At 36.4% G+C, this 72,089-nt stretch overlaps 4 protein-coding genes across 9 annotated transcripts; 2 read left to right on the forward strand and 2 right to left on the reverse strand.

Moving 5' to 3' along the window:
* Window positions 1-9,302: 9,302 nt before the first annotated feature.
* Window positions 9,303-41,455, reverse strand: LOC149236939 (uncharacterized). Of its 6 annotated transcripts, none has more exons than XR_016246260.1 (4): window positions 41,222-41,455; window positions 33,078-33,173; window positions 15,797-15,875; window positions 9,303-9,384 (listed from the first exon to the last, which is right to left on the reverse strand). XR_016246260.1 is itself a non-coding variant. In XM_089372536.1 (3 exons), the coding sequence occupies exon 1, from the start codon at window positions 28,850-28,852 to the stop codon at window positions 26,999-27,001; it is 1,854 nt and encodes a 617-aa protein (XP_089228662.1). In that variant the 5' UTR covers window positions 28,853-29,015; the 3' UTR covers window positions 23,827-24,229; window positions 24,415-24,507; window positions 24,665-26,998. The 6 variants fall into 6 exon arrangements, 2 of the variants coding, with proteins under 2 accessions (XP_089228662.1, XP_089228661.1); XR_016246261.1 differs by lacking the exons at window positions 9,303-9,384; window positions 15,797-15,875 and adding exons at window positions 23,827-24,229; window positions 24,415-24,507; XR_016246259.1 differs by lacking the exons at window positions 9,303-9,384; window positions 15,797-15,875 and adding exons at window positions 23,832-24,229; window positions 24,350-24,507.
* LOC149236940 (CBL-interacting protein kinase 32-like) lies at window positions 36,852-39,400 on the forward strand. Its single transcript, XM_089369079.1, has 5 exons — window positions 36,852-36,924; window positions 37,967-38,112; window positions 38,251-38,322; window positions 38,848-38,901; window positions 39,007-39,400. The coding sequence occupies exons 1-5, from the start codon at window positions 36,852-36,854 to the stop codon at window positions 39,145-39,147; spliced, it is 486 nt and encodes a 161-aa protein (XP_089225205.1). The 3' UTR covers window positions 39,148-39,400.
* LOC149236941 (uncharacterized) lies at window positions 39,452-50,048 on the forward strand. The gene is made up of 7 exons (XM_089369080.1): window positions 39,452-39,462; window positions 39,648-39,866; window positions 39,993-40,071; window positions 40,503-40,657; window positions 44,120-44,308; window positions 47,021-49,654; window positions 49,904-50,048. Exons 1-7 carry the CDS (start codon window positions 39,452-39,454, stop codon window positions 50,046-50,048), a joined length of 3,432 nt encoding a protein of 1,143 aa, XP_089225206.1.
* A 1,552-nt stretch (window positions 50,049-51,600) lies between these two features.
* On the reverse strand, window positions 51,601-52,698 carry LOC149236942 (uncharacterized). Its single transcript, XM_089369081.1, has one exon. It carries the CDS (start codon window positions 52,696-52,698, stop codon window positions 51,601-51,603), a length of 1,098 nt encoding a protein of 365 aa, XP_089225207.1.
* Window positions 52,699-72,089: the final 19,391 nt, after the last annotated feature.

The following is a 72,089-nucleotide window of genomic DNA, read 5'->3' on the forward strand; positions in this document are numbered from 1 at the left end:
GTCTATCATCTAGACAAATGTCTCTTTTCTCTATGGAAGAATTTGGTAGTTCTGCCATTGAGATTTTTCCAGGAAAAACATTGAATATCAACAGAAACTTGGAAAAATCACAACAGGAGGAGCTAACCAAAATCTTGCAAAAACATTCTACTGCATTTGCATGGGAGTATACCGACATGAAAGGTATTGACCATAAGACTTGCATTCATCACATCTACATTGAGGAAAACAGTAGACCAATCAGACAACCTCAAAGAAGGATGAATCCAAACCTTAGGGAGATAGTGAAAGAAGAGCTCCAAAAGTTACATAATGTAAACTTCATTTACCCCATTTCAGATAGTCGGTGGGTTTCTCCTTTGGTGATAGTACCTAAAAAGAATGGTAAATGGAGGGTTTGCATTGATTACAGGGAATTAAACAAAGCAACTTTGAAGGATCACTTTCCTTTACCCTTTATTGATCAGGTATTAGATACTTTAGCAGGCAAAAAGCATTTCTCATTTTTGGATGGTTTTAGTGGTTACAATCAGATTCAGGTAGCACCTGAAGATCAGGACAAGACCACATTTACCTGTCCATGGGGAACTTTTGCTTACCGAGTACTTCCTTTTGGATTATGTAATGCACCCGCAACATTTCAAAGGGCAGTACTAGGAATCTTTTCCGATCTAATTCATGATTGTGTAGAGGTCTATATGGATGATTTTACAGTTTATGGTAATTCATTTGAAGAGGCATTAGAAAAATTGGAAAAAGTCCTTATAAGATGTAAAGAAACAAACCTTTCATTAAGTCATGAAAAATGTTTTATGATGTTTACTGAAGGGATTGTTTTAGGACATCATATTTCAGGAGATGGGATTAAAGTTGATAGATCAAAAGTTGAAGTCATCTCCAAGTTACCTATTCCAAATTGTCAGAAAGATGTTAGAAGTTTTCTTGGATTTACTGGATATTATAGAAGATTTATTGAAAACTTCACCAAAATAGCATCTCCACTCTTCAAATTACTTACAAAAGACTGTGAATTCAAGTGGGATCCTGACTGTCAATCTGCATTTGAAACTTTGAAAACAAGAATATCTGAAGCACCCATTTTGAGAGGGACAAATTGGAAACTTCCTTTCCATATTTCTACAGATGCTTTAGATACAGCTCTAGGAGCTGTGTTGGGTCAAAAGGATTTACTTCCTTATGCCATTTACTACACCAGTAAAAATTTGACTCCTACTGAGTTAAATTATACTGTGACTGAAAAAGAGTTCTTAGCTGTTGTTCATGCAATCAACAAGTTTAGACACTATATAACGGGCTATGAAACTTTTGTCCATACTGATCATTCTGCAATTAGATATCTCATGAACAAACCTGTTACTAATGGCAGAGTTACAAGATGGCTTTTACTTTTACAAGAATTCAATATTACTGTGTTAGATAGACCAGGGAAACAAAATACAGTAGCTGATTTCTTGTCTAGAATCCAAAATCCTGTAGAGGATAAGTTTCCAGATGAATATTTGTTTGCAGTAACTACTAAAACTCCTTGGTATGCAGATATTGCTAACTATTTGGTTACAGGGAAGCTACCTCCACACTTATTTCCTAATGAGAAAAGGAAAAGTATTCAGGAGAGTTCCAATTATTCATGGATTTCTAATGAATTGTTTAAAACAGGGCTAGATTGCGTGATCAGAAGATGTGTTCGGGAAGATGAAATGCCTGACATCCTTAAGGCATGTCATGATGAACCATGCGATGGACACTTTGCTGACAAGAGGACAGCCTATAAAATCCTTTCTTTAGGATATTATTGGCCTTCTCTCTTCAAAGATGCAAAACAATATGTTAGAAGGTGTGACAGCTGCCAAAGAGTTGGGAGACCCACTCTTTCAAATGAAATGCCATTACAGCCACAGGTACTCATCGAACCCTTTGAAGAATGGGCTTTAGATTTCATTGGACCCATTAATCCACCATCTAGACAAAAGAAGTATATATTGGTTTGCACTGATTATGTTACTAAATGGGTAGAAGCTAAGGCATTGCCTTCTGCCACTGAAAATTCAGTTGTTCAATTTCTTTTTGAGGATATTTTTACTCGTTTTGGTGTTCCAAGAGAAATTGTGACAGATCAGGGAAGTCAATTTACATCTAACTTGATGGAGAAGCTGATGGAAGAATACAAAATCAAGCGTAGAAAATCTACTCCGTACCATCCGCAAGCAAATGGTCAAGTGGAATCTACAAACAAAGTTCTTGAGAGCATCATCACCAAAACTGTTCATCTCCACAGAAGAGATTGGGAAGAAAGGCTTCCTGAAGCCTTATGGGCCTATAGAACTACATGGAGGAACACAACAGGACATTCTCCCTATGAACTTGTTTATGGGAAAGAAGTCCTGCTCCCCATTGAGTTTCAAGTCAAGACTTTCAAGATGGCAGTTCAATTGGGGATGAATCTATCAGAAGCCCAAAAGCACAGAATGGAGTAGCTGAATGAGCTAGATGAAATAAGACAAGATGCAATGTTAAGGACTGATCTAGTTCAACACCAAAGAACTAAGTGGCATGACAGATATATCAAAGAGAAAAAGTTTCAAAAGGGAGATTGGGCGTTACTGTTTGATTCCAAGTTTAAAGACTTCAAAGGAAAATTTCAGACTCATTGGCTTGGACCATATGAGATTGACGAAGTCTTTAGCAATGGAGCAGTTCGAGTCAAGACCATTGATGAGTTTCAAATTCCTCTCATTGTGAATGGCCACCGATTGAAAATTTATCATAAGCCACTCTCAAAAGAGGACTTTGTCAAAATGTTTCAAGAAAATTCTGCAATGAGGCTGGTGGAGAGGAATCCTTCTCCTCCATCAGCGTAGTCTTTGTTTCTTTCAGTTGAAAAAAAAATAAAAAAATCTTTTGTATAAGCCTGAAAACCAATCATAGATTGGCAGTCTTATACAGAAAATGTAGAGTGAAAATCAGGGGCACCTGACACTCTATATTTTCCAAAAAAAAATCTCTCTCTCTTTCCATCTTCACTCCACCTCACTTGTCATTTCACTTCACCTCCATCTCATTTTCATCTCCATTCCACTTCACTCCACTTCATTTTCATCTCATTCCACCCATTTCATTTCATTCCATCAATAAAAGTCCCTCTCAGGACTATTTTATTTAGTTAGTTCTTCTCTAACTATCTTTGTGCAGTTAAAGGGGTGTTGTCTTAGTTTCCGCAGCTGGAAACCGTTTCCGCAGCTAGAACCAGTTTCCGCAGCCAGAAACGATTTCCGCAGCCAGCATCACTCTGTCTCTACAGCCGGCATCACTCTGTTTTCAAAAAAAAAATCACAGTCAAAGGTTAGTGTCATCATCACCAAGTGCAGCAAAGACATGGGGCATCTTCAAGATCAAAGAACAACCATGGGTCAGAAGCCTTAATCAAGAAATGATAAACTTCCAAAGGTATGATAAAAAATCTCTACCAAATAACAATTCAATGTCATTATTATGCATAGTTATTTAAACCATGGCAAGTTCCACTAAAAGCAATGATTTGATATGACAAGCCCCATACCACTCCTCTTCCACGATGTCATTCCATACACACCTTATTCATTTCTAACGGTCCCATGATCATTCTAAATTTATGGACTGCTCTTCCATTTATTAGTCGTACTTTGAGACGTGACCTACTGTACTACGGCTCTCCTTCACCATAATTTTCACAGCCGTCTGCTCAGACGTGTGCGCAAGTCATCCGATTCAAAAGGACTCAGCCGTTATTCTGCCCATTTATCACTTCACTCCCGCATGCATTCGATGTTGAACTTGTTACAGTCTTTAAAATAGGAAGTGTTTGAATTGGAAGTCCTAAATAGGCACATCAAACAGGAAAACGAAGCACTCAAAGAGCAGAGTAAGGTAGACAAGATTGTCCATGATAACACTATGCTCCATTTAGGACTGTGGCAGAAGAAGAACAGGAAGCTGAAGAAGAAGTGTAAAAAGTTGAGCAGGGCATTGATTAATCTTAAGTTCAAATGTCTAGTCAGGAAACCAAGGACCATTTTAGCATCAAAGAGAAAGAGAAGAGGGCTAGATGTTCTTGCAGAAGCCTCAGAGCATATGGATTGAGGAAAAATAACTAAGTTTTGGTTGCATGAGGACATGCAACACCTTCACAGTGGGGGTATGTTGAGCCTCGAACCTGCACCTTCCCATACACCCTCTCAGCCTTCTTTTCCACTCATTTTATCCACCAAGTTGATTAAATCATTGTATTTTAATTTAAAAATGAGCTTTTGACATGGTTTTCTAACTACGCTGATGACTGTTGTTTGGTTTAGAATTTCGTTCAGACAGCTGTGGAAGCTTCTCAGTTTCCGCAGCCGATACAGGTTTCCGCAGCCGACCCAGGTTTCTGCAGCCAGCACAGGATTCCGCAGCTATTTTGTCAAACACCATGCTACAGGTGTCCTCTCAAGAAATGAGCCACATGGGCAAGTTACAGGAGTCAAGGACATGGATCGTGTCCCTCCAGATCATCCAGCACGGCCATAAAAGCCCGCGGTCAAACAAGGGGCAAAGGATAGTCAATGGAAGTGTTCAGCGGTGGCACGGCTCTGCGTAGCTCTGTTTTTGAGCACGTGAAGCTACGTGGCACAGTCCTTAGCCACGAAGACATCCTGATAGCGTGAATCCAACAGCCATACCTCTCAGATTTAATAAACATGATGACAGTTACCTAGATCCGGGCTGAAGAGGATTTACGTGTCTCTGGCAGCGTGGTTAATAGCGTAGATTTAGTTAATCTGTTTAGCTTTCTTTCCTTATAAATAATGTGTCCATGAACGTTGTACAAGAAAATCTTTTTGTAATGTAATCCGACGCTGTTGTATTTCCCCACTGCACTTTTACGTTGCTGTTTAATATATGAGAAGACTAGTTTAAACTTGAGCTTGTAGCTGTTCGTTGAATCGGTTGAAGTGGCAGAGGGCCCCTGCTTACTGAAGCCTTGTACAGTTGTCTTTTAACTCTTGCATTACTTTTTCCTATTCATGTATATTAGCTGTACAGTTGTCATTTAAATGTTGTGTTTTATTTCAACATGTATATTAGCTGTACATAACAAAGCTTTTTGATTTCTGTTGATTTACATTTTCATTGCTGCTCTTTTATGGTTACAACTGATCAGTGTTTTTGCAGGTGTTCTTAGGCAGCCCGGGGCAATTTTTCACCTTTTCTTTTTATAACTATTGGCATACGAGATCATCTTGTCTTTGTCGCTGACTCTTGTTTTCTGAAGTTTGATTTCCAGTACTGTCATTTCCTTAAGTTGTACATTTATTTTCTGCTCTTAGATATCATGCTATTCATCCGTTAGCGGTTCCTTTCTATAATCAAATAACTTTATTAGGAACCAGAATATCACTCATTATAGCTTGATTTAGTTTGCTTTAGATCTCACATTGCTTGACTTGTTCATGACTGTTTCTCACAGGGTAAATTAAGCTGAAAGGCAAAAGGTAAAGAAAGTTAAAGTAGTGTGATTAGTTTCTTTTATGCAGTTTAACTTCTTTTAGATTTCACATTGCTTAACATTTCATGATATCTTCTCACAAGGAAGATTGAGTTGAAGAGTTGAACTAGTGTGGATTAGTTGTTCTTACTTTTAATTGAATTTAGTGTAGATTTCACTTTCATTTTCGTTCAGCAACAAAGATACTGGGCCGATGTCATAGTTCATTGTTTGATGTCTTTATTTCTTTTGAAGAATTGATTTCATTGCAGTTATTTTAAAGCTTTCTCTCTTTTAAGTTTTGAAAACCACTTAGAGATCACCATAATCATCCATATTTCACTTGCTTTATCACCTTTTCATCATCTCACATTAGGGAAAGATAAATCCAAAAACAAACTTAAAAAAACTAAAAACGACAAAAGACTAAGGAAATGGTTATCTAGTACATATAGTACACTTCACTTCGTCAGTTTACGAACCCCGGGTTGACAATATAAATAGCAATTTAGATCACACTAAATTGACCAAACACCTGGAATTGAGATGCATTTGACATTTTATTGGTATGTAGACTTCTTATAGTGTCAAAGCTACAACAAGGATAAACAAATAACAAAATTGAAGAATGTTTTTGAAGAGGAGACATGGAATATGGGAAAACACCTAACATACATGAAGAAGTTAGAGGCATGAATATCATCATAAAATAGATAGATTCTGGAAATTATAGAGAGAGAATGGAGTCAATAGAGTTGGTATAAACTATAAGGAGCTTGAAAATGAAGATGCAGAATTAATAATGAGAGGATGTTGAAATATCAAGAGAAGAAAAATTGAATAAACACTCAACTATTATATAGCTTAAACCATTCACAAAAATAAATGAATAATGGGTCAACTTCAAGGTATGAGGAAGGAGATAGAGTCCATTTGAGAAGAGAAAACCATGGAAGATCATCGCATATAAGAAGTGCTACAAGGAATACAAAGAATTATTACTCAATGGAACTTTTAAAGAGGAATCCATACACATCTAAAGAATCATAGAGAAATCCATAAGATGGGAGAAGATGACGAATCTTGGTTTCTAGGAATAAGAAATACTCTATGTTGCATAACTACTCATCGAATCTAGAAGCCACAATTGTTATACACAATTTATAGGGGAAATATTATATTTTATAGTGCCAACGAGTGCATGTTAAGCAAATCAATGAGATAATTTCCTCGCAACAACTCAATAAGCATTTCTAGTAGCAATATCTTTTTAAGCATTACTATGACAATAACATGTAAACATTTTTTGAGCTCAAGTTGAGAAATATGGCCATGAAAGAGTATGAATATTGAGAAGGAAAAGATATATATATTCTTAAGTGGGTTTCTTTCACTCTAAAAATATCAAACTAAAGTTGATGAACCTAAGATTTTTGAAGAGATAATCAAGAAGGGAAAATACTTTTATGACTAGAGCAAAGGAAAATAAGAATTTCGAATTCTTTAGAGAGATAAGAAAAAGGAAAAGAAAGATTAGAGGAAAAAGGGATTCCATCCTCCTCTCTTCAGGAATGATCCTAATACATATTAGTAGAGCTATGTAGCTCAAAATGGGTCTATGATGGAAAATTTCTTTGGAAAATAGGAAAGGAAACCAATAAAATGTTGGGAATTGAAGGAAAAACTGTGTACACATATTTCTTTCAAAAGGAAATGTAGAATTAGGAGCATGCACAACATGCAAGAGGAAACTATAGTGGAGTATATATGTAAGAATATCCGAAGAATATATGACATCTTAGAAAAGTGACAATAAGACCATTAGTCACACATGATTGAGGTTAAAGGTAAGGTTACCAATCAACCTATTACAATTTAATATATTTGGGAGGAATTCATAGTTACATTGCCCTTGGTTTGGATAAAATATTTCATGGAAGTAAGAATGAGAAACCATGTTTAGCTCAACTCTATGCTAGAATTAAAATTAAGGAAATTAATGAGATTATGGTTGTCCATTAGATATGGATGGTGTCACTGGTTGTTACACAACTAAACATGATACCACTTTGTTCATATGATTCTCTTATTAGAATGGATTGGTTGGTTTCTCATAATGCTATCCTAGATTGTCATAATAAGATTTTCACTTGTCTTGATCAAGAAGGAAAGTTGAGAATAGTGAAAGGAATTCGTAGATTCATTTCTATAAGGGAAATTTAATCTTTACAAATGAATAAATGTTATAGGAAAGGATGCCAATTGTATGCAATTCATGTGGAAGATAAAGTGAAATGTATAAGCCCAAATCTTGACTTTCTAATGCCAAAAGCTTGTGAAATTGAATTTGGGGAGATGCTAGATTTACCACCAAAAATAGATTCATTATTCTATTAATTTTCTACTTGGAGCTGCTCTAGAATATAAGCCTCCATACATAATTAGTGCAACCAAATTGTGATTAAAATAATTGCTAAAGAAGTGGTATATACACCTATGTGTCTCCCATTGGAGATCACTGGGACTATTTGTAATGAGGAAATACGAGACTTTGAAACTATGCATTGCTTTTAAATTGTTGAACAAGGTCAATGTGAGAAATAAATATCATTTTCCAATAATTGATGAACTATTTAATTAGTGAAGAGGATAAAAGGTATCTTCAAAGATATATCTAAGGTTAGACTACTATTAGATAAGGAAAAGTGATGAAGACGTTAATAAGATAACTTTTAGAACTAGGTATGGACACCATGAATTTGTAGTGGAAACATTTGGATTATCAAATGCACTATTTACATTCTTGTGGTTAATGATTCGAATAATTAGAAATTATTTAGATAATTTTTTCATTTATTCCTAGATGGAATTATTATTTAATCAAATTTGGATGAGAAGCATGAAGAGAAATTAAGGTTAGTACTACAAGTGATAATAGAGCATAAACTATATGGAATGTTAAGCAAAAATTTCATTTTATAAGCCTCCATACATAATTAGTACAACCAAATTCAAGGAGTACAAAATGCATTTGAAAGGATTGTTAAAGAAGGGACATATACAGCTAAGTGTCTCTATTGGTGATCACTAGGACTATTTTTAATGAAGGAAGATGAAACTTTGAAACTATTCATTGATTTTAAATAGTTGAACAAGGTAAATGTGAGAAATAAATATCCTCTACCAAGAATTGATAAGCTATTTGATTAGTGACGAGAATAAAAGTTATTTTCAAAGATATATCTAAGGTTAGACTACAATTAGATAGGTATAAAGGATGAAGACATCAATAAGATAACTTTCAAAACTAGATATGGACACCATGAATTTATAGTGGTGCCATTTGGATCGAAAAATGCACCAGATTCCTTCACGTGGTTAATGAATGGAATAATTAGAAATTATTTAGATAAAATTGTCATTTATTCCTATATACATTCTTATTTAATCAAATTAGTTAGCACTTAAGGTTAGTACTGCAAGTACTAATAGAGCATTGACTATATGAAAAGTATAGCAATTGTTCCTTTTATCAAAGGAGAACTTATTACTCCGGACACATTATCTATCAGAAAGAATATAGTAGATCCAAAGAATATTAAAGCTATTAATAAATGGCATACATTTAAGAATGTAGTTGAGGTAAGATCCTTCATGGGTGTTATATGGAATTTGTACCTACGGATAAATACATCTTCCCTAAGTGGGTAGTTACACTTGGAACAATAAAAAGAAAGTAGTTTAACCTTTTCCTACAATAGATAGATGAGATGAAGGAACTTACTTGTGATCTTTCGCTTCCTTTGATCTCCTTTGAATTGCTCCCGTCGCTCCCACTTGAACTGAATTGGCTCAATTGGTACCTGTCAACAGAGACAAAAGATAGCAACGATCAAAGCATATGATCTATCTACTATAAAAAATATGGAATTGACAACATTTAAACATATATGCGTCATAGATATAAACAAGAATATGGGAAAAGGAACAAACAACTTTATTGATGTAGAAGGAGGAGTTACACCCGATGCAGTTCGATCCTGTGTCACTCATCCAACTTCAGTGCAAACCCTCATCACACCAAAAGCACATTAATCCAGCAGCATAACATTACTTGACATGAACTCAAATCTCAAACCAACAATATTTCTCTACAATATTCAAATTCCAGCCCCCTTGATCACTATGATGAGTGGTCAGTTTATAGGGAAATGCAAGTGGTTATGTCATAAATTGGGCATTGAATGGCTTTCCAAAATTACAGTTCGTTTTCATGGAGAAAGGGATGAGAGGATAGAGGGTTAATTGATCCATATCCTATCCAAAGTCGACCTCATAGGATGAGATAAGAGTTGGGCATCCTTCTAGAATGCTCTAGAATCAAGGAATATTCCCATAATCAAATTCCAATGTCGCTCATTCTCGCCCAGCGCAGGTCAAAGTGGGTCTAAGTTCACTACAGTGCATCCCTGAATGGGCCTACCTGCTCTATAGCGTAGTTACCCCTAACCAAGGCTGCACTAGTGTCCCAAGGAGGCATTTTAGCAGGGTTTCAAGCTAGGAAACTTTCATGGATGGAAGCATTCAATTTGATGACTTGTCTAGGGCATGTAACAACTGAATTAGGGTTTGATGAGCCCTAATTGTACTGATCTGATCATTAGGAGTGATGTGCCCAAATAAACCTGTAACAGTTGCCCCTTAAAGCATGAAGTTGAAAATGATAATGTCGAGTGATATGCTTTATAATTTGTTGAGGAGGATCTAAAGCAGAAGGTGACCTGCATCGATTACAATACATAATATCATGATATCTTTGAATTTTTCATGAATTGTTGAGGGAAGGAATACCCATGCTCAGCGTATAAAATTTTCATTACATGTACATAAATCAGATAGTCGTCTATAGATATAGACCCATGATAGGATGACCATCTGTGTAAATCCATCGTACAGATGATTTAGTACACTCCTGAAATCGCAACCCGAATGGATGAAACTAGACCTAGGGTCTTCTATCTCCTCTAATCATTCACTCAAGTATGAATCTAACCATGTGAAAATGTGATCTGAAGTCGAACATGGGAAGACAACGTCTGATTACCAGCCAATGATGTAAGTTGTTAATAGACGCGAGAGCTATCACCGATAATGATAATGATCCTCAAGGTATTACAGTACAGTCTTCATGGTGTGAATAGATGTTTTGATGTTGAACACCATACAAAGTCTTTCGGTCGAAGGCCAGTGATGTCAACCTGTCTCCGGAAGCGAGAAACTTACCATTGATGTATGGAAGCCTTAAGGTACTGGAAGGGTGTTTCTAAGTCAACATCCTGGATAATGTGTTGATGTTGACAAGAAGCGACTCATCGCAGGAGGACCTTGATAAATCCCCCATCAATGACACGAAATGAGCGTAATGATTTTGAATACAGAATGTGACTAACGACATAATGTTCAGGAATGGCGGTCATGAAAATGAAGGTTTATGAGCATTGCAAAGGATGAAGTTTACTGAGTGACTTCTCTTGAACATGTCGGTGACACTGAATGAATTGGCAACACTGACCCAAAACGAAAGTGATGGATGGTCTGATAGACCATAGGTATGATAACCATCAAGTAGATAACCCAACCCAAATAGTCACAAAGATGAAGTGAAAGTGTCATGTTCAAGAGCGACTTGCTACCATAAAGTGATTTATCCCTTTGCCCATTTTCCCCAGTCATTGCTGACCAGTACCTCTTTATTTTCTAAAACAAGCTTGAGGACGATAACATATGCTTGTAGTATAATTCCACCCTTCAGGTGAATCCATCACTATGTGATGTTTTAACGAGCCTAGCGAAGGTGAAACTCGGTCTTGTCATGATGGACAAGTTTGTCGCTATTTGATGTTTTAACAAGTTTAACAACAATGATAACTCGATCCTTTTCATGTTTAGAGAGTTTGAAAAGGGAAAAAAATAAAAATCCACAAGTTCTTTTTCATAAATTTGTCTCTCAAGTCCTAAAAAGCGTAAAATAATACAAGAGAGAACCTATTGACCATGTTCGATCAATGTGTTTCTTTTCATAAGTAATCTATCTCAGTCCGGAAAAGGGTTAAACTTATACTGAGTAGATTTCGTTTCCAATCTGTTTACGAGTTGAAAAGGACAAGCGCTCAACAATCTTTTCATGTTTCAAGAGTCTAAAAAGAGCTTAAAGAGGACTCCACTTAGAGGAACGAGTGGTGTCTAGGATAGTAATTGGTTCCGATGATGTTGGAACTTCTCAAAACATGTTGATTTATGTGAAGAGGTTGGCTAATAAGACCACATATTGTAACTGTTCCTTAAAAAGGGTAAAACAACCAAGTGAAAGTGTATGATCGGCCAAGCAGATAGTGACGCTGGAAGGAGAAAAACCAAGGCTCATCTGGCAGAAGAGGTTGATAGAATGGCAATCACAAGGGTTAAAAAGGAGATGGGTTCATTTTTACACAAGTTTGAACCATAGGGAACTATGCTTGGATTTAGTTGCATGTTTACACAAGCTTGAAACAAAAAGCTATGCTTGGATTCAGTTTCATGTTTACACAAGCTTGAAATGAAAAACTATTCTTGGATTGGTTTACATGCCCCCAGCATGATGACTCGATTCTAGGTGCATGCCCCCCAAGCTTTATTATATTCACCTAAGTAGACTACTCGTGGCTATCGGGTGGATGGAATGAAGGTTCATTTACGAGATCAAGTGAAAGACTCGATTGGAATTTTACGAGATCTAGTCAAAGACTCAAACTAGAACTTTGCTCCAGGGGACCTTATTTCATTTTTTAATGAGCTTGACACAAGACAAGGAACTCTGCTAAGATTCCTTGTTTCATTTTTAACGAGCTTGACACAGGACAAGGAACTATGCTCTCGGACCTGTTTCATTTTTTAATGAGGTTGACACAGTAAAAGAACTATCCTCACATTCCTTGTTTCATTTTTTAACAAGCTTGACACAAGACAAGGAACTATGCTCATGTTCCTTGATCACGACCCATAAGAGTTCATGACTTCCAAGAGGTTCTCATCAGATGGGAGAACGATGCTCTGGAAGGGATACGTAGCAAGGAATCCATTAGAGAGATTTGGTTCCAATGCCCCTAGTACATAATGCACAACATCACAAAATTGATCGTCAGTTGATGTAGGCATGGAACGGGTTGCCACATAATTGACCTGTGGTGGGGAAGATACAATTGGGACAAAAGGACCATTTAGGGAAGATGGTTGACTAGAAGCCATATTTGGATTTGGAAATGAAGGATAGTCAATGGTGACAATTTTGCCTTCATGTAGGAAACACATCACTCGAAAGAGTGTTGAAATAATAGCTCCCATGTCATAAACATGGTCACGCCCAAGAAGTAAATTGTAATCTAAAGGGCCTGGGACTACCATCACATTGAGATAAACAATTTTTCCTCCCAAAGTAATAGGCAAGTGAGGAAGGATCCCTAATGGTTGACTGGTTCCTCTGTTAAAAGACAACAGATTCAGGGTAACAAGCAGTGGAGGAAAGGATACTCACAGATGCACCTTCATCTATAATAGTGCCAGATACAATCATATTATAAACATATACTATGATCTGGAAAGGCACATAAGAAGGAAGACGACATCCTGCCAGTCGATTCCAATCAAAGGAAATGACCAAACTACTTGGAGGGGTACCATAAGAATGGGAGAATTACCCCCTTAAGTTATGAGAATGGGAGGATTTTCCTCATATCTTGATGGAACAGGAGGGTTTCCTCCAAGCTCATTGGAATCTGAAGAAACGAAAAGAACTTGAGTGGTATCATACTCACTCTCTGAGATAAAGGTACGATTAACTAAAGGTGAAATCGGGTCAACTGTTTCCTCGACCTGTGATTGGTCAGGTATAGATTCATGGGATTCACATTCAGAGAGAGTGGGTTTGACCGACGGTTGATTTGGGTCAGTCACTTCATCAACTAGTTAAGGATTAAGGGAGAGTCTCCTATAACCAGATGCAAGTCGCTGCGGAGAAGCCAGAAGGTTATCCAACACTTTTTTGGCTTCATCCAGATAGGGACAAAGGTGAATGGGGTGATTCCCTTCGCATAACCTACAGGGAAACTTAAGTTTACCCTTCTTTCCATGAAATTTACTACCACTAGTTGATGGTGTGTCACCAACATGATCTCCATAAGTTGATGACACAGGATGATGTGAACGAGAAGACCATTCTTCTAAGATCTGAGGAATACCAGAAAAGTTTTGAAGAAGATGGTCTCTCGTACAAAATTTGCAAGGATATCAAAGTTTTTGAGGCTTATCGGACGATTTCTCATCAGAAGTTACATTCGAAGCAATGGTTGCTTGGTTTCCCCCTGCTGAATTTTCTTCTTCTTCTTCTTCTTCCCTTTCTTCTTCTTCTTATCCACCTGGTAACTAGTGTCAATACTTTCACCAGGCAAAGAGGAATAAGGGGAGGAATAAACAACCGATGAAGAAGGTAAAGGGTCAACTTTAGGATCAACTGGAGGTTGATTTTGTCCAGTTGTAGGAATATTCAATTGCGGGGCCAAGGAGGTTGAGAAAAACCATATTGGCATTTATGGTAAGTCCTGGAAGGGACAATGTAGCCATATAAGAAGCACCAATATTTCCGAAAGGAGGAAAACTAATTGGATTCCCATCAAAGGGAATTCCTTAATCTGTGGACTCCGGAGTTGTTGCCATATGTTTAAACCTAAGATCAACTAAGGAGTCACATGGAGGATGTTATCCATGGTAAATTAATTTATTTTAATCAAAATAACATAACAAAACAAAAGAGGGATAATCTAGGTAAAAGGATTACCAAGTAACTGTGAACTTCAATAGACTGCCTTAGTAAAACAAGGACTTAACATTCGTGCAGGCAATCTCCCCAAATGTCGTTTTTGATGTATCACAGTATACAAGGCGTCCGACTCAGTTACCTATGGATGGATAGCAACCTAAATTATTCCTCCCAAATATACCCGAAAGTACGTGGAGGCCCAATCTGTGTTAGCACTATCTAATGCGAAACTTCACAGTGAGAGCATTCCCTTATACTTTTCGTACTATAACATCGCCTGATATACCCGAAATTACGTGGACGAGCTACAATATACTTACGTACATGGAATGAGGTATCACACTCGGAATGTATTGCAGACCATTAGCGACAGCTACTATGTTTAACAACGCCGAAACATGTCTCTAGCCTAGACCTCTAAATGTTATGCGTTAAGTTACAATGCTCCATTAGGTTAATTGAGATAAATTTTAAGTTGATCTTCTTGAGAATTTTCCTTTCAAGGTTCACCACGTGATGTATGTTTGCAATTCCTAGAATGCAACTAATATGAAAAACATTCTTTCATTCAATTAACAATGAAAACCATAGCTAGTAAGGGATAGAGCAATCTGATCTTTGACAAAGAGCAAAGAGCACACCTAATGCAATTTCCCTAGCTATTCCTATCAAGCATTCACAAACTACAATATGCACAATGCAAGTTTTTCTTTTCAATCCCTTTAGTGTTTATATGAACAAAAAGGAACTAGATCCACAAACGATCAACCGATGCTTTTCACAAGAAATAAAGGCTTTACGACAGTTTCTTTTTCAAATAAATGAAGACTTCACGACAATTCTTTTTCAAAAAATCAAAGACTAATCAATGTAAGCTAACTTTGACAATGAATTTATAATGATAAAGAAATATCTTAAGAAACACTAAACAATCAAGGTCAAAGTAGGACTAGGAGAGGAAATGCAAATTGATTTCAGAGGCATAAAAAACTTTGATCTTTCAACAAACAACATTAGAAGCAACTTTGGAAAAATCAAGTAAAAGATGGGTTTTTTAGCTTGAGAGGGACCAACACAGCCCTAAATGGGAGACAATGCATTGCAAAGCACTTTCTCTAAGCCAAGGGTGCACTGGTAACAAAACATTCCTAGAATAGGAATTCTAGTGCAAATTTTTTACCAAAAAAGCTTCAAAATGACTGAAAAGAGATCAATGAAGTCAAGTAAAGTGTACTAGGACATAATATGATAAGGGTAAACTACCAAGAATGATGGTCATCCCCAGCGGAGTCGCCAATTTGTTATATGGAATTTGTACCTACGGATAAATACATCTTCCCTAAGTGAGTAGTTACACTTAGAACAACAGAAAGAAAGTGGTTTAACCTTTTCCTGTAATAGATAGATGAGATGAAGGAACTTACTTGTAATCTTTCACTTCCTTTGATCTCCTTTGAATTGCTCCTGTCGCTCCCACTCGAACTGAATCCACTCAATTGGTACCTGTCAACAGAAATAGAAGATGACAACGATCAAAGCATAGATCTATCTATTATAAACAAATGGAGTCGAAAACATTTAAACATATATGCATCATAGACATGAACAAGAATATGGGAAAAGGATCAAACAACTTTATTGATGTAGAAGGAGGAGTTACACCCAATGCGGTTCAATCCTGTGTCACTCATCTAGCTTCAGTCCAAACCCTCGTCACACCAAAAGCACATCAATCCCAAAACATAACATTACTTGACATGAACTCAAATCTCAAACCAACAATATTTCTCTACGATCTTCAAATTCCAACCCCCTTGATCACTATGATGACTGGTCAATTTATAGCGAAATTGAGGTCGTTATGTCACAAATTGAGCATTGAATGGCTTTTCAAAATTGGAGTTAGTTTCCATGGAGAAATGGATGAGAGGATAGAGGGTTAATTGATCTATAGCCTATCCAAAGTCAACCTCATAGGATGAGATAAGAGCTGGGCATCCTTCTAGAATGCTCTAGAATCAAGGAATATTCCCAAAATCCAATGCCAATTTCACTCATTCTTGCCCAGCGTAGGTCAAAGTGGGTCTAAGTGCACTGCAGTGCATGCCTGAATGTGCCTACCTACTCTGCAGTGTAGTTACCCTTGACCAAGGCTGCATTGATGTCCCAAGGAGGCATTTCAGAAAGGTTTCAAGCTAGGAAACTTCCATGGATGGAAGCATTCAATTTGATGACTTGTCTATGGCATGTTACAACTGAATTAGGGTTTGATGAGCCCTAATTGTATTGATTTGATTGTCGGAAGTGATGTGCCCAAATAGACCTGTAACAATGGGTTTTTATAGATATTATAAAATATTCCTAGAAGTATTTTCCAAGATTGTTCATACTGATACATATTTATAAAAAAAAGAAAATTAAATTGGAATGAACATAAAAGTGTGAAGAAAGCTTCCAATTGTTAATGAAATTACTTACTAGTGCATACATTCTTAGGATTGCTAACCCAAAGGGAGGAGTAAGTGTTTAAAGAAGTGGAAACATAGTTGGAGCATCTGGAAGCAATTGATGGGGGCGGGGATACTTGTTAGAGGAATTAAAGAAGAGGATCATCCATCTATATACTACTAGGAAGAAAATATTGGTTGATAAGGGGAAAATATGGAGGAAAAAGAGCAGAGTTATTTGGTTGAAAAATGGAGATGAAAATATGAAGTTTTTTCAGCAATTTGTAAAAGGTCAGCAAGCTCAAAATAACATATGGGATTTGGATGATCTAGAAGGTGGTAGAGCTTTAAATTTTGAAGATATCGCGAGGTTGGGAAAAAAACACTTCATAAATATGTATAAGGAAGTTTCTGAAGTGACCACTGTTGAAGTTATCTTATTGGATCGATCATTCCCTAGGTATGAAAATGAAGAAGACAATTGGTTCTTAATGAATATCTTATCTTAGGTTGAATTACAAAAGGTTCTCCATAGTTTCTAAAAACACAAAAGCCCTGGACTATATGGTTGGTTGGTTGAATTCTTCTTTGGGCTATATGATATCTTAAGGGGGGATCTCTTAAAGGTGGTTGAGGATTGCATATAATCAGATATGATGCTTGATTCTTTCAACTCTACCTTTATTTCCCTCATCCCCAAGACTGACTCTCCATGTTGTTTTGACAATTTCAGGTCCATATCTTTATGCAATTGTATTTATAAGGTCATAGCCAAAATTATAGCCAACAAGCTTAAGTCGATCCTCTCTAAAAATGTTTCTAAGGAACAATTTTCACTCATGAAAGGATGACAGATACATGAGGCAATTGGGGTTGCACAAGAAGGTATTGATAGTTTAAAAGCTAAGAAAATTAAGGGCTTGGTGATTAAAATTAAGTTTTCCAAAGCATATGACATATTCAGTTGGATATAGATTAGATTGTTATTGACTTATTTGGGATTTGAAGTTCATTTTATAAATTGGGTCATGTTTTGCATAACCACTATAGAATTTGATGTGCTTATTAATAGGGCGACATCAACATTATTTAATGCACAATGTGCCCTGAGGCAGGGTTGTCTTCTTTCTTCACTACTTTTCTTGCTAGTGGCTAAGGGCCTCACTGGATTGTTGGTTGAAGCAAAAAGGAGGGGTGACTTAAAGGGTGAAATTGTAGAAAATGATTTAACAAGCACTCATTTGTTGTTCATGAATTATATTCTCTTGTTTTGTGATAGGGCTAAGAGGGATTTAGCTTCCATCAAAGGAGCCTTATCACTCCTTGAGAAAACTACAGGCATGCAGGTAAATAGTCAAAATTTTATTCTCTCCTTGCTTGGTTTATCTAAGGATGAGTCAACTAATGCTCATACTCTGTTTCCAATCTAACATTTTTGATGAAGTACTTAAGTATCTTAGGTTCCACCTAAAACCCAATGATTATAGAAAGGATGATTGGATTAGGCTTACAACAAAAATTGAGAATAGACTAAAATTCGTGGAGCTTTAGAGGGTTGTCTAGAGCTAGCAAATTTCTCCTCATAAAATCAGCACTGGAAGTTATTCTAATTTTTTGATGTCTTTATCTTGGATAGCAAAAGGTGTTTTGAATGTTTCCCATAAGACTTGTTACATATTTTTATGGATGGGATAAAAGGAAGGTTGGGATTTCCCTTGGGTTAAATGGGATAAATATCATTTCCACAGATGTGGGGAGGATGGGGTCTGAAAAACCTGCATATGTTTTCTAAGGCATTGGCAACAAAATTTTGTTGGAAGTTGTTATCCACAAATCGTCAGTGAACATAAGTGGTGTCCAGAAAGTACATTCATCTAGTTACTCTTGAAGAATGGATAAGGATCTCGAACAAGTAGAGTTTGAATGTATCAGTTATATGGAAAGAAGTTTTAGCATCTTTTTCAATGGTTGAAGAAAGTTTATTTTGGAAAGTTGGAAATAGAGAAAAGTTGAGGATTGGTATCGATCCATGGGTGGGTTGCAATGAAAAATTTTGTTTACCCTGAGAGATGATTGAATTTCTTAATACTAATGGTAGGCTCACTCTTAACTAGATGGTTGATAATGCTCACACTAGTATGTGGACACAAGGCTAGGTTGATGCTATTAAACTTAACTGTCCTATTGAATACCTAGGTCACTAGCATAAATATACTACAACTCTCAACATCTCCCATGTTCGCCTCAGAGATAGGGAGGGCTCTTTGTGTTGGGTTCATTCTCCTTTTGGGAAATATTCACCAAAAGAAGGTTAAAAGTATATCATTGATGACAGGGGATTAGGAGAGGTGGCCTAGTGGTGGAGGAAACTATGGAAACTAAGTTGCCTAGCTAAAGATAGAATTTTTGGTGGTGCATATTGGGAAATAAAGTCCCTACTGGTGACAATATAAAAAAGAGAAATATGGTAGGGAAAAGCTAGTGTGTCCTCTACAAAAACACTAAGGAGACTATGGATCACCTTTTCCTTTACTTCCTCTTCTCCTTGGTTGTATAGAACATTGTTCAAGGATGCATGGGACTAGCTACAAAGTGGTAGGGCACATCTTGTAAGGACGCTTGGAAGGAGTGGTGCGAATAGAAAAATCCTAAAAAAAATAGGAGTTCTCTGCCTATTATCAGTTGGGGTATATGGATCTCTAGAAATAATGACATCTTTCAAGAAAAGTCAACCACTCTGGATAGAGTGATAACACAATATATGGCTATTTTTGTTTCAACTTATGGGCATGTTCATCAACCACGTAATATCACAGAAGAAGTTATTGATCACTCCTATCCATGGGCCTACTTTGATGAGGTCTCTCTGGATGGAGGAGAGTGTGGGGGGGGGGGGGGGGGGTATGCGTTATACCTTAGGGATAATCATTTCTTCAAGCTATAGTCTGGGTTAGGTAGAAGAACACATAAGTATGTCGAACTCCTCTACCTTAAGCTTCTTCTCTTGTTTGCTATTGAGAATGGATGTCAGCAGTTGTAGTTTTTTGGAGACTCAAAGATTGCTATCAATTGGTTTAATGAGATTACCAAATGTCACATACACACACTTCATCCTATCCATGAATATATTTTAAAATTAAAGGTTTCTTTTAGTAGGATTCTATGTTGCCATATCTATAGGGAAAGGAACTCAAGTGCAAAAACTTTCTCTAAGGCATTCAACGAACATAATATGGGCACTTGGAAGATCATGGAGCGGCTAGATGAGACCTCCTATGAGTATTATCACAGACCTTTCATAAAGGATCTGTTGATGGACACTTTACTAGACTGATCACTTATTACACAAATGTTCTTCCCGAGCTAAAATTCGCAGGTAATTGGGAGGATATTGTATATACTTTCTAATATTTTATGATGATAACTAATATCTGTTAATAGACATTAGTACGTTTGGACACAAAAATGGCCCTCATCTGAGGCCTGATCTTATGATCCTTTTTAGACTGGTTGATGATTAGCTCTTTTTTTAATGCACTTTACTGCATATACAAAATGTATTTTTCATCAAATTCTTGATGAAAATTATCATATTTTCCTAAAGAAAAAACATATTATCTATAAAAATATATTTAAATTATAAAACCATATTTTATATTCAATAGATGAAATAAATTAATTAAAAAAGTATATCACATTATGAAGAAAACAAATGATAAATATTAGATTCAAACTGTAATACAAAAAGATATATGATGTTTTCTTATTTTATATATATAATTTAGATTATAAAATATAGATTTTATTAAATTTGGAAAAAAATAATTTTCTTAAGGGTGAATGTATGAAGGTGGGTTACACTTTTAGGCCAAATGTGGTGATGAAATTTCAAAAATTTACTCTTTTATTGAATTGAAGCCTTCAAAATTAATATAAGCATTGTGAATTTTGATTTGAAGTAAAAAGACAGATTGTGGAGAATTATGTTGTTGTCCTAATGATAATTTTTACAAAAAAATTTAGTGTCGCATCATATGTCAATTTTCCATTAAATGAAATGATTGTCCTTGCAAATTTTCACACATATTATGAGGTATGTGTATGTTCATGTAGCGTAACTTAGTCTAAAATGTGTAATTTTTAAAATATATATATGAGCATGATCTACACGGAGAGAACTAAGTTTTTCATAGTAAAAATTTATATTTTTTATTATTTTTTGAAGTTGGTGAAGTAATATTTCAATTGCATTTTGTAGACACATGTTTGTGTAAGGTTTTTTTCAACTATTTAAATAAATTAATAACCAATAGCACCCTTTTTAAGATGACTCGTAAACAAAAATAGTGATATTTTTTTTTTAAATTTCGTTGTATATTGTTTATGTTATTGATTTTTTATTCAACCTCTTTAAAATTGTCCAAAAAAAACTCAAGCATTATGTTTAAAAGAAATTAGATGAAAAATATCATATCAATTTGAAAATGTCAAACTCATATGCCATTGGATAGACGATTCTTTCGTGAATCTAACATGATCAAATCCGCCACCTAAGGACAATTTTTTCTCTAAGTCTACTACCTACGGTACAAAATGATGTTGCAGAAAATTTTATAGAAGAGGTGCTGAAAATGTGGATTTCAGTACCTTAGACGCTCGATCAAGTGTTTAAAATGCTCGATTGAACGCTTAAAATTTAAATTCAAATAGCTCGACCTAGCAATTTTTTTAGCACTCGCGGAGCTTGATTGAGCCCTTAAAATTGGTTCAATCAAGTGCTTAAACTACTTGATCAAGCCCTCTCTTTTTTCACCTAAACTCGCCCTCTCTTGCCAAAAAGTGTAACCTAGCTCAATGCTATCATCCTTAAAAGTAAATTAAGATTTTTTATTCCAAATAAATTTTTAATATTGAGTACTTAAAAGAAAATGTTGTTTTAACTTGATTTGTAAAATGTTGTTGAGTCACAATAAATCTTACAATATTTTGAAATCTTTTATTATATATTATTTTTATTTTCCAGTTTTATATTAATATTACTAGTTTACTGCATAAAATTATGAAATAGATTGAAATTGATATAAAATATGCGAAGTTAGTCACACTACTCACATATTATCCACATATTAAATATAAGATGTACCCTAAGAAAATCAGTGTAGGAATTTAGACTATCTACAAGGTGAGGCCTACGTATTGTTGATACAAATATAAAGAAAATGGTAATCACTATGGAGTTTCCATAGTTATTGTGGCAAATGATTAATAGAAGATACTTTACTTCTTTTATTCACTGGCCAAATGTTGTATTCAACTATGAAACTAGAAAAATGCATCAATAAAGAAACCCCTTCACATCTATCTAGAATTAGGATTAGAATTTTTACATGTGCCAACTCCTAACCAAAATTATAATTTACCCCTATACAATTTTCTTAAAATTCGACATGATATTAATTCCAAAAGTGCGAGTAATATGACTTAACATCTAATTAGTATCCTCTTGGTAAACAAAATTACCTAAGAAAAACTTTCACATGCTAACTCCAATTGAGGTGACACTTCTCCCATTGAAAAACTTTCATTATCAAGAACATTGTCCATAGGTTAACAACTTCGTTCTTAATCTCCAATTTGTTAAATCTTATGAATAGAGATATATTAAAAAATATTATATAGGAATGATTCAATGAAGCTGCACACATAATATATGTGATATTACAAATATATTTTGATCTATATTTATAGTGATCAATCTAATAAAAAGATTGATATAAAGGTTGTTATTGTTAAATAATATTTTAGATACAGGGTAATGGAAAGATTGTAAAATTGAATGAGATGAGACAAATGTTAATTTTATTAACATTTTAGAATGATATGTTGATATATGTTGATGATTAAGGTAACAAGTGTTGTAGGGAAGTTTTGTTCCTGCCACACAGGTTACAAATTATGCTTTTAACAAAATTGCAAATTGATATATGAAGTGGAAAAATTAGTTGCCTACTAAGGAGCAATGACTTGCATAAATTTCTGTCCATTTACATTTTTACTCATATTCATTAAAGCTCTGAAACACACATAAATACTGATGGTTAGTAAGTCCTTGTAAATATATTCTTTTACATATTGTTCCTATCCATTTTTTATGTAAACATTTTTTTAAATTATGGTGGGTGGTAGGTGATGTTAAATATGTTATTTAAGTGAATATGAACTATTTTCAAGGGTTTTAATTTTGGGTGGTTTTTTTATGAATCTTAATAATAAAAAACCACTGCATACATATCTAAAAAAATGGCATAAATATTGCAACTGTGTCCAGAAATTATGAAAAAAAGATATGAGAGAGTTATCCACATGGCATTGTTTTGTGCAAAAGCTGCACCTTCAATTATACAAATATATATATATATATATATATATATATATATATATAATAAACATTGATTTTTTCAAATTTAATATTACAACTTACATGGGTCAATACTAAATTAATAATGGTCATTGTAAGAGTCCTGCCTTGGCAAAGGCTAATAAAATAGTTAGGAAAAAAGATAATAAACTAGCATTTGCACCTAATGTTGCAAAGGAAACGCCGTAAGGCATAGTGTGTGGAAGAATATTGAAATGTGAATAGGCTTATGCGGGCTTTTTGTGAAAGCAAGGGTCGATGATTTCGAGTTTTAATTTGAGGAAGCCATGCCGAAAACCGTTGAAATGGAATGCAAGTAGCCATAAATATGCATTGAACCTGTTTAGAGACCTTTGTTTGTAGTTGGTAAAAATTGTGGAGTTAAAGGTGAAGATAAATGAATGAATCCATGCGAACAACAACCGGGCAATCATATTGATTTGGAAAGGGCTATTTAAGAAATCATTATTGAAATGGGAAATTAAATTAGTATGAAGATATATTGAAAACATGTATTATATTAATTAAAATCAATTGATTTTGTCAACAAAATATGTTAAAACCCATTGACAATGGACTGGTTGTGAGGACATAAACTATCAAAATGGTATTGATCTTGAAACATCCCTTTTTAAGTTTGAAATGGAAAACACAAATAGTTGTGAGGACATAAAATATCAAAATGGTATTTGATGTTGAAACATCCTTTTTTAAGTGTGAAATGGAAAATACAAATAGTGTATTGTAACATCCTTTTTTAAGTTTGAAATGAAAAACACAAATAGTTGTGATGACACAAACCATGAAAACGGTATTTGATCTTGAAACATCCTTTTTTAAGTTTGAAATGGAAAATACAAACAATGAATTGTAACAAAAGAGGTTCGAGAAGGAATATAATAGCGTAAAGTACATTGTGCTTGTCATTCCATATTTGAAGCTGTATGAAAACATGGTGGAGGTAGCGAAGGCGTGAAGAAGCAGTAATGGACCTGCAAAATGTATATTTTGTTAGAATTAGCAATATGTAAACCAGCGGCGGAAATTTATTAGTAATACTTTGCAGGTGAGTTGTGTTAAAATGAATCTGGAATGAATGGAAATGAAGCTACCTTTGCTATGGGGATTTATATATTGTTAGTGGAAGATGCATGGTGAATAACGGCAGAATGAACACCTTTGGAGGTTAATGCGTAGCTGGAGATGCAGTTTTTTTGCTTGCCAGGCTACTTGTAGCTGTGAAGGTATGTTATTTCTGAGCCCATGTGGCCTGTTGCAAAAGAAAGAAAAGGTTAGAATGAGATGTATAGATAATATAAAGACATTCTAATATTTGCTTATTTACTAATATTGATTAAAGTTGGTTGTTGTTGAAAGATATGAAAAGTATGTTATGAAATAGAATGAGGTAAATAAATGGAGGAAACCTTTTGTTGATGTCAAAGTATGGGTTGGAGCAGATTATCTGGAGGCGGCATTGAACGGAGAATGTCTTCTGCATGTTTTCTGCGAGCAATGTTTTTGTTGTCCTTGATTTTACTGTAACAATCGAAACTGAATGCGGGGTTAATCCGGAGATCTTGTAGAGAAGGCACTCTTGAAATAGCTGTGAATGTGAGACCTTGACGTTCTGTTTTTCCAATGTCAATTGTTGCTTTTGGAAGTGTCATACCTTGAGATTTATGTATGGTTAAAGCCCAAGCCATCTTCAGTGGAATTTGTGCACGTCCATTTCTTTTTACTGCTGGAATAGGCAAGTGAGTGGGGTTTCTTTCATCCCAAGGAGGCCCAATGTATTTGGGAAAATCTACGACAACAAATGTTGGAATTTGTGGTGGTGCAGTTGATTCTTTGTAAAAGATGGTTACAATTTCTCCGAGGGAACCATTAACAAGTCCGGTTGAAACCCAAAGGTTGGAAGTCAACATAACTTTTTCGCCATTGCATAGTAATACAATTCGCTCAAGTTGCTCGTCTTCAGAGGAAATACTGGAATATGTGTTGTCATCTTCAGCAATGGATCTTGCGATAAGAGTGTTTAGAGATTTCATCATTTGCTTATTATGGACCATTGTTTGAGCATTTGTTGGAAATAGATGCATGGAATCCTGGAATGAACATATTTCTTCTTCTGATAAAAAGGAATCTGTGCGTGACATGAGTACGTTGTAGTCGTTGATTGTTGGATTTGCATCTATAATGTTCTGGAGAATGTTCCTGAAAGTAACCTGTGCGATGTCATCGCCTTGTTGACGAAATATTGTGTCTAATGTGATGACTGCGATGAAGGTGTTCCACAGTGCGCTTCCGTGGCTCGTCCCTACATATAGAGGTATGTCTTTGACGGGTGGTAGCTGACCGAGATCACCAACCAATATCATGGAACAGCCACCAAAAGGAGTGTTTCTTTGGTGGGGAAATGCTTCCCGAAGACGTTCATCAATATGGCTGAGAAGCTTTGGCCCAATGAAGCTCATTTCATCGATTAGTATGTATCTTATATGCCTGAGTTCTTCTTGGAATTTTGCAAGAGCATTACCTTCTAAGGGCATAAGATCCTTTAGAGGAAGGTGCAAAGCAGAATGGATTGTCGATGCTTGTATGTTGAAGGTAGCAACCCTTGTAGGGGCGAGGAGCATGATCGGTGAAGGCTCTGAGCTTGCTAGGCCTATGAGCATATCTTTGATGCAATTAATAAGGAGGGATTTTCCTGTACCAGTAGTGCCTTGAATTATCATTCTGAGAGCGGGTAAATAATCCTTCCTAGCAAAATGACTAGAAATAATATTTAGAGTTTTTCTTTGCATTGGAGATAATGTAGTAAGGGTCGCCAAGATATGTTGATGTGTTTGAAGAATGCGGTGGATGGAGCGGCTATTCTCAATGAATTGTATTGCATTATTTTGTAGATCCAATGGGATAGTGGTATGATTCCAGTTATGGGTGTCATCAAAGCCACGAAGACCAAGCATGTCAAGGTCATTTATGAGAAGCTCATTTGTAGGGTGTAATTGGGAAAGTAATTCCCATTCATTTATTTCCATGGTGTCTGTTGGATTGGTTTCATCTATAGTTGAGGTATCATTTGTGACAGATTTTGGTTTACATTTAAAGAAATGAATGGTCGACTACATAATGTTAATGGCAATTTTTGCAGCATATGGCAGGTTTCCTGTGCTCCAATGTCATGATCAACAAGGGTTTCTGCAAGAAATTTTCGAAATGCGGATGTTGCTGGGTCAGCAGTGGGTGAAGCCAGGACAATTCTACGTAGCATGTGGTGGAAGCTTTCAGATTTTTTTCTGCTTTGGATGCATATTTGGCGATATATTTTTGTACAACGTGTATGGAGAGTACTGGTTGGCAGTCAACATTTGCACACCAAATAGATAGGATGGTAGGGTTATGGCTATTGAGTCGATCGTCGTTGCGAGCAGATGTGTATGTTTTTTGGCCATTGCAATCAATGAATAAGGCCGATTTTGGATGTAATTCCCACGGTGCTTTATAAAGACATTGGAGTGCAGATCCATTTTTTCTTAGGCACGTGCTTTCTGAGCATTTTGTGTGATGTTCAACACAATTGACGAGTTGTTCATAGTCACTGAAAGGATTGGTTCTGAAGATTTGCGGTGTGGACAATAGACAAGGGTCTTTGGGATTTGGGTTCCAAGCGGAAATATATTTGTCGAAGAACTGCCTTGTAATATCAACTGCTTCTGTGTCTTCCCAGTTGAGGTTTTCCATATCAGGTGCATTTTCTATCCAAAGGAAACCATGGATGTGCGCAGATCCCCTATGTTGCCATTCATACCTATCAAGTATGCGTTTTTGTAAGATAATTTTGCAATAGGTGAGGAATGTTGTTTAGAGTTCTTGGAGAAAAAAAAAATGTGGTAGAATGCATACCTGTACCAGTAATCTTTTGTATTCAAGTGTTTCTCTAAGATAATCTCACAAAATGCTGTGAATCTATGGTGCATATATAGTGATGTTAAATGTGGGTTAGAGATAATGTTATCATTTCTCCACTTTTGTTGTTTTGCAATATCAGAAGGAAGACATCCGGGCATGATTGCATGAAGATCAGGCCATTTTGTATCAGCTGCACTCAATGTGAAGAAGAACGTCGGGCAACCGAGTTGAGATATCATGTCCGTTAGTTCATTTTTAGCCTTGTGCCAATATGACCTTGTTCCACGTAAAGAGCTACCGAATCGCATGACTTGCTCTGCCAACTGCTCATCTGGAAATTGTTCTAAGCGGATGTTCAGATCTTGAATAGATATTGGAAAGTTATCTGTGATGTTCTTTTTCACAAAAATCGATGTTGTTGCTTGACTGTGATGCCGCATCATGAGATTATATATGTAATAACGAAAGCGTGGGTGCTTTCCAAATCTGTTATCGTAGCAACGTATGAGATGAAGTGCATATTCATGTAGCTGCACTGCTTTCATTCTTGGCTGATTCGGCATTGCAGCTCCTGTCGAGAAAAGGGCAGGGAAAGCCATAGAGAGTAGACCTTCTGTGTTGTATTCATTGACTGGCGATAAACCAATTGTTGGCCACTCAATTGTAGTATCAGATTGGTGGTTGTAAGCATGCAAATAACGGCGGATTTCTTGGATTTCTGTATTTGTATCAGGTATGATGGGGACGAACGATGATGTTTGGTCTACGGATGGGTCTGTGAAATCTTCGGTGAGCTCATGGGGTGGTTCAAGTGGAAGGCAGACAGTGGTTTCTGTAGTATTGGAATGGTGAAGGGAGGAGGAGACATCGGTGGGGATTGCTGGTAAGGATGCCAGTGCGTTGGTATCAATACGAACATTCTTATAGTATGGGTCATTCGCCAATTTGTATTCTAATGCAGCGAGAATGCGATGTCTACTGACAATGAAATCATAAGCCTTATGGTCATTACTATGACGCGTGACAATTAGGATGTCCAAGTGTTCAACACGTCGTGGAAACATGTTTGCGATTTTTGTAATGTCTTGAGGAAAACAAATTGTGTGGCCACTGTATTTATACTGGCCACCACGTGCATGTGTTACTTGAAGTATAGGGTTAACCCTAGCAATGAGCATTTCTTCTATCTGTGAAAGAGATGTAAGGGTAGCTGGTTGAGGACCAGGGTCCATGTTGTTTGATAATGAGAAGCGATGACCCTTTGTTTCAGAGACGCATCTGGAGCAGCAATACATGTGGTTGGAATTGCGGATATGTATTCCAGGATATGATTCAAGACAAATGGAGCATGGGCATTTAGGTGGAAGTTTATCAATCTTTGCACGAAAATCTCGATGTGCTTGATTAGTATAAACGTTGTTGAAAGCATGTGCGAAGGAGGGGTTAGGGCAATGAGTAATGGATGTATTTGTTTGAGAGGTTTGCTGAGAAGATAAAGAGTCTGATAATTGCAAGGGAGGATTGTTTTCAGGGTGGGCCATTTCAGACGAGGAAGGTTGGTTTTCCTTCTGTTTTTTGTGTTTTTGACATTCTCTGATGTCTTTTCTTGCTTGGTAAAGCTCACGACGCCGTGCATTTATTCGTTCTTTATTTGTTGCATAGTATCGTCGAGCACGTTCATTATTAGAAGAAGAAGACATTCGCAAAATTTATGGTACCTATAAGCAAGAGAGGGGAAAAGAAGAATGTTATTTGGAGACAACAACCATGCTACTGTATGAAAGCGAAAGAAGGGTAAAAAATGCAAGCGAAAGCGAAAGAAGGGAAAAAAATCCAAGTACCGAATAGTTTTATGTGAAATTTTTTATTTGAGTAATGTTTTTGAAACAACATATTAGTATTTTTTCTGTATACATGTAGGTAGTTTCATATGTAAAGCTGATAAAAGGAAAAAAAATGTGAATTTGTCTACTCACACAATGCTAGGTACAATGGAGAACAAATACTCATTTCAATGGTATATAAGAAAATTTCATAAGAAGGCATGCCACAGTATATCTTGTAAAGTTGTATTTATAAAATTGGACAATAGGAATTGCCAAAAAGCAAGGAATACATTTCGAAATATTTATCTACAATGTCGAGATGTGCTGGATTTCTCGAAGGATGTTGTTGCATTCTGTCGTGAAATGCAGCTTTTCTTCTTTTATGATAACGCATTTCAATCGTGGTACTTCTTTAAAAGTTTCTGTCTTCACCGATAGTGTGAAGATATGATCTGTCCATAGAGCTCTAGAGACAATTTCCTTGATCAGGTCTGGATCTGAAGATAATAAATAGAAGTCTTTGGCATTATTTCCAAGAATTGTAGATCCCGCATCTTCGAAAGCAACAGCTGAAGCCAATTCACCAGTGTGATCTTGTATGTCGATTTTCAATAAGTATCTGTAATCACAGTCGCTTACTTCAGAGTTGCATTTTGGACAGAACCACATCCCTGTATTTTGTGGAATAAGTTTTTTCATGCATTTTTTCCCACCAACGATCGACGGGCAAGAAATGTAGTAAAAACTATCCATCGCAATTTTTGTTATTGTGCCCTTTAATTGGAAAAATGTTGGTTTCTCTAAGGAATCCATACTGTAAATGTCAGCAATTGTTATTCTCTTTTGTTGGTGGCCAAAAGGAGATCTTGTTGTCAAAGATGTAGAAGCTGCAGTCGAACCTTCTTTTTTAAACCACGACTTTAGCGCATGGGCCTCTTCAATGTCAGGATCTACAAGAATAATGGATCTCGATGTAGTGCCGATATTTTTTCCATTAAATTCTCCAACACGCGCAGATTTGATTGCAATGATGGGGTTATTTCCTGTAGCACATAGGGAGGAGATTTCCTGTGACACGTCATTAAAATTATCTCCCCAAAAGATTGCATCTATGTCATACCCTGACATGTCTCGAAGCTGTACTGTTTGTTTATTGACTTCAGAGCCGTCTTTTCTACGTATAGTGCATACACTGGAAATGTCTGTCACAACACCAAGAATATCAACAATGGAGTTGACGTTTGTTGTTCTGATATCATTAATTGATTTTATATTGAATCGCACTGTTGGATTATGTTTTTTTTCGTTGGCAACATGTTCTATGGTAGATGTTGCATTCAACAAAATTTCCCAGTCATTGTTCAAGTGGTTGTATTGCTTATTAGCCATTTTTACATTCCCTTTAGAGACAATGTAGACATTTTCATTTTGGATTTTGTCGAAAAAGTAATCTACGACATTGTTGAAACATGTAATATGTATTTCTCCACCCTCTGTATCGAACAGGTCAAAACCAAACACTTTACCGGGTCCGTATTGATTCTGAAACTGTCGAAGAGTTGTTTTCCTTTGGACGTATCCTTTTATGCACCAATTTGAGTGGTAAGGGTTTAATGATTTGATGGGAATTTGAACTGGCAGAACGGACGGAGTTGGAGTAGTTGGAAGAGGGCAGTGTCTTTTTGATAAAGGTTGTGGGTCCGATGAGGATGGAGTGTTTTCATCAGATGTGATGGGGATATTCATAGTTTTTGGATTGCCAATTAAGGGTGCAAATGAAGTAGATATTTCAAAGTCTATTAGCTTTATAGACCTACACGACAATTGAGAGTCATAGGAATAATTGTTAGAAGCGGTTGTGGTATAAATAAAAAATGTTAAATTTGAAATAAGAAATTTATAACAAACTTACGTTGATGGACCGATAGCTGAGGTAGTCCAACTTTTAACATTTATAACAGAACCCTTTTGTAGCAAGCCTATTGCTACGAGATCATTGAAATCTTTTGGAAGCATGATGTGTTTCTTATGTGTTCCATCTGAAATTGCAGTACGATATCGTGGAGTTGAATTTTGCATTGATTGTATTGGTTCAAGTTCAACAATTTGTAGGTATGGTTGAATTTGAGTTGATCCAGATAACATTGAGGAAATTGCATTTTCAGTAAGGTTTGTTGTCATTTTCTGGTGCAAAACAAAACACAAAATGTTGTTTTCTTCGCGTAAGATGTTTAAAATTCATTACATTCCTACAGCATTACTTGAAAAAATATGAATTAAAGGGCAAAGGGAAAGAAGCATGTTCAATTTTTTTCTAAATGAGTGGGCATCCAAGCTTGTAAACATAATGAAGAAAGATATTTATTACAACAACTTTTATACGATCATTTTTTTTGAAGCATAGTTCCACCAAGCAAAGAGGAAGAAGGAGAGGGAGAAACAAACGAAGTAGAAGGTTTGGGGGTAACTCTAGTATCATCTGGTTGCTGATTTGATTGCCCAAGAATCATGGTGTTTTGAACGACAGAGGTCGAGAAAAGCCATACCGGCGGGCGAATTGCAAGCCCTGGAAGGGACAATGTAGCCATATGAGGTACACCAACATCTCCCCTAGAGGAAAAGGGAGTAGGATTCCCCCAAAGGGAAAATCCTTGATTGGTGGACTCCATTTTCTCAACCTGAGACCAATGAGGGAGCAGTGATGTTATTCCGATTTGAATAAATTTTATGACGCTTTGACACAACTTGCTTTTTCAATTTTTAAGAGTCGAGGAAAAGCTAAAGATGACTCTAGTCGCCTTCGATTTGGGTAACTCTAGTATCATCTAGTTGCTGAGTTGATTGTTCAAGAGTCACGGTGTTTTGAATGACAGAGGTCGAGAAAAGCCATACTGGCAGGCCAATTGCAAGCCCTGGAAGGGACAATGTAGCCATATGAGGTGCACCAACATCTCCCCTAGAGGAAAAGGGAGTAGGATTCCCCCAAGGGGAAATGCTTGATTGGTGGACTCCATTTTCTCACCCTAAGACCAACGAGGGAACAGTGAGGTTATTCCGATTTAAATAAATTTTATGATGCTTTGACACAATTTGCTTTTTCAATTTTTAAGAGTCGAGAAAAAGCTAAAGATGACTCTAGTCGCCTTCGATTTTTAATGAGCCTGAAGTGACAAGTGCTCAAATGGTCCTTTTCTTTTAAGGAGTCCGAAAAGAACGAAAGTGACTACTCTGGATATCTAGACAGGGGGATTACCAAACCAATCGCAAAACTGCAGAATACTTTTTATGGTACGGCAGTCAATCTTCTCGAATGCTGTGTTCAGTGCATTGCGATCGATAGGGCGGCAAACACGGCTTCCTAAGGATAAAGGATATAGCCTACTGTGGTCTTCCAATATATACTCGACGGTACGTGGGAGCATAAGTCCGTACTGGCACTTGTCGTTTCAAAGAGGAGGAATCACCCAACCTACAATGAAAGTGACTTAAGAAGTTTACCTTTAAGGTTGATCACGTGATGTACATATACAATTCCTAAATATGCAATCTAAGATGATAAACAGACGTTTACTTTCTTTTTGCAGTGAAAATCCTAGCTACTAAGGAAAGAGAAGTGAAATTGTTTCAACATAGAGCAGAGAGAACACGCTAAGTCCTAAATCAATTTCCGCATGCATTCTAAATGTAAATGTACATGCATGTATTTGTTTTCCGCTTTCTTAATGTGTGGATGACAAAAAAAATGCCAAGTGGAATATAATATCAATACAGGGATATGACTATTCCAGAATTCTGACAGACATAAGCAAAGCTATTGAAGTTTTTAACTAAGATTTTCTAGAGTCTGTTCACTAGAAACAAGACAGTCACGATGGCACCACTTTGCATTAGTTTAACACAAAGGAATAAAGTTTAAATTATCAAGAAAGCATATTTATAACTAAATCATTTCAATCGGGAAATAATTTTGAATCAAATTTATAAGACTCTGTAGCTGCTCAGTGGCTAATGTACAATTGATGGAAGAGGATTCTCTAGCATGGTCCATGGATGGAATAGAAATGAAGCAAAAACTTGGAAAGGAGATTAAGGTTGTTACCGGAGATGAAGCAATACAGAAAATGTCCAGAAATGTCCTTCAACGCTGAAAGTTGAATCACCCAATGACAAAACAGAGTAGGCCAAGGCAAAGTATCTGTATTTTAACATTGCTGCGTGAGTAACCAACATAAGCTGCATAGTGTTATGCAAAGTAATAGTTTATGCGGGGAAAAAACCCAATATAATCCACACAAGCTAATCCTCACGAGGAAGGTTTTGCAGGGATTTAAAGGTTTTCTTATGTTATAAAATCCTAGACTAATGTGGGTGTCCTAACAAATAAAAATGTATACCATAATACCCACTTACTATTAAGCATCGTCTCCAAAGGAACTTGAACAATATGATAAAAGATTCATCTTTTACTTCTATAATATACATAATTTAAATATATGAAAAACACTTTATGCTTTCAAGCAAGTTGTTTTTTTCTCTGACTGTTAGCCCTTGGAACGAATGGAAAACTTAGTGAGACAATCAGGGGGGCGTCAAATCTCTCATTCGCAATGTAAGCACGATTGCAAAAATGCCAAAGCTGCAAAATGAGGCTCAGAGCAAAGAACAAATCCCAATGACTTCATCCAGTTCTCCAGTTAGTGATGCCAATTCACCAAAAGAACATCATTTCATTATTTGTTACATACTGGAACCCATTATTTTTGTTCCATACTCGAACCCATTATTGAAATGCAAAAAAATGGACTAATAAATCTACGAACATTCCATTCAAAGATTTGTCCCCTGCTTGATATCAATCACAAAGTTGCAGTAAACAATAGATTTAACATAAGAAGTGAAGAAATATAACAAGTTGATTCTTGGTCTCATAAGAAAAGAATATATATGAGTGTGAGTGTGAGTGTGATTAATAAAATATATATTCAAAAGCAATCTTAAAGAATATTTACATTACAATTTAATTTTATCATAAATATTTAAATTTAAGAGCATTATCACTTTATATTATATAAATTCAAACATTTTCCTTTGTACATTATGTTATTTTAATTAAAAAAATATATCATACATCATTGTACCATTAATAAATATAGTGCAGAACTTAAATAACATATTAAATATTTAAATTTGAAAATCATTTGAAAAATTAAATTAAACTAAACAACATTAATAAAGAAATCATTCAAAAACAAATTAAATTAAATACCATTAATAAAAATTCAAATATAACAAAATTTAGTTAAAATAAATTAAATGTATGAATATACAATTTAAAATACATTGAATTTAACCACAATACTAATGTAAAAAGAAGATGTAACATAAGTTATAAGATATAAATAAAAACCATATTTCTAAATGAAAAACATATTTGTAAAATATAAAAATATAATTGAAATTCATTTAGAGAAATCCAATAATCTAAAAATTTAAATGTACCATATCTTATAAGACATAAATAAAAAATATATTTCTAAATGAAAAATATATTTGTAAAATTTAAAAATATAATTGGAGGGCCCATCCAAAACTGATTCTGAGAGGCATAGGTTAAGTCAACTATATTTTTAATTGAGAAAGAAAACTCACAGACATATAAATGTAAAAGTAAGAAACCAATTTAAATAAAACCACAAACTTTCACAAAGATAAACTAAATCAATGAATAAATGTAATAATCTGAAAGGAGTGAAATACAAATTGGAACAATAAAATTACAATAATAAATTCAGCCCAACTAAGAAAATTAGTAAAAACCACTCTCATAAAACTAAATCATTACAGTGTTAAATATATTAACATAACTAAAACTGAAATGAAAGGATTAGGTTTCCATGAAGAGCAGAGCTTAGAGGATGGATACAAACTACATCTATGACAAAGTAAAGGCAGGTGGCTTTGAGATATTTAACATAAAATACTGAAAATATTAATTGAAAATACCCTATACCTTATTCTTGTTGTGGTTTGACATTCTAGTTATTAGAAGGTTGGAAAAAAATAATTATTAAATAAAATCGAATTATTCTTCTATGTATTTATGGAATTCTCCAATTTATGTATTTTCTTCTCCTAGTCCAGCTCCAAGAACAATGTTTACTATTTTATTAATTTATAAATATTCTAAATTATTTGACAATTAAAAATTAAGGAATAGTATAATCTATAGAATCAAAATCCCGAGAACACACTACAAAAAACATCAAAGAAAAGTCAGTATGCCAAAAGATTTGATTTATACTTAAATTTTAGATGTGAAGAATTATTCATTATTGTTACTGAAATTGACTCATAATTTCTTCCATACCTAGTTATTATTGAGAACTCCTCTTTGCAAATCACTGGCTATTATTTTCTAAATAGTTAGGAATATCTAGTTGAAATTTGCGGAGTATAAAATTCCACGGTTGATCCTTGGAAACTTACGAAATACTCAGGAATATTACAAGATTGGGGTGTGTTTTGAGAGTAAAGCTCAGAGGAAATAGAACTGTAATTGTAATTGTATGGCTCTGCTTCACACGATGCAACATAAAACACTGGAACGGATCCCCTGAATACTTTGGAGAGGAATATTTGCTCAGAGGAAATAGAATTGTAATTGTAATTGAAGCCCATGGAGGTTTGTATTGCTCTGCTTCATACGATGCAACATAAAACAATGAAACGGATCGAGCGAATAATTTTAATTCAATGAGATTATAACGGCTGAAATGAATTAAGAAGAAACTGTAGAGCCGAGGAAACCAGAAGGAAAATGGAATAATAAAATTGAGATGAATGGACTGGGTTTTGCTTTGAGAGTAATGGAGGTTTCTTTAATTCAACTATTTTAATTCAAGAAACATAAACTTAGTATCATTCACGATGAAAGAAACTACATAGAAAGAACAGAACAGAGCAGGATTAAAGATCGAAAACTACATAGAAAGAAAGAGCGGACTAAGAAGAGAGAGAAAAGAATGAAATCCAGAGAGAATTTAAAAACATTATCATCAGGCTAGTCCGGTTAAAAATTCTACTTCAATCTATGCAAACAAAAGCAATCACGGTTCCAGGAAGGTTCGCAGATAGTTGAGGCATTGGCCTTGTATCAGGACATAAGAATACAACGTGGATCTAAAAGTGAACAGAGACAAAGAACTATGCAGCAAGATCAGAGAAGAAAAGTAAGTACCTTGGTCTGGGGTTGATCTTAATGTCTGTGATTCGATTACTGCAAGACATGCTGCTTTTTCTTTTCGTACTGCCCTTTATGAAATTTGGGTTTGTTTAAGTGTGTCGTAGGGGATTCTTATAAGCTGGATATTCTGCAGCAGATGGAGAATATAGTGTCACATTGCCAGAATTATCCTTTGGCATTAGGGCCCATGTTGTTTTTGTTTCTGTGTTAAAAATTTAACAGGATGTGAAACAAATCTAGGTCCCGCCCCCTGCCGTTGGGCTCCTTTAGTACTGAGGTATACCCCCATTTCATGTTGGGTAAGACCATGTTCTGCATGTGGATTGATATTCTGATACTCTAAAATTGAAATGACTCCATGGAATAGCAAACTTTTCCAAACAAAAACTTTTCTAAACAGGGCCTTTCTAAACGTTGGTTGAACAAGAAAACAAACTTTTGAATTCTTTGGAATTCATTATTGAGGATAAATATAATACTTATGGAATAATGACATGGGGTGCAAATTGAGATTCTGATCATTGGTTTTAATGGTAAAATGCAGGTTATAGCCAGCAAGAAGAAGGTTTATCTAGTCATGGAATATGTAACAGGGGGGTGACCTGTCTGACAAAATTGTGAGTTGTTATCATGGCCGAGGTCCTCTCATTTTGTGTGCTGCAACTAATTTCAGACCAACAAAGTTCACTGATCGTTTTTGTTTGTACATAAGTAATGTAATTTCTGTAAGTGAGTGGTGTCTTTTACTAACATAGTTTGGTTGTGGTGTGATTATGCTGGTTGCTCAGCCTTTCCCTCTCTTCGTGCAAAAAATTTGAAAAGAGTTCTCACTAGCAGTATTCTACAACATGCCTTTCACATTATGCCCATCTAAATTGCCCATCCCTGAGTCAGATTTGCCTAAACTCTCTGCATTTTAGAGTTATTTCTATGACATAAATACCTCTCTATTTTGTCAACTGAGTGACAGTGCTGTTAGACATAGTTGTTTATTGTTATCATATGGCATTTTAGAGATGATAAGTTTAAATGTTCTATCTTGGACTATTCTGTCAACCATTTTTGGAATCCAGCTATATAATTGTTGGTGATATCACAATTTTTTGTTGCTTAAATTACATTTTTGAATGCATAAATATATTCAACACCCTGAAAACTCCTTGAACACTCAAATTGCAAAGACTCAACAAATTTGTGCATCTTGGAATTATTTCTATGACATTCTCTATTTTTTTTGTTGCTTAAATTACATTTTTGAATGCATAAATATATTCAACACCCTGAAAACTCCTTGAACACTCAAATTGCAAAGACTCAACAAATTTGTGCATCTTGGAATTATTTCTATGACATAAATATTTCTCTATTTTGTCAACTGACAGTGTTGTTAGACATAGTTGTTTATTGTTATCATATGAATTTCAGAAAAGATGAGTCTAAATTACATTTTGGAATAAATAAATGGATTCAGCAACATGAAAAATCTCTGGAACATTCAAATTGCACAGATTCAAAAATTCAAATCTACAATTCCAACAATTTTCTGAATAGATTTCCGCCAAAATCTAACTGGAAAATTCAAATCTACAATTCCAACAATTTTCTGAATAGATTTCCGCCAAAATCTAACTGGAAATTATTCCAGTGAAAGTTCTAAAATTAGAACATTTAGACTACACTTTTAGGAAAGTTGAGATACATAAACTTGACCACCTTATAGAAATAATATTATGGTTAATATGGAGATCAAAAATCTCATTATGATTTGCTGGCTTTTGTACAGGCTTATCTTCAGAAAATAACTGAAGAAGAGGCCAGGAAATATTTTCATCAGCTTATAGATGCTGTAGATTATTGTCATGGTAGAAATGTATACCACAGAGACCTCAAGGTATGCAGTTTGACTTTCAATATTTATGAAAATTGCTCTTTGTATATGAACCCAATGAGAGCTTATGTAATTTTAGTTGATAATGCTCTGTGCTAAGATACGATTTAATGTTAAATTGGTTTCGAATTTGGTGAGCAGCCTCAAAACCTACTCCTGGATGGGAAAGCCAATCTGAAGGTGTCTGATTTTGGACTGAGTATCTTGCACCAGGTATTGTATTTGCATAATGCTTTTGTACCGACCATGAGTTCTTAAAGGTTTAACGTTTCAAAATCACAGTCACCTATTTAAACTACCGGAAACCCTGTTCACCCACCTAAACTACCTGTAACTAAAAAACACAGAGAATAGTATGCTTATCACATGGGGCAAAAGAGCGACCAGTTGATATGCAACTCAAAACTTCAATTCAGATTTAGATAGAAAAATTCGGTCCAGGCATAAAAGCAACATCAGCGGGTCTCTGTTTATCTTTTATGGAAGGGATGCCCTAGGCATTCATCCTATTATTACTCGTACTGGAGATTGATTTCATTTCATTTCATTTCTGTCTGCTCAGTTCAGAATGGATTCTGAGAGCTGTGGTTAGGAAAGGCATCAACTTAACATTTGATCACAAACCCATTTCCAAAATTCTGACAAGGAATTTTTAAAATTAATAATGTAATCATATCCCCTTTTCTTATTTCAACTGCTGTTAGATCCTAATGTTGTGTCTATACACACTTTGTGCAGACAGATCCTATACTTTCTACATATTGTGGCTCCCCAAATTATATTGCCCCTGAGGTATACAAATCAAACTCTTCATCTAGGATTTGTTAGAGATAGTATGGGAATTACACCACAGGTCTTTTTCCTTTATCAATCTAGCATATTGGTTATGGTTGGCAGGTAATTGTTAGTCAGAAGTACGATGGAAGGGCAGCAGACATTTGGTCTTGTGGGGTCATTCTCTTTGAACTTCTTGCAGGTTTCTGTCCCTTTGAAGGTTCTAATCAAATTGAAGAATATCGTAAGGTATACTCAAAATGACTTTCAACTTTATGGTGAACCTCAAAAATTCTGTTGCAAAACTCTTGAGTGTGTCAAATAGAAAAAAAATAGGGAACCCTGAAATTTCTGTTGCCCGTAAGGGGAAACTGGTAACAGTCCTGGCTCTCTGTCTCAGATTTAAATTACATTGCAGAAAATAAATAGTCATAGTAGATCTTATACAGAGAATTTGGACCTATTGGACCTACAGAATATGACACTGACATTGTTAGTGATGCCAGTATCAAAGAGAAATGATTATGTTTCATGATTATTTAGCAAATGCAATGCTCTAAGCACGATAATGACGAACCCGTAACTACGAAACACACATCCAACCGAATTATCACACTTTCAGTTCTAACTCAACAACTGTGAGTTGGGTTACCTTCAACTTTCAGCAGGGCACGAGTCGTTGAAGCGCTGAACCGCTTGCTGGGCTGTTTTGGTGGATCTCGTTCTGAGCAAGGATACCCTTATTGACTGCCTTTAACTATCAGCGGTCATGAGAATCAGGGCATCTATGTTCATATTAGATCAACCAAAACAACCCACCAAGCGGTTGAGCTCTTCAGAGACCCAGGATTCACTGGAGATCTGGCAAGCGCGATCGTTGTGTACCCAGCTGTTCTTTTTCTTAATGTTGATCTGCAGTTGAAGCCAAAGATTGAGCTGATGAAAACATCCAGCTGGGCCTTACTGGAACGGACTTGGCATATGTATGGAAGGCATCCAGATCGCTTGACATCAGTCTACAAAAATGTCAGACCCCTAAAACCCCTAAAGTCCAATATCTTCGAAACATGTTTGCATTGAACGCTAGTTTCATCACGTCTCTGAAAAAGGGCACCTTCTCTTCTGCACGCCAACCTTGAGAGAATGACGAAACCTTATATAGATCCTCTGCAGAACCCAGAGTTGAAGGTAAGTTACTTTTATTTTTCATATAACCAGTGTCCCGTGATTCTAAGACATAGTACAAACTCATAGAAGTTCAAACTTGAATTTGTAAGAAATATGGGTCGTTTTACAAATCCTTAAAAGTATTTGCTTATACCCTAATAGATTTAATCACCGATAGCGCGTGGAAATTCCAAAAAGAAGATTAAAGCATTTGGCAAGGTTTTTCCTTCTGGAACATGAGATCATGGAGTTTCTTAGTGTCAGATCATACTCAATATTATCACTGATAAGACGCAGAAGAATATGGACCTTCTGATACTCACTGCCACCGTTATTCACTTACAGCTAAGAAGCTAGGATCAAGCTTCGCCACAGTATTTAATTTTCTAAGTACAATGCCACTTTACAACCCTATTCCTAATCCGGTTCATGTGATCAAATTAGATGAGCAGAGGATCCTTGACATGTATGTGAAGAACCGTCCTTATGCCACGAGATTATTGGAAATTTACAGTGTCAAGTCTGCTGATCTTGACATTATAAAATGCCCTTTGCTGCAAGACTCAGAACTCGAGGAAGCTGTTCTGAGATTCATTTTTTCAGAGTTGTATTCGTCCTATTACTTAAAAAGATTAGATTACCTGTCTAACAGGATTGAAATGGTAATGTTATTCAACCCATAATCAACAGAGACACTGTGACTGATAAGCTAAAGTAAAGCTAAAGTAAAGGGAGTAAATGAACCATGTTCATAGTGCCAATACACTGGTCTGAGGGTAAGTGAGGTATTAAAATACCTATCCTCCAGCCAGGATAACCTGTTCAGGTAGATTGACCCTCTTGGGGAAGAAACCCCAATTTCAAAGAAAGAGCTCCATTGGGGAAACTGGGAAATCTCCGCTGTAGAAATTATATACAGCGAGCAAATGCAAATAACAGTATTCGTCAAAACGATAAGAATGAAACCCATAACCCTGTTCATTTATAGAATGAACTGTAAAGAGAGATTTCAGCAATCTTATTCATTAACTGGAAATGAGTAAACCTGTGAAACACCGATGTATACTGTGAAGTCTATGCGAATAATCTTGGAGGAATAAGTCTATGGGAAAGCCCTAAGATACATGACTGAGTTTCATAAACAAAACGTTAACAGAAAACAAAGAATTACCTGTCCTTGTCTGGAGCTGGTTACCCTTGTGTGGAGCTGGTTACCTCCGGATGAAAATCAGTGCCTATATAAAGTTCTGGTAGGAAGCAGAGCGGCCGTCATGCAGGGAAGAAACAAAGACAATCTGTGCCTATATAAAGCTCTGGTAGGAAGCAGAACCTATATAAAGTTCTGGTAGGAAGCAGAACGCTACGCGAGCTACGCGGTCGTCAGGGAAGAAACAAAGACACGTTTCTTGTGGCCCGGTGGAAAAAAAAGACATTTTGAATTAAAAAAACATATGAAATCAACGGTGGAAAACACCCCAATCGTCTAACACAGAATCAATGGGTCAGGATGGCACACGTCACATATTAGGGATGTCTTTCTCAAAGGAAACGCCTTACCGCGTAAAAATTCATAAACTAAAATTTCTGAAATATATTAACAAAATTAAATCTCATTTTTCTATGCAATACCCATAGTGACCCTTATTAATTTGAATAATTCTTACCAACAGTGATCAATAAACTTGGGATCCCTATCACAGATTATAGAATGGGGTTGGCCAGGGAACTTATACACATTATTTAAAAGTAAATCAGCAACTACCAAAACTATCAACATTGAAAATTATTATATTATTGAGAAAATGGTTCAAAAGTTACAATGACGAAGAACATTCTCAGCTCTAAGCAGATAGACTCTATGAGTACCCAGACACAGTACTTAGTACACAGAAAAAGTAAAATATAAAATTGTTTGTAAACAAATTTGTTGTTGGTATGAAATATTGATACTCATTAGAATGTAACAAAGACTGTTGTTACCTAAATAGAATGACTATGGCTATGACTGCAAAATAAATGTGTTTAAAGTAAGAAGGCAAAATAAATGTGTTTAAAGCATGAATGATTACACAGGGTGAATACGTTTAAAGTTTTGTTGCACTCCTGGCATTTTTAGCTTTGCAGTCCCTTGCTTTTTGGTTTTTGAATTCAGTCAGTCATATAATTGAATATTGAGTAAGATGTGACTACAGTTTGGATGATTGCTGAGAGGATACCTGCATATTTTATAGTCTAATTTTTATTTTTAGTCAAGGGCTAATTTAGTTTTAGCAAGACAGATCTGGTATGGAACTGGTATCAATATAAAAAAATAAATAAGATTTGACAGGAATTTAAAAAAAGAGAATGAATAGAGTTCAATGCGAACCAATGATTTCCACCCCGGAAAAGGGAAGGTACAGAGAATCATGAAATGGCAAAATAATTGAGAAATTCACAAACCCTTTGAATATTATACATTGGGCTGGTTCCTAAAGACCAATGGAAAATTTAGCAGAAAAGTAATGAAAAGATAAAAATGTATAAAAGTGAGATTTGAATTCAATGATAACATATACAAACCAATAACAGATATGCATAATAAAAAGTGAAACTCTCTACACAGTAAGCAAATAATATATCCATTCACAAATACTTCAGCGGTACTAGTATTTCTTCATCGTCCATTGATGGAGAATACTTTTTTATAACCATACAATTTCTAAGAATGTGTTCCTTCCAGAAACCCTAAAGGTATTGAAACTATTCAACTCACATTTTATTATGTGACAAGCGTGGCTGTGTCGGATCAGAAATTTTGTCTAGGCCTCTGTAATTAATATTGGAATTATGTCATCCATAAAAGAAGTCTTCTCTGTCTCTTCTTGGCCCGACTGCTGGCAAGGCACCAAAGTTGCATCTTCTATGCTATGGCTTTTTGCGCCTCCGGCTATTGCTCATTGTGAATATATGACACTTCACAGCTCTTAATTCGATTGAGTTGCAGGGTTCATTGAGCGGAGCATAAGAGTTCCATTAGGCATTGTGCACACACGATATGCATTGAGTTGCAGGACACTGAATTGATTTGGCGTAAAGCCACACTCTCACTGGCCACTCAAACCTAATACCGTGGGAATCGGCCAATGGGCCTTTTTTTGTTGGTAAGAACAACCCCACTCGGTTTAAACGCTTCCGTAGCTTCAGCAATGAGCGGCACCCGCGAGTTTGTGACATATTGCCAGCCAAACTAAATGGTCGAAACATTCTTGGGGAGTTTCGACCATGAGATTCTTCCCCACTCCTCCCATCCCAGCAACGGCAACTGCTCTTAACCCAAGCAATATTGCAATATCCGTGCAAATGCAGAAATAATACCAATGTCATCTTCCTTGCCCACAATCTGAGATTTTTCAACCAAACAGACCTCTGCAACTGCAAAATTTTTGGGGTTCTCTGATTATCCAGTTTTTCTAGGCCCATATTTGACACTCGCGTGCATCTTGCTTCGTGATTCTCCCCTTTGATATGCCAATCCGCGTGACAAAAGCTTCAGCTAAGTTTCGTTTCCTCTGTTTTGCTCACCCTGTTCTTCACTCTGATGCCTCTTTATGCTCACATTATCGATTGTTCTGCGGAACGGCAACGAATAACTTTACCTTTTTCTTTGCCAATAATATCTTTATATTCTTTTAAGGTGTGATTTTGATCGAAAGCAGGAACAGTTGAAATCGCGACACTGTAATCGCTTTTAAAAAGTATGATTTAAATATTTTAATCTGCTCCAAATTGGCTTAAATTCTTGGAATGGTAATTTAAATAAATTGATTAGCTTAGATTAATTTTAATAGAAATGGGATAAAAAAATTTGATGATTAATTTTTTTAGAAGGACAGGTTCGTATTTCAAAAAATTCCATCTCTCTGAAATAAACATTCTAGTTTTTTATCAATTTTATATGGATATATTTTGGCTTCTTCAATCATTTTAAAATGGGAGGGGCTAGTTCCCCTTAGAAGCATATATGGGCCCTCTTTTCTTTACATATAGCCGTCACATTGGGATTCACATTACAACGAATATGCTGCAGCCGCAGCGGTACATATCAAGCTGGGATCAAATACACTGCAGCGCACAGCACCACAGTGCTCGAACACAGCCGGGGAGCGTGCCAACCGGACTCGAACACGGCCGGGGAGCGTGCAAACCGACTGCCCCCGCCGCCACATCATGCACTCATGTGCACTGGCTTCTTCAATCATATCATGAAAAGAATTAGGTATTTCTTTCATTTTAAACAACACACTAATAAAATGTTAAGATAAAACACTTTTCACTACTTAATTTTTGACTAAAATGATATATATAAACTGTAAAGAATTTCACATTTCTTTTATACTAAATTATAATATTAACAATAATTAAAATGCCAATAATATCATTCATATTTTATAATGATTTAATTAAAATTTAAGAAATATGTTTATTTTTATTTTTATTATAATGAAATAGAAAATAATTTTTTTTAGCTTAAAAAACTATACATATAAATTGAAAATAAAATAAACTATATATATTTTACCTATAAAAAAACATTTCATAACTAAAAAGTTAAAGAAATAATTCATTTATTAATTAAATTGAAATAATAATAATTATATAATAATTAACACATACACATAGTCAAAAGGGAAAGAATAACTTGTCTATTATTTTTTTTAAGAGCAAAGTGTAATGATCAAGAAAGTGAAATCTTATTCAAAGCTTTGAAAGTAAAATGGATGGATTTTGAATGTGTAGCCTACCCTACTCATTTTGCATGAGTAACCACGAGTTGTAAGATTTTTCATTTCTATGAAAAATGGCTTCTTCATTCGTGTTGTTCTCTTGTTTGGGTAAACGGGGCATACACGACATTTTATTTTATTTTGTTTGGGTAAAGGGGTCATACAAGACATTTCAAGCCACTAATGTAAGAGAGTTCTATTTCTCAAGGCATATGAACCACACTAGTTGGTTCGAAACGCGTCGACAAATGCATTGGAATGTGATTTACGCCGAAAAATATTCTCAAAAAACTTGATATGGATCACAGAAGCTTAAATTCAACAACTTAATAATTAATTTACCCACGAAGTTGGGGAAAGGAGAATTGGAAGGGATGGGTGGATATAGAGCCAAAGGGTAGCTAGAAGGGTTTGGGATGGATATTAAGGATAGGTATAATTGTTTCTTAGATGTTAAGATTATAATGTATATTTGAAAAAAAATTATTGTTTTGTTTGGGTAAACAGGACATATAAGACATTTCACTTTCTCTTGTTTAGGTAAAGGGGTCATACAAGACATTTCAGGTCTCTAATGTAAGAGAGAGTCCATTCCTCAAAGCATCATTCCTCAAAGCATATTGCCTATAGTAACTTAATAATTAGCTTACCTAAGGGGAGTTGGTAGGGATTGGGGTGGATACAGAGGCAAAGGATAACTAGAAGGGATTGGGATGGATATTAAGGATGGGGTATAATTGTTTCTTAGATGTTAAGATTATAATGGAAATTTGAAAAAAAAAAAAAATATCATATTTTTTTATTAAATTTAAAGGAATTTAAAGCCATTTTAAAAAATATTGATATTAACATTTATGAATCACATTTTTCCTTTTTTCAGGTTAACTCGTTGGAGTAACCTTGGAGACTCCACAAGGGTAGGGGAACATACTCCTTGAGTCTTATTAGAAGGGGTCAAAGATGTGCCGAGTGAGTTTTGAAACCAAGAGGAGGGGATAACATCCATTTGTACCAACCACTCAATCATCCCACTAGATTATTTTGCCAAAAATTAATTAGGCCTTGGAAAGTTATGATTTTGTCAAGCTTCTTTCTCAACATTCATCATGATAAAGGTCTAGTTCTTCCTTTGACACACTTTTATTACACACAAAGGTATTTTACAAAAAAATATGAGGAATATGTTGTCACATAACATTAGGTAAAGTTAAATTAAAACATAATTAAAAAAGACCTATGTTGAAATTTTTTAAAAATACAAGTAATTTTTAGATTAAAAAATATAAGGAAAACTTTAAATAAAAAGAAAAAAAAATCTAAATAAATTTAAATTTACTTTTAATACCAATTAAAAATTAAAAGGTTAATTTTGTTATAGGCTATTAATAATTATAAAAAAAATACTTTTAATTATAAATTGGTTTTATAAATAGAGAAAGAAGTTTTTATTTAATTAATTTGTGATTAAAAAATAAATAACAATGAATACTTATTTATGTTCAAGAGTTAAGCCTCCAGGGTTAGGTTAATTGGTCAAGTCCTCATCATTAAAGCCATGGGGGCTTCACTGACGGAGCAATACCATACCACGTGCATTCATATTGGGGGTATGTATTGAGGGGAAAATGACATAATATATTGTGCATATAATAGGGTGTAAAGGGTTTTTATATTTGCAAGTATAAAAAATGGAGCTCAAAGTTAATGAAAAAACATAAAGGGGTATCAAAAATGTTAATGAAAAAATGGATACCTGCAATATTTAGTGAAAGTAGGGGCTTTTTAAATTGGGAAGGTGTATTGGGTTCGTATTGGTAGGGGGTTAGATAATGTTATTTTTAAAGGTATTTTCCAATATGTAGTCAAATTAATGGTATTGTTTAGTATGCCACGAACGCACATGCTATGTTAGAGGTTCATTGAGTGAAGACCCCGTGACTAAAGCACTTCTACTTTTTTTTTCCCATGGAAAAATTCATAATTTCATTAGTGGAAGAAATTACATTTTGTAGATGCATATGCATATTCCGATATTTCTATCGACATAAAACAAAACTGATGAAATATCAAAACCTACTACCAATTTTTCATCTGGGTAGTAGCCCCAACAGAGTCAGGGAGGAGTCCAAAAAATAAACCAAACAGCCATGTAAATATTCTCTTGGTAACAATACTAAGTTCTATCATAAATTCGCCAATGGTAGGAAAGCCATTAACACTATCTGGGAGCTTCAAAACGATCAGGGCCAAGTGGTATCAGATCAACAGGGTTTGGCCAGGCTCGCCAATGAGCACTTCAAGTCCATCTACAAGGCACCTCGTGAGGTGAACATCCTGGAGATAATGCGGGTTGCAGAACTCTTTCCTAGATTTGTAGAACAAGAGGACTCGGAGAATCTGATGATGGCAGTGTCGAAGGAAGAACTTGAGGCCACCATAAAATGGTTTAAAAAAGATAAGAGCCCTGGACCGGATGGGTGGACCATCGAATTCTATATTGCTTTCTTTGACATCCTGGGGGATGATTTACTCAGGATCGTGGAGGACTGTAGAAGAAGTGGCAATATCCCCTCGGCCATCAAATCCACTTTTATTGCCCTCATTCCGAAATCTGATTCCCCTTCCTCCTTTAATGATTTCAGACCCATCTCCCTTTGTAACTGTCTGTATAAAATCATTGCTAAGATCATCGCAAATCGCCTGAAGCCCATACTGTCTAGGCATATATCTCCTGAGCAATTTGCTTTTCTACAGCATCGACAGATACATGAGGCGATTGCCACTGCACAGGAACTGCTCCACACTCTACAGACAAAGAAGCAGAAGGGCATGATCTTAAAGGTGGACCTATCCAAGGCCTTTGATAGAGCTAATTGGCTCTATATCAGATTAATATTGACTCATCTGGGTTTCCCTTTCGCATACATTAAATGGATTATGAGCTGCATTAAGGATGTATCTTACAGTGTCTTACTTAATGGGGAAGCTACTCCTTTCTTCCTATCTGAGAGAGGGCTCAGGCAGGGTTGCCCTCTCTCCCCTCTACTTTTTTTATTAATTATGGAAGGCCTAAGCCGATCCATCATTGCTGCCCGGAACAGAAATCAGTTGGTCGGCATTAAGATATCGGAGAACTTCTATTTGACCCATCTCTTGTTTGTTGATGATGTTCTGATCTTCTTAAATGGTAGCATTGGCGACTCCACAGTACTGCATAATATTTTCAAACTCTTTCAACAGGCAACCGGGATGATGATTAATGAGGGAAAATCTACAATTACCATAATCGGTTGCTCTCAGCATGAGACCATTTACACTACCCAGCGTTTTCCCTTCTCTGCACTCAACCTGGAAGACGGGCTTAAATACCTGGGCTTCCGATTAAAGCCTCTCAGATATAGGATTGCAGACTGGACGTGGCTTATTGCAAAGGTGGAAAAACGCTTACAGATCTGGTACCATAAATACCTTTCCCGGGCCGGCAGATTAATCCTCATAAAGGCAGTTATCGAGGCCACACCTGTGTTCTGGATGACTCTGGCATGGATACCGAAAGGCATTCTGAACAGGCTCCAAAGTATATGTTGCAGATTTTTATGGAAGGGTAATCAACCCGGGAAAATTTTTGCCTGGGTCAAATGGGATAGAATAGCATTTCCAAAACGATGGGGAGGATGGGGCATAAAAAGACTTGAACTATTTTCGAAAGCCTTGGCTGCTAAACTTGGCTGGCAACTCATTACCTCTAATAGTCTCTGGACTCGGGTTGCTCATGCAAAATACATTTGGCCTATGAATTTGATGGATTGGTTTAGGCAGACACACCCCACCAACAGTAATATCTCCAACATATGGAAGGCAATGATGAACGCGCTTCCTCTATTGCGACAAGGAATTACCTGGAGAATAAATGAAGGAAATGCAGTCCGCATTGGCACGGATCCTTGGGTGGGATGTGGGAACGCACACAGGTTGCCAGCTGAATTGATAAGATTCCTAAATTACAGGGGCATCATCTACATCAAGCACATTGGCGATCGCAACAATTCCACCGTCCTTCATCAGGCATGGAAATCGGCACACGATTTGGATATCCCTGAGCAATGGCGACTTGACTGGCAACAATACATTGAAGCTCTCTCACAGGCACATATCCGACTGACAGAGGAACCGGATGAAATTATTTGGGCATTCGCAAAATCCGGATCATATTCCCCTAAAGAAGGATACATCAGACTCATGGACCCCCACAAACCACAATCTATCGACCCGAACTGGAGATATTTTTGGAAACTCAAGGCTGCCCCTCGTACCCGCCTGTTACTGTGGAACATTCTATTTGATAAGATCCCTACTGGTGCCAATCTGATGAAAAGAACCTTTCATGGCCCTTTTCGATGTCATCTTTGTCGACTTGATGAAGAGAATACCGAACACCTCTTCCTGAACTGCCCGTCCACTAAGGAGTTTTGGAACTGTCTTACTGCACACTACCCTTCCCTGATCCCCTGGCACGGTAACAACATACATGAGGCCTGGAATTCCTGGTGCCAAGCCTACAAAGGAAAAGCCAGGAACATGCCTCTCCTAGCCTGTTGGGCCATTTGGATTGCTAGAAACCACTCCATTTTCAATCTCAAGGACCCCCACTGGCCTACCATTCTACTTCACACTATCGCTGATTATGATCTCCTTCCCGAGGATGACACCATAGCCCCTCCGCGCACCATCATACCTGAAATCATAGACAAATCCAAACCATGGGCATATTTTGATGGTTCTGCTCAGGAAGCAGGATGTGGTGGGGGAGCCATACTTTTCCTGAATGATTCTCACAGGTTTAAAATTCAAATAAACCTGGGCAGGGGTACTAACAACTTTGTTGAACTCTGTACAACAAAACATCTCATATACTTTGCATTAGAACATCATTGCAGACATCTTCAATTGTTTGGTGACTCAAAAATTGTGTGTAATTGGCTCAACAATGCATCACACTGCAATGCATATACTTTGAGGCATATACTAGGAGAAGCTCGTAGATTGATAGCCACATTTGACTCCTTTGTCTGTCGACATATTTACAGGGAACAAAACTCGGAGGCTGATCAACTTTCAAAAGAGGCAGCGCATCTACAGGGCAATGACTGGTTGATTCAGGAGGAAATTGATGGTACTTACCATCAATATTACCACAGACCTTTTGTAGAACATGGACAAATTGGGCTATAAGCCCAATATTTTGTTGATCTCATTGTATAAATTATGTTTTTTTCATATCTATTTTAACGGCTGTATATACAACAGTGTTGGTTTCGGTACATAATATATCTCTCTCTGCGTAGAGATGATACAATTTTGAACCTTTTTCCCTCTTTCTGTTGAGGGAAGTTTTGATACAATATGGTTGATTACAGACTCCCTGCGTGGAGTAACAACGATTAGCAGTTAAGCTTTTTTCATTATCTAGACAGTTTCATGTATCTTGATAGGCAAACATGCCTCCATATGCATATGCCTCGGCATCTACAAAATGTAATTTCTTATAAATTAATAGAAATTACGACTTTTTCCATGGGAAAAAAAAATATTCTCTTGGTCCACGTAGGGAGATAATACCAAAAATATGTGCAGTGCCAATCATATTGGCCGCAAAACAGTTCATAAACAGCAAAATAAATATGTACAATGTCTGTAAAAACTATCCAAAAATTAGACCAATATGTCCATAAAGGGTCTGTGATAGTACTGGTAGCTAACTCCATCAATCTGTTCATTGATCAGCCAGATGCCCTGCTCCTAGATCGCGCCTTCTTTGGAAAGACGGTCAGCCTCTGTGTTCCGCTCCCTGTAGATGTGATTACATGAAAAGAAATCAAAATTGGAGATCAATCTTAATGCTTCATCTAGTATGTGTCTCAATGAAAAAGACCAGCAATAGGAACACTTATTCAACCAATCGCAGACAATCTTAGAGTCACCAAACAGTTGAAGAGCATGGCAGTTCTTCTCTGAAGCAAAACAGATGATATAATAGGCTGCTAAAAGTTCAGCAAAGTTATTAGTTCCCCCTCTCAATCCCATGGATAGTCAGAATGAGTGCCGCTCAGATAGGTGAAGAATAGCACACCCCCCCCCCATAACCTTCCACTTGAGCAGCCCCATCAAAATATGCCCAGGGACGGTTGGGATCAATCAGTTCATGAGTGATGATTCGGGCTCTAGCTAAGGGCAGGTCATCAGGGATGAGGTCATAATCCACTATGATCAAGGCTGCAATGATGGTCCACCTAGGAGGGGAATTTTGAAAAATAAGCTGATTGCGGGCAATCCAGACAGCCCAACAAATCAACAAGGGGAGATTTCTCAGTTTGTGGGGTGTGACAGAGGAATGCCAATGGTTCTAGGCCTCTTCCAGAGTGCCCGGGTGCCAGATACAAATTGATGGTATAGCAGTTGATACAAGGTTCCATAAGTGGCGAATTACAGGGTAGTTCAAGAAAATGTGGGAAGTTGATTCACCATCCTTATTGCAAAAATGACACCAGTGTGGGCCAAAGTAGGATCGCTTCATCAGGTTATCCCCTGTTGGAATTTTATTTCTCATAATGCACCACATTAAAAGTTTGGATCTAGGAGGGACCTTGAGTTTCCAGAGGTGTTTCCACCACTTCTGTAGAATGGGGGGCTTCCGAGGATCCGCCGGCACAATGTATCCCTCCTTTGGAGTGTATCTCCCTGATTTCGCCAGTGCCCAGATGATCTCGTCATCACCCCTTTTCAATCAGATATGAGCCTCTAGGAGGGCTTGTATATAGTTCCTCCAATGCTGCTGCCATGGTGGAGGAATGTTGAGTTGGAGATCGGACTTCCAAGCCTGTTGAATAAAAGTGGTGTTGTTCTCATCAGCAATGTGTGCAAGGTGAGTGATATGTTGCTCCCTTAGGTGCAATAAGAGATCTAGAGGTAATCTGTGCATATTCCCGCAGCCAATCCACGGGTCAATACCAATGCGAACCTTGTTCCCCGAATGAATTCTCCAGGTGATGCCCGCGCAGATGGGATCCAAAGCTTTCAGGACAGCCTTCCAAATAATCGAAATACCTGTGTAGAGCCTTTCCGGTCTTCTAATCCATTCCAGTACATGAGTAGGGGCGATATGTTTCGAGTAAGCCACTCTTGTCCACAGACTGTTCGATGCTACCAAATGCCGACCAAGTTTTGCAGTCAGGGCTGAGGAAAATTCATCAAGCTTTTTGAGTCCCCAGCCACCCCATTTTTTTGGAAGTGTGAGGGCATCCCATTTTGCCCATGAAAATATTCTTCCCGGCTGATTACCCCTCCATAAGAATCTGCAACAAATATTTTGTATCCTCGCCAGAATGCCCCTAGGAATCCAGGCAAGAGACATCCAATAGACCAGGGTCTCTTCCAGTACACTCTTGATGAGTGTCAGACGACCTGCGCGAGATAATAATCTTAAGTACCATGTACTTAGCCATTTTTCCAGCTTAACAATGAGCCAAGTCCAGTCTGCAATCTTATATCCTATCGGCTTCAACTTGTATCCCAAATATTTCAGCCCCTCCTCCAGAGCAATCAATGTAAAGTTAAATCTATGGAGGGCATAATGAATTTCATGCTGTGTGCAAGTTGCAATCATCAATGTTGATTTTACTTCATTGATGATCATCCCAGTGGCCTTTTGAAATAAGGAGAATATATCTTTGATCGATGTTATATCCCCCACACTTCCATTGAGAAATATCAGCACGTCATCCACGAAAAGAAGGTCTGTGAGCGTGCAGTCATCTGTAATCTTGATACCAGAGAGTCTGCCTCTTCTATGCTCTTCCGATATTATCCGACCAAGGCCTTCCATAATCAAGAGAAAAAGCAGAGGGGAGAGAGGACACCCCTATCGTAAGCCACGAGCCGAGGAAAAAAAAGGGGATGCACTCCCATTGACCAATACACTGAAAGGAATGTTAGTGATGCATCCCATAATCCATTTAATGAAAATAAAAGGGAAACCAAGGTGGGTAAGAAGCATTCTCAGATATAACCAATTCACCCGGTCAAAAGCTTTAGCTAAATCCACCTTCATTATCATACCTTTGCCTTTCTTGCTGTGTAGAGTGTGTAATACTTCTTGAGCCGTACCAATCGCCTCATGTATTTGTCTATCCTTTAGGAACGCAAATTGTTCAGGTAGGATGCGTTTAGATAAGATAGGCTTCAATCTGTTTGCAATAATTTTGGAAAAAATCTTATGCAGACAGTTACAGAGCGAAATGGGGCGGAATTCATCAAAGGTGGACGGATTGTCAGCCTTCGGGATCAGAGCAATGAAGGTGGATGTAATGGCTACTTCCAAATGTCCTGAAACCCTTGACTCCTCCACAACTCTGAGGAGATCCGGTCCAATCAACTCAAAAAATTCCAAGTAAAATTTGATGGAACAACCATCAGGTCCAGGGCTTTTGTCCTTGCTGAACCACTTTAAAGTGTCCTCCAACTCCCCCAAAGTGACCTCCTATATCAATTCCTCCTCCTCATCTTGTTCCACATATCTTGGGAAGCGCTAAGCGACTCCGATAATTTCTGCTAAGTTAATCTCCCCGGGGTCGTTATAGGCCTGTTTAAAGTGTGAGCTTGCAAGAGAGGCGAGCTGAGGGAAAGTGTGTGTTGTCCTTCCCTGTTCATCTTGCATTTGCCAAATAGTGTTGACAACTTTCCTCCCATTTGCAAATTTATGAAAGAATTTAGTATTTGCATCCCCTTCCTGAATCCAGATGGCCCTGCTCCTCAATCTCCATTTGTCTTCCTTTTCTTTGAGGATCTTACCATGGGCTGAGTAGAGGGGTGTGATGTTATTCTTGTGCTCCTCAGATCTGAATAGCCCTCCCAGCTCTTTTTCAAATACCTCCAGTTCATTCTCAATCAGTCTCAACGAATGATCATCCTAAAGTCTTTTTTGATAGGCCAAGTTTTTAGACATCTTCTTCAACTCCGTTAAGTTGCTAATAAATCCAGCCGAAGCTATACCTCCAACCCCTGGTGGTTTTGATTTCCAAAATTCATTGACCATGCTGATATATGAAGCATCCTTAAGCCAGGTAGAACTGAACTTGAAAGGACCCTTCGGCCTGTCTCTTCCTCGACCTATTTCCATATAAATAGGCAAGTGATTAGAGAGCCCACCTGTCCCAACCCATTGTCTAATATTGAGGCCCATATCCATAATCTGCTCCTTAACCAGAAATCGATCCAGCCTCCTAGCAAGGCCATTATCCCCCACCCTATTATTTCTCCAAGTGGCCTGTAATTTTGCAATAGGGATGTCTATCAGATGGTAAAGTTCCAATATGGACAAGAAGTAGTCTGAGAGAGAGTCCCTTTGTGCTCGTTGAACCCAAGATTCGATGCAGCCTATTGAAAAATTTAAATCCCCTCCAACAATCAGGTTACCAGCTGAAAATTGTTCCGAATCAAGAAGGCAATCCTAGAATGCAGGGCGATTCAGGCAAGGTCCATAAATATTGACAACTCTGAAGGGAGTCCCCAACTCAGCAGAGTATACATCAACCCCAATAAAACCCTTTCCTCCCCAGCAACTGATTTCTTTAATAGTTCGAGTATTTAAGCCCAAAGCAAGACCTCCAGAGCGGCCGTGTGCATCCAATCCTGAAAATCTCCATCCCGGCAGATAGTGTTCCAGGGTCCTAGCTATATCATTAGATTGACCCAAGGTCTCCTGAAGGAATATGATATCCAAAGAGTCAACATAGAGTAGCCGGCGGAGTGCTAGTTTTTTATCGGGCCTAGCAAGCCATCTGCAATTGTAGGATAGAATCTTCATGGAGGGGGTTCGGAAAGGGTTGATCTTGCTCTAAGAACCCCAGTGATAGTAGATTGCTTGCCCAAAGCAATGTCAACATCAGCTTGAGCTTGTGCAATTTTGAGATCAGAAGGACGGCCTCGGGAGGGATTGATAGGGAGGGGGGGTGGAGAATATCCAGTCCAACCTGGTCCTTAGTCGAAAGTTTCGTTCGAGACCGGGTATTGTATCGAGGGACCAAGGCCTCCAACATTATAGCCTAGGACTGCGGGGGGGGGGGGGGGGGGGGGGGGGTACAAAGCAGTGCTGGGGGAGTGGGGGCATAGGAGGTCAGGGGGCGGGGGGGAGAGATAATGGCACAAATACTAGTAACAGGGGGCTCCAGAGGGATATCAGTACCCGGACTCAATAACTGTTCAGATATTGAATTATGAATATCAGAAAAGCATTGTGTGGTGGGTAAGTGATAGGAATGCATACCCGAAGAATAGGAATCTCCCAAGGCCGTCGCTGTCGTGCTAGGAACAGGTGGAGGGGGATGGTGAGGCGGTCGACCACGCTTCCTTGGAGTGTTCTGGGCCTGCTCCGCTGAACGCAAACCAAGGCTCGATAATGTTCCTGTTCCCCCAGAGTGAGGAGTAGAAATCCTATGAAATTCCTCAGAGGCACGAGGCAATTCCTCTCTTGCAAGGTCTCCATGAGATAGAGCATCCTGATCCGATGGAACCTGGGGAAAATTCCTCACTGATTTCCTGCTATTCGATTTGTTCAGTGGGCAATCTTTGAAAAGGTGCCCCACCTTGTGGTAGCGCCTACATCTGAAAGGTACCCCCTAATAGTCTAGCATTTGCCTCCGCGTCGCATCCCTCCATTGTATGTTGATATATTCCGGGAGCCCTCCCGAGAGGTCCATATGTACTAATATTCTGGCATAAGCCATTCTTCCTGTAATGATATAAGATTCATCATGTGTGAGATACGAACCCAAGGCGTCCCTAATCTGTCTGAATATCTGCTCAGTCCAGAAGTGTACAGGAAGACTCGGGAGACGTACCCAAACTGGTCCAGTCCCCGTCTTTTCAGTCTCTGGATCAAACATTGGAGTCCATCTTTGAAGGAGGACTGGAGCTTGATCAACGTGCCAAATTGTAGTGAGCACCCAATTGGTTTGGGCAATGCTTTTGAAGCGCAGTGCAAACCAACCCCTGACAAAGGTTTGCACACGAGGGGGTTCCGACAGATGGTGTCCCCAAACCTCCATCGTCCACTTCTAAAGACGCTCAACACTGTAGTGTTTGCCCCTAACACGTCCAACCAGAACCTTTTCTGTCGAGTCCATTGCCGCACTGAAAGGAGTGTCTTCAACTAGTTTTAAGAAGATTTTGTTGCTGCTCAGAGGGAGGCGCTTTTTCCTTTTTGTAGTCCTTGTTTGTTTGTTGGTAAAGTTTGTTGCCACCCTATCCTCCGGGTCATCCACTAGTGCAGCCTTGTCTTTCCCTGTCAATGGTCCTTTTGCCTTAAGATTGTCGAAGAACCCTGAGATAATGCCTATTTCCGTGAAGTTGCCCTGTGGAGGGTTTCCCGAGTCCTGTGGAGCTGTATGGACCAGCGCCCTATTGTCTGGTGTGTGAGGAAACCCTACTAAGAGTTTATTCAACTCAATCCCCACAGGAAACAAGCCTAAGCCCGACCCAAGGACCTGTGTGTCTGGCACACTCCCACAAAAAGCCTCTGATATGGGTTCCCTGAGCGGTTGAGGGCCCGCGTATTCTCGAATGGCCGTAGCTTCCGGTGCTATCGATATAGAGGGTATGAGTTGCTGAGAGAGTGAGGGTAGGGCATCAACTTCTGAAGCCAGTTCATGCTCAAAAGTTAAATAATCGTCCACTGTTGACCCGGTCTGAGGCCATAACAGCAGTTGTTCCGTAGAACCCGCGGAGAAAATGTCTTTTGCCTCCATAACTGTCGAGAAATCGGGCTGACAGCTGCCTGAAGGAATGTTAGTGGGGGACCAAAAACCATCTAGGGGTAATCAAAGAATAAACTAAACCCTTCAGAAACCACATGCAGCTAAGGTATGACTTGAATAAATCGCGAAGGAACTGAAAACCTCTCAGGTGTGCTAAAATACTCCGCAGTAAGAAAGCCTGTATCCGGGTCTTCAAAACTTCCATCCGCCAAACGAACCCGCTAACAACTAAACCCCTGGTTGCCTAGATGGGAGAAGACCCACCCCAATGCACCCATGATTAAAACACAGTTACGGAAAGAAACCTGTCCCACCATGACATTCAACCAAGGATTACCATGCGTTGAACCCTAGTTCTGCCATGATCGCCTTCGAGAGCTCCGCCTCCAGTCATTTATGCATCGTATTCAAACAAATAACAGTACTTCTAAAGCACCTCTACTATTGAGAGGTCATGGGTTTAATTTTCTCGATACAAGTTCAATGTTCTCGATACTCTTAGGGTTATACTGGTTGAGCTAACAAGAAGTGATCCTTTTGGGTAGAATTACCTAGTACAAATATTCATCTTCAACATTATTAACCACATGGAGTTTTAGCACCAATGCTCATACCTTAATGCCTCCCTTATCACACTAGGAAAGAAATATTTAAGGGTATAATGGATGTGATGGGGAAGAATGAGGGTTTAATTGGAACCTAAGTTTTGGGAATATTAAAACACTCCTCTATAAATTGAGGTCCTCAATGCAAGTTGAGGGTTTGAAAAGGCATTACTCGTAGTTGGCTCTTAGAGCATAATATGCATTGTTCAGCTCTGAATAAAATTATTTGTATTTTTATATAAAGCTCAAGATTCTTATATGAGATTGGAGAACATTCTAAATGTGTATGCATTAGTGTAAGGTCTACTCACGGTCTACTTAGAGGCTTTAGAATTCCTTGGTGGAAATGTGGGTTCTTGATCATCACTCCAATATTATGTATGTACATGATGGATAGCCAAAACCAATAAATTTAATTTATAAACAAATATTAAATGATAATAAAATACATCATTGGTTGTATAATAGGACAAAAGACATAAGGGGTATGACTCTCCAAGAGGGGGGAAATAAAGAAGCATAAGGCTAAGGAAATGCCTTAATAAGTGATTTAACCCAAAGTATTTGTAACCTTAATTATTTTCCTTGATTAATAGCTAATTGTCATTTAACTAAACCTAGGGGGTTATCACATAAATGAGGTACACATGCCTTTCTAAAGTTACATTTCTCCTTCATGCCATGCAACTAAAAGGTTTACATTTTACCATGCAAAAAAAAACCATTGTTCTAGCTAAAGTTTTGAAAAGTGGGTTTCAAATGTCAAGTAGCATATAGATTATTAGAGGGTTGAACTATTAGAAGCTTGAATTACCTTGTGACCTATCTTGAATTACCTTTTGAACTATCCTTTATTTAAGGAAATTAGAGGAATTATCCTTGAGTAAAAATTGTCATGAGAATGATGTAAGTGAATTATGGAAATCTACAACTAAGAATTAAGTGAGAATTGTGGTTTTATGAAATGATAATAATTGTCATTGAGGAAATTCACTAGAGATGACAATTCCCCGGAATCCGAATGGCCAACCCATGATGGATCCTTAGAGGAAAGTGGGTTAGTGGCATAGCCTTAGGAACTACTAAGAAAATAAGGGTATCCCATTTCTTGGGTTGTGTAGACTAATGGAGAAGAAGGTTTATGAATTGGGGATTGTTATCTATTTAATTAATGATAGTCAAATTGGGAAATGGGTTGTGAAAAGATAAATTACAACCATCCATGTGAAGATTTTGTCCATGTGGATTGATAGCCTTAGCTCGAGGGTGACCTTTGTTGTAGAGATAAATATCATAGTAGAGAGACTTTGGTTGGGTGGAATCTTCATATTTTACCACTAGTTCAACAATTCTAGATAGATAAATGCTTAGAAATTTATATGTGAATTGTGTTGAATTAATATAATTAAATGTTGTGGTTTATGTCATGGTTGAATTAATTTTCAATTTATTCTTCTGTTTGCCAATGCTGGCCTATATATATGATTTATGGTTTAATGAATAATTGAATGGTTGCGTCTATGTTGCATATAAATGTATTTCCATGGTTGCTTAATCATCGCAGAACAATGAGTTTAATTACTTAGTAAATTGGTATGAATTTGGGTGGTTAAAAGAAGTACCTTGTATCCTCAAATGGCATAGAGGATATTGGGTACATTACACAATGGTCTCAAAGCTACTAGTCACAACATTAGGATTGTATAGGCTAGAAGATAGGTATATATGAAGAGGTTCCATTTTATGTGACAAGTGTTTGGTGAAAATTCTCTTTGAATAATTAGGGAAAATAGTCTCTAAAGCTTACAAATGTGTAATTGAGTGTTGAAATTACCAAATTGGAAGGTTGTTACCGTATTTTGATAGCTTATGAAAGAATACACACGGAAATTCTTGAATTTAAAAGTTATATTTTTGAAATTCTTGAGAAAATGAAATTTGTGGGCTAATTTTTTGGAAAAATGGCCATGATGAGAATGGAATGTATAGAGCCATAACTCCCAATTTAGAAGCCCAACTTGGGCATGGGTGTGATCATTGGAAGGCTAATTCAAAAGGAAAAAAAATTTATGGTTTAAATCTTGGAGAAGTGATTTAGAATTCCTCAAAATATGAGAAGATGAAGATAATGTTATAGACCTGGAATATAGATGTATTTGACATTTTATTGGTATGTACACTTTTTGCAGAGTCAAAGCTACAAAAAGGATAAGTAAAGAACAAAAGAGGAGACACGTAAGACGGGAAAAACCCTAACATATATGAAGAAGTTAGAGGAATAAGTATCATCATGAAAGAGATAGATTCTGAAAATTATAGAAAGATAATGGAGTCAATGGAGTTGGTAGAAACTATAATGAGCTTGAAAATGGAGATGTAGAGCTGATAATGAAAGGATGTTGAAATCTCAAGAGGAGAAAAATTGAACAAACACTCAACTATTATATAGCCCAAATCATTTGCAAAAATAAATGAATAATGGATCAAGTTCAAGGTATGAGGATGGATATAGAGTCCATTTGAGAAGAGAAAACCATGGAATATCATCGCACATAAGAGGTGCTACAAGGAATCAAAAGTTTTATTACTCATTGGAACATTTAAAGAGGAATCCATAAACATCTAAAGAATCATAGAACAATCCATAAGATGGGAGGAGATGATAAATCTTGGTTTCTAGGAATAAGGAAATACTTTATGTTGCATAACTACTCATCGAATGTAGAAGCCACAATTGATGGGGGAAATATTCTAGTTTATAGTAACAACCAGTGCATGTTAAGCACATCAATGAGATGATAATTTCCTAGAAATAACTCAATAAGCATTTATAGTAGCAATATCTTTCTAAGCATTACTATGACAATAACATGCAAACATTTTTCAAGCTCAAGCTGAGAAATATGGCCATGAAAGAGCATGAAAAATGAGAAGGAAAAGATAAAAATATTCTTAAGTGGGTTTCCTTCATCCTTTGCATGGATGTGCTTAGTTGCTAATACTTGGTTGTCACTCAACTACTATTACTCGGCCATTGCTTCTACTTGGATGTATTTTCTTGAGAGATAAATGCACTTTTGGATGTTTTTAAATGATCACAATCACCTCCTATTTATACGCAAACATGAGGGCTACATGTGGTGTCAACAAGTCTAATTTGGACACAAGCTGACCTGCTCTTTTCTCCCAAATTAATCCACAACCACATATATTATCTTCAAAAATTCAAAACTCCATTTCTCCAACTCGGAATCAGATGATCTCCATTGTGTCAGATTGATATCGATGAGAGCTATCATCCTCATCCATCACATGTCGAATGTGCTCATGGTTTTGGCCCAAATCACAATGGGTGCAAAACCCCATGCTTGGGTTTCAAGCCCATAAGGCGACTTGTGGAGCTCCTTCCTCCAAACCCTTGATCCTCAAGGCTTGGAGTACCTCCCAACCTACAAAAATCAACATTTTTAAATTCAAATAGCTCGATCGAGCTATTTTTTTGGCGCTCGAGGAGCTCGATTAAGCACTTAAAAATGACTTGATCGAGTGCTTAAATTTCTTGATCGAACCCTCTTTTTTTCACCTAAACTCACCCTCTCTTGCGAGAAAGTGTAACCTAGCCCCATGCTATCACCCTTAATTAAATTATTTTTTTTTATTCCAAATAAATTTTTAATATTTAGGTATTTAAAAGAAAATGTCACTTTAGCTTGATTTGTAAAATGTTGTTGAGTCACGATAAGTTTTACATGATTTTGAAATCTTTATATATTATTTCATTTTCAATTTTATATTAATATTACTAGTTTAGTGCATAAAATGATGGAATAAATTGAAATTGGTGTAAAGATGCTAAGTTAGCTACACCACTCACATATTATCCACATATTAAATATAATATGTACTCTATGAAAATCAATATAGGACTTTAGACTATCTATAAGGTGAGGCCTATGTCCCATTTGATACAAATATAAAAAAAATGGTACTAGCCATGGTTATTGTGGCAAATGACTATTAGAGGATTGTTTACTTCCTTTATTCAATGTCTAAATGTTGTGTTCAACTATGAAACTAGCAAAATACATTAACAAAGAAACCCCTTCCTATCCTAAGAACACAACTATCTAGAGTTAAGGTTAGACATGTGTCAGCTTCTAGTCAAAGTTATAATTTTACACCCTATACAATTTTCTTAAATTTCCACATTATATTAGTTCCAAAAATGTGAGTAATGTGACTTAACATGGCATCTAGTTGGTAACGAATAACTTTACCTTTTTCTTCGCAGGAATATCTTTATATGTGCGCGTTTGAATGGAAGGAGGAAGATTACTGGCGTGGGAGGAGAATAGAATCTTATTGACTTATTTTGAGGTGTGATTTTGGTCGAAAACAGTTGAAATCGTGAAATTATGATTTAAATATTTTAATCTGCTCCAAATTGGCTTAAATTCTTGGGATTGTAATTTAGATAAATTGATTAGCTTAGATTTATTTTAATGGGAACGGGATAAAATATTTCGAAGCTTAGCTATTTTTTTTACCGGGAAAGGCGGGCAATTCAAAATATTTGATTTATTTGAAATAAGATGGATATGTTCTGGTTTTTTTTATCAATTTCATATGGATATGTTCTGGTCTTTATTTTAAACAATTCACTGATAAAGTGTTGAGATAAGAATATGTTAAAGGTTTAAAGAATTCCACATATCTTTAATAATAAATTATAATATCAATACTAATTTAAGTGACAAAACAATGTGCCAATATCAATAATAATTAAAGTGACCAAACCAATAATATTATTGATGTTTTATAATAAAATATAAAATAATTTATTTTAATTTTAAAAAAGAATACATAAGTAAACTTTAAATGGAAAAGAAAATAAATTATATATATTTTATTTATAAAAAATATATTTCATAAACTAAAAATTAAAGAAATAATTCATTTATTAATTAAATTCAAATACTAATAATAATAATAATTAATACATACACACCTGATCAAAAGAGAAAGGATAACTTGGCCATTATTTTTGTTAAGAGTGAAGTGTAATTTTCAAGAAAGTAAAATTGTATTCGAAGCTTTCAAAGTAAAATAGATGGATTCCAAATGTGAAGCTTTCAAAGTAAAATGGACTGATTCCAAATGTGTAGCCTATGCCACTCACTTTGCATTAGTAAGCATGTGGTGTAAGATTCTTCATTCCTATGAAAAATGGGTTCCCGCTTGTGTTGTTTTCTTGTTTGGGTAAACGAGGTATACACGACATTTTACTTTTTTAGGGGGGTAACAGGTCATACAAGACATTTCAAGCCTCTAATGTAAGAGAGAACCCATTCCTCAAGGTATGTTGTCTATAAGAACTTAATAATAATTAGATTACCCACCAAGTTGGGGAAAGGGGAGTTGGAAGGGGTTGGGTGGATATAGAGGCAAAGATAACTAGCTGAGAGATATCTAATGTTGTGCAGGGACTACTGATTGTTATAGTACTGATCCCACCAAGCCACCCGAAATTGAGAGATGTGCAACCAATATTTAAACAAAAACAAATAACGTTAAGTGCAAATATCTTTTAATTTATGTCCAAAATTTTCCAAAACATTGACGGGTAGTACAAATCATATTGACCCAACTAGAAAACAGGTAAAACCATAAATCCTTCCAAAATGATCTATTCCAAAAGTACAAAGTAGCAGTCACTTCAACCCCCACTGATCAGAACTGAAGCTATGTATCCCAAATGCATATCCATACATGCACATAATAAAAGTGAATGTATGTCAGCCATAACTATTGTGTTATTCAACATTTAAACCCATTGTATTCAATAAATGACACCTAACCCATTCCATTTCCCATTAAAACAAATAAAAACACATGGATCAACAAAAAACAAATTCTCGGTTATTGCACCACATCCAAATCAATCCAAATCACACATTCAAAATGAAGTCATTGCAATCCATGACTATCCTTGCCACCAATTGAATTCAAGTGCAAAAAACTATAAAATGAAGTTCAACCATTGTTGAAGTTGCATGTTTAACATTCAAACTATTCACTAGCCCTGGAGACAAACCATCACAAAACATTTGACAATATATTCAAGTTAGTTATTTCAATTACAACACAGTTTTCTTACAGTTTTATTTTCATTATCCATAGTTTTTCTTTTAGTTTTCTTATAGTTTTATTTTCATGAAAATATATATTTTTTCTATTTTTCTATATTCTTAATCATTTCAAGTTGAAAAAGAACAGAACTCATTTATAATTGAACATCAATCCTTTTCTACAATACAAATTCCAAGCAGGAAGGACTTCATCTAAATTTCTACACATTCATCCCAAAGCCAAAACAATGTCATCAAAGCTAGTTCCTCAATCATAATTAATTGGAAAATGAGGCTCCTAGCTACAATTTAAGAACAACTAGATGGCCTTCACATTGCAGATCCAACAGAGATTGGCCTTGTCTGACTCACAAACCGTTTTGGCCAGCAATTTGTTGCAGACCTCACATTCCTTTAATGAATGTTATCCCATGGTTAGATAGAGGGCGCTGGCTAATCTCTCTTTCTCTCTCTATAGTTTTCCACTTACCTAGGCCCTTCCCTGTTCATGGAACTGTGTTAATTTGCTTTCTGGTCTATTGATATTTAGTGGTTGTTTAGGGATTAAACACTTATCCGAGCCTATAATATATATATCAAAGTGAATCTTAAATTGAATTCAAAATATATTCATGCAAGATAAACTTTAATCAAATTCAAAATGTATTCATTCCAAATAAACTTTAAATGGAACAAACAACTACATATTCTAATTCTCCAAGGGTGTTCATTTCTTCTTTTATTGAAAATAAATATTTCATTAAACTTTTTTCTTGAGAAAAATAAGTCAAAGAACTTGTGGAGACTAGACTTCGACATGTCACAGTTTTCAAGGAGAAAATATGTGTCATGGCATCCAAAAATCAACATGTGATAGACAATCACATATACCAAATCAAATACATATGTTCAAAAATGCAAAAAATAGCAAACCGGAGCAATATTGCCATAGAAAAAGGAGCATTAGAAGGATGTGATATAGAAGATGAAACAATAAATCAGGATCCATTGTTATGGCAAGTGGACCTCGCCAACCTCTCTGATATGGTCAACTGGCTATCAATGACAAACTTGAAATGACAAAAATATAAGTGACAAACTTGGAATGACAAAAATAGACATAGAAACTCCTTTATGCTTATGTTTCTTCCAGTACTCCTTTATACTTAGCATTCAAATGCTCAAGATACTTCATCTATCTTTCATATTAGCTTAAACCCACATTATCCTTCCCTTCATCAACTATGACATCTTCAAATGGAAATAATGTAAAATAAGTTTGTCATTGTGATGCTTTTCAAAAACATTAGCAATAAAATTAACATCAAAATATTAAACTGGCCATTATGTCTTTTTTTACAACCCATTGATGAGAGATCAAGTCTAATGGGAGTGAATTTTTTTGGAAAATTTTCCTTACTAATTCTTTTTGCCTACCATATATTCATAGTGAAATTTATAACTAGGTCCAAGAACACAGCTAGTGCTACCCTCAGCTGCCAAACAACTTAAAAAATTACCATGTCTTCCTAATCCAAACCTAGGATGTTTGTGAGTGTCTCCAACTTTGTCAGACTATAAATGAAAACTTTATAGCTTTCAAGATTTAAGGATTAAATTTAATTCAAACAATAGTAAGGAAATTCAATTTATAACTAGGTCCAAGAACACAGCTAAGGCCACCCTCAATAGTCAAACAACTTGCACTTTATAACTAGGTCCAAGAACAGAGCTAAGGCTACCCTCAACAACCAAACAAATTGCAAAATTACCATGACTTCTCAATCCAAACCTGGTATGTCTGTGAGTGTCTCCAACCTTGTCAGACTTTAAATGGAGACCTTAAGTTTTTCAACATTTAAGGATTAAATTTAATTCAAACAATAGTAAGGTGGTGCACTTTATAACTAGGTCTAAGAACACAACTAAGGCTACCCTCAACAAACAAACAACTTGCACTTTATAACTAGGTCCAAGAACATAGCTAAGGCTACCCTTAGCAGCTAAATAACCTGCACTTTATAAATAGGTCCAAGAACATAGCTAAGGCTACCCTCAACAACCAAACAACTTGTAAAATTACCATGCCTTCCCAATCCAAACATGGTATGTCTGTGAGTGTATCCAACCTTCTCAGACTTTAAATGGAGACTTTACATTTTTCAAGATTTACAGATTTAATTTAATTCAAACAACAATAAGGTAGTGCACTTTATAATTAGGTCCAAGAACACAGCTAAGGCTACCCTCAACAGTCAGACAACTTTCACTTTATAACTAGGCCCGAGAACATAGCTAAGGCTACCCTCAACAACCAAACAACTTGAAAAATTACCATGTCTTCCCAATCCAAACCTGGTATGTCTGTGAGTGTCTCCAACCTTGTCAAACTTTAAATGGAGACTTTACAATTTTCAAGATTTAAGGATTAAATTTAATTCAAACAATAGTAAGGCAGTGCACTTTATAACTAGGTCCAAGAACACATCTAAGGCTACCCTCACTAGTCAAACAACTTACACCTTATAACTAGGTCCAAGAACACAACTAATTCTACCCTCAGCAACCAAACAGCTTGCAAAATTACCATGTCTTCCCAATCCAAATTTAGTATGTCTGTGAGTGTCTTCAACCTTGTCGGACTTTAAATGGAGACTTTACATTTTTCAACATTTAAGGATTTAATTTAGTTCAAACATTAGTAAGGCAGTGCACTTTATAACTAGGTCCAAGAACATAGGTAAGGATACCCTCAATAGTCAAACAACTTGCACTTTATAACTAGGTCCAAGAACACAGCTAAGGCTACCCTCAACAACCAAACAACTTGCAAAATTACGATGTCTTCCCAATCCAAACCTAGTGTGTTTGTGAGTGTCTCCAACCTTGTCAGACTTTAAATGGAGACTTTACAATTTTAAAGATTTAAGGATTTAATTTAATTGAAACAACAATAAGGCAATTCACTTTATAACAAGGTCCAAGAACACAGCTAAAGCTACCCTCAGCAACCAAACAACTTGCACTTTATAACTAGGTCCAAGAACACAACTAAGGCTACTCTCAGTAGCCAAACAACTTGCAAAAATACCATGCTTTCCCAATACTAACCTAGGATGTATTTGAGTGTCTCCAACCTTGTTAGAATTTAAATGGAGACTTTACAGTTTTCAAGATTTAAGGATTAAATTTAATTGAAAAAAAAGTAAGGCAATGCACTTTATAACTAGGTTCAAGAACAAAGCTAAGGCTACCCTCAACAGCAAAATAACTTGCAAAATTACCATGGCTTCCTAATCCAAACCTAGGATGTCTATGGTGACAATGAATAACAATAATGACAAACATGAGGCTAAACAAATTAATTCAAATAATAGTAACTACGAGATTAACATCTTAACTAGAAAAGGAACGAGGTGTCAAATTTTACAGTTGAAATTCCTCCTAGAGCTTCCTTCATGTCTAAAGAGTGTCATCTATAGGAAGAACAATAGTATTGAAAAACTTAGAACCATTCCCTATAGAAATTCTATTGAGTTTATATTGACTGTCATGAAACTAAACAATATTGACAAACATGAGGCTAAACAATTTAAGTCAAATAACAATTTATAAAAAACAACCAAACCAAATCCACATCTTAACCAGAAAGATCGCTTTGTTTAGTTGAAATTCCTCCTATAATGCATAAAACATTTTATCCAAAACATATATTGACATACTTGAAGACATACAACCAATTCTAGGTCAATTTCAATACATTGGCAGTAGTTTTCCAATTACAAATACAGTCATGGTATTTTAATTGCAAAAACAAGTTATCAAAACAACAACCACTGATAATTTTGAAGACAACAACAAATTCATTCTGTAGATTTGATTTTTCAAGGATACTGTAAAAAAAGCATATGCATGAAAATCTCTTAAACTGCTTCTAACATACATGTTGATAATTTCATGTGATAAATCATAAATATTTTTGGCTTGTATGAAAGCATAATTTTCAATTATTCTTAACTAAATTCATGTAATAATTCTGCAGGTAGTTGCATCTATGGAAAGAGTTAGTTATGTTTCTCACACAAGGAGAAGTGATAGGAGAGTGATAGGGGGTGCCCAATTATGATGCCCTTCATCAGATGAGGACAAGACAAGTGATGTGAATGTCAACAATGCTCGAAGAAATGTTGTTGCAGATGACCATGCGACTAACGCTGATGTTGTCACACGATCACCCACAAAGCCACCATCAACCACAGTCCAAGGGGCAAGTTCAACTAAAAATATCAGCGCTATAAGAGGTTGAAAAAAAGATGAAATTTAGCTGCAATTGATGACATAGGGTTTAATGATTATTCAGTTTGGGCATCTGCAAAAAAACATGGCATTCTTGCCTCATCAATTCATTATTCGATAAATGGGCTCACTCATACAAAACATAGAGGGCCTCTTTATAGTTATGACTGAAGAGGAGGAGTTCGAGGTGGTTGAGTGGTATAAAGAGATGACCCAATTGGGACATGAGCTAGAGTTGATACAATTCAAATCCACAGTTGCTCAAATATGTCAAGGCAGGCGAAACCCATTCAAAGATCGATTTCCTGGTAAATCATGGTGGTTTGGGTTTAAAAAAAGGCATCCAGACCTTGTATTACGTAAAGATGAGGGCCTTGACAGAGACAAACCATTAAATTTGTGCCCTGTAGTTGTATGTAAGTTCTATGACACTCTTTCTAGTGCTTACGATAAACATTCTTATGGTGCAGACCATATATGGAACTATGATGAAACAGGTTTACATGCGGGAAGGAATTGTGGCATGCGGGTAATTTCCAAGAGAGGGAGCTGAAACATGCCAAAGATTTTGCCTAAGATTAGTGTGTGGATAACTATTCCATGTTTTTTCAATGCAATTAATACTTCAATCCAAGGATTTTATCTATTCAAAGGTAAAAATCAACTGAAAAAACTATATACAAAACTGTGAACCAAGTGCATGCATGACTGCACATCCCCATGCATGGATGACTAAAGATTTTTTTTTTAAATTGGCTTTGTCACTTTGCTACATTTGTACTAGGTGGTGTCTCACCTAATAACATACACCTATTGATATTAGATGGCCATGGAAGCCACATTGTTGTACAAACAATTGAGGAACAAAAAATTTGGGCATTGCCCTGTTAACATGTCCCACTCATACCACTCATAGATTGAAACCCCTTGATGTTAGTGTTTTTTTCCTTTTCAAGACTATTTCATGTCAGAGCGTGTTCCATGGATGGAAAATAATCCAGGGGTTGAGGTGAAAAGTTTCGAGCTAGCAGAGATTGCAAGCAAAACATTTAAAAGGGCTTTGACACCATCAAATATCAAGACTCGCTTTAGGAGGACAAGGATATGGCCACTAAATTATGATGCTCTTATGCATGATACTGGTTGTAGTCAAGCGTTTCATGTGGATGTTCAGGAAGAAGGGCATGTCCAAACAAGTGTTGAAGTGCAAGAAGAAGTAGATGAACATGATGATGTGGTTGCAGCTGGTAATATGATTTCCCTCTCTCAAGGACACTTATATGGTGATGATGATGAACATGTATGTGAAACACAATATAATCATGAAGAAATTCACAGTAACATGGAGGTCATTCTACCAACTCAAGCACATGAAACTTATGTTTTTGATATTGTTAATGACATTGTTGAACATGTAGTTGACAATGAAGATGTATTTGAAAATGACATTGTTGATATTGCACTAGGAAGCAATAATGACCAATTGACATTGCCAAGCCAAGTAACCCCACCATCATGGATGGCAGAAGCCATGATTAATTTGAACGAACATAGTGTCTCAAGAACCAATGAACAAAGCATGAACATGCCTTCACAACCAATAGAATTGAACAATGAAATTGTTCATTTTTTTATGGACAATAGATCAATGGAAGAAGATGAAGCACATAATGAGGCATCAGATGAAGATAACAATATAGTTCAATCAATTGTCTCGGATACTGAAAGGGAAGTACCAAGAAATGACATGCAAGTGGGAGGGGTGGAGAAGTTACTTGGTCAGTTCCTAAAGCTACCAGTAGAGAGAGTGTCAATGAAAAAAAACCAAGGAACACTGGGTAGTCTTTTTTTGGGCTGAAGTTCACATTTACTCACCTCAGAAGACTATATAAACCTATTAGTTGAGTCTGAAAAAAAAAGAAATTTGAAATTTAGGAATTAAAACAAAAAAAGAAGGATCTAACCAAGGAGAAGAAGGAAACAAGGATTATTACAGCACACCATCGAGAAGATGAAAGGATTGAAAGAGAGAAAGAAATGCAAGAGAAGGACCAAAATAAAACAAATGGCAAGCCAGGAAAAGGAATCAAGAAAGGCTAAACAAATGCTTGAAAAGGAACAAGGAATGATCGATATGGTTGGCAATGATGCAAGCACAACTGATGAAACCAAGATTATGTCAAACACATTGGACAATATTGCAAATAATACACCATTATTACAAGACTTCATAAAAATTCAAGTGCCTCACTATCAAAATGGGGGTTTACCCACTTTCCTTATTCCTACCAAAGGAGGTGTCAATTCTATGTATGCTCATCACACACCTCCACTTAATGCAGGGGTTAGTATTGAAAATGTGAGGTATGGGTACTCAATTCCTCCATGGTTGGAAGGTGAAAATTGGACTAAATCATATGGAAGCAATCAAGCATTTCCCAATCAACCCTTTATAGGTAGGCCAACCTACTTGGATCAAGCAAGTAACTCAGGGAGTTTTGGCACTGAAGATTCTCAAGGCCATAAAGAATAGGGGTGTCATATGTTTTGGTTGTAACCACATTATGATGTGGATTTTGGATGGCTTGTCTCTTTTTCTTGTCACATAAACATTTTGGCTTACAACCTAGGTTGACTTATTTCATACTGTTTGTGGCATCGTAAACAAAATCCATTTTAGAAGGAACATATATACTCTATTATAATGTAGAAATCTTACCTGAGAATGCAAATGGGATTTTCTGTTATGCCTCTACCCACAAAATGATTTACAACACATTTATAATTGAGTTGTAAATATTATGACAAATCAGTGAATAATGAAATCTTGAACAAATCACTTGTTTTAATATGAAAACTCAATAAAACAGCAAATAGTAAAAGTATCTAACCTCACATCTCATATGAAACCTTGTTTACTGTAAGTTAACTTAGAAGACAAACAAAGTGCATGTGTGGTGAAGCATCAACAAGCCAAATAAAACATAAACTTTCCAAGAGAATAATTAAATGGAAAATGAGTGAATAATGAAATCAACAAGCATCAACATTTTTGTTAATTAAATGATAAAGCATCAACTGAGTTGTTAATTAAATGACAAACGAGTGAATAATGAAATCTTGAACAAGCCACTTGTTTCAATATGAAAATTCCATAAAACAATGAACAATAAAAGTACCTAACCTCACAGCCCATATGAAACCTCGTTTATTGCAAGTTAACTTAGAAGACAAATAGAGTGCATGTGCGGTGAAGCATCAACAAAAAAAATAAAAACATCAACTTGCCAAGAGAATAATTAAATGACAAATGAGTGAATAATGAAATCTTGAATAAGCCACTTGTTTTAATATGAAAATTGCATAAAGCAGTGAACATTAAAAGTACCTAACCTCACACCACATATGAAACCTCAATTACTGTAAGTTAACTTAGAAGACAAATAGATTGCATTTTTGGTGAAGCATCAACAAGCCAAATAAAGCATCTACAAGCCAAGAGAATAATTAAATGACAAACGAGTGAATAAATATGGATAGTCATTTGTAGATTTCATGAAGATGGAGGAAGATGGAGGAAAAAACCAAAAATATGTTTAAAAAGGAAATGAGGAAATATTGTTTCATAAAGGTGATAAATAATCAAGGTTGTTAAGAGAACCAGAGGTAGAAGAAGAGATGCCCATTGCATCTGAAGGGAAAAATATGATTTTTTGTGGTAAAACTAATTATGTATATGCGAGGTTTTTAAGTCAAGAGAATGATCAAATTTTCCCCAAAATGACCATAAGAAAAAGTATTCCACATGGATATACAATCCCAAAAGGTTTTCCTAAAATAGGAAGAAAGTGTAGGAATTGCTTCTCAGAAGCAAAGACAAGCAAAAACAAGTTTCAACCCTACAAGAAACATATAAAGTTAGCCATGGCATTAAAAAGAATAACGGTGACTTGTGGAAGTTGCCATGTTGAAGGAGGAGAATAGCTCTCAAATCCTAAAGTGGAGAACCTCATAAAAAGAGAGGAACAACTATTAAAATTTATGAGAGACTTCGAATTTGTAGATGATGGATAGTCATTTGTAGATTTCATGAAGATGGAGGACAAAACCAAAATTATGTTTAAAAAGGAAATGAGGCAATATTGTCTCATAGAGGTGATAAAGAATCCACTATAGGCAGGCCACCTTCGAACTCTCCTTTACCATGTGTTGTCAAGACGTATACAAGGAAGATTCGTAAGTTGATGTGTAAAGTTAAGATGCGACTGGATGGTGGGAATATAAAGCTAGCTTGTTAGCTGGTAGCTATGCCCTTAACTTACAGATACATGTTCAAGTTTTCATAGGAGCTCGACCAAGTAAATTTTCCTCCAAAATGACCATAAGAAAAAGAACTCGACAAGGGATAGACAATCCAAAAAGTTTTTCGTAACA

This window comes from Pinus tabuliformis, chromosome 8, assembly GCF_031772625.1.
Source record: "Pinus tabuliformis cultivar Carrire ecotype Pingquan chromosome 8, CPIR1, whole genome shotgun sequence".
Lineage (NCBI taxonomy): Eukaryota > Viridiplantae > Streptophyta > Pinopsida > Pinales > Pinaceae > Pinus > Pinus tabuliformis.

Coding starts and splice junctions, on each gene's coding strand:
- LOC149236939 (XM_089372536.1), bottom strand. CDS start 28,852: ATGTCTTCTTCTTCTAATAATGAACGTGCTCGACGATACTATGCAACA.
- LOC149236940 (XM_089369079.1), top strand. CDS start 36,852: ATGGCCGAGGTCCTCTCATTTTGTGTGCTGCAACTAATTTCAGACCAA. Junction 38,323..38,847: donor GACTGAGTATCTTGCACCAG/GTATTGTATTTG, acceptor CACTTTGTGCAG/ACAGATCCTATACTTTCTAC. Junction 38,902..39,006: donor CAAATTATATTGCCCCTGAG/GTATACAAATCA, acceptor TATGGTTGGCAG/GTAATTGTTAGTCAGAAGTA.
- LOC149236941 (XM_089369080.1), top strand. Junction 40,658..44,119: donor AGATTCATTTTTTCAGAGTT/GTATTCGTCCTA, acceptor AATATGCTGCAG/CCGCAGCGGTACATATCAAG. Junction 44,309..47,020: donor CATATCATGAAAAGAATTAG/GTATTTCTTTCA, acceptor CGCCAATGGTAG/GAAAGCCATTAACACTATCT.
- LOC149236942 (XM_089369081.1), bottom strand. CDS start 52,698: ATGGAAGGCCTTGGTCGGATAATATCGGAAGAGCATAGAAGAGGCAGA.